Source organism: Achroia grisella, unplaced genomic scaffold, assembly GCF_030625045.1.
Source record: "Achroia grisella isolate CSIRO2021 unplaced genomic scaffold, CSIRO_AGI_Agris_v1 utg1360, whole genome shotgun sequence".
In the NCBI taxonomy this organism is placed as follows: Eukaryota; Metazoa; Arthropoda; class Insecta; order Lepidoptera; family Pyralidae; genus Achroia; species Achroia grisella.
In genome coordinates, this window is record NW_026712626.1 from 2524894 (window position 1) to 2585841 (window position 60948).

At 33.9% G+C, this 60948-nt stretch overlaps 1 protein-coding gene across 1 annotated transcript; it reads left to right on the top strand.

The window, feature by feature from the left end:
• The first annotated feature begins 33266 nt into the window (after nucleotides 1–33266).
• On the top strand, nucleotides 33267–59245 carry LOC131855305 (homeobox protein Hox-B4). Its single transcript, XM_059206559.1, has 4 exons — nucleotides 33267–33795; nucleotides 34986–35198; nucleotides 57215–57372; nucleotides 58898–59245. The coding sequence occupies exons 1-4, from the start codon at nucleotides 33267–33269 to the stop codon at nucleotides 59243–59245; spliced, it is 1248 nt and encodes a 415-aa protein (XP_059062542.1).
• Nucleotides 59246–60948: the final 1703 nt, after the last annotated feature.

Here is a 60948-nt window from a genome sequence, read left to right on the forward strand (position 1 = left end):
CAGATGCTGATACCTGTTTTATAGATAAGATCTTACCTTTAAAGACCTCTTTGAATAGTCGGTTTTTATTTATATTCCAACTAGCTGTACCCGCGGTTGCACGCACGTTAAATCTCAATATAAAATATAGCCTATATATTATACTGATGCATTAGCTACATTACTGTAAAGTTCCATCAGAATCCGTTCAGTAGTTTTTTCGCGAAAGAGTAACAAACATCCATACTTACAAACTTTCGCGTTTATAATATTATGTTATCTGTGATAATACTATTAGCTACTCACCCCGGCTTCGCACTGTACATGTATTGTACATATAAAGCTCCCTCTTGAATCACTCTATGTAATAAAAAAACCGCTGCAAAATCCGTGGCGTCGTTTTAAAGATTTCAGCATACACAAGGACAGACAGTGACAGCGACTTAATTTTATACTATGTAATGATAATAATAATAATCTCAGGACAATTCACACAGCGCCACCTAGACCCAAGTTAAGCTCTACAGCTTGTGTTATGGGGATCGGGCAATTGATATATATATTTATTTATTTATTTATTTAAATAACTTTAATGCACGTCATACATAGGTAAAAAGTACATATGGCGGACTTAACACCTAATGGCATTTTCTACCAGTCAACCATGAGTTGTGCAGAGATAAGTTGTTGGCGGTGCAAACAATAATATATTATTTTATAGAATATACATGAATAAATATATATATATATACACATGTAACTACATAAATATTCCTACAAATATACACAAAAATACATATACATATACAAAAATATACCATACACACATAAATATATGACCAATAATCTGACAATGAAATAGTGATTACAGCCGACAGTGTAAGCATATTACAATAGATACAATATGATACGCCTTGTACGAAATGAAGAAACTTAATGCTAAAGAGAAAAATATATAAAAGATAATAAATAATAGTATACAAAATTATATGTCAAGATAATGTTTCCGCAATCTTCGCTTGAAAGAAATTTTACTCGTGGCAGTCCTGATGTCAAGGGATAAGTCGTTCCAAAATTAATATACATAGTTAATTGTTCGTAATTATATACCACATTATCATAAAAAACATTCAGACCGATACAAACAATCGTATTCATGAATACAAACATTTGTACCGAGGAATCGAACCCGCGACCAACGGAAGTAAAGTACGCTAAACCGCTAGACCACCGAGGCCGTCAATCTAATATGTATCTAAAAGTACTTATATTAAGTTTTAATATAGATGATTTCTATTTCTATAGCACGTTGTATAAATTACTCTAAGTGCGTAGCGGATTCTATATTGATTATCGCATGCCTCTTACTTGTTATACTGTAATCTACACATAAGTAAAATTGGAGTGTCTGTTTGTAATATTGAAATAACCGTGTTTTACTACATGCATATATATAAATGCGGTAAGTAGATACACCAAAATAACATTTTTTACTATTTTTGTCTGTCTGTTTGTACCGGCTAATCTGTGAAAAGGTTAGACCGATTTTGACAGGATTTTTGGCAGGTAGCTGATGTAATAAGGAGTAACTTAGGCTACTTTTATTTTAGAACAATATAGTTAAATTCCACACGGACGAAGTATTGGGTACATCAAGTAATTTATATAAAAAAACCATGTATTCAACAGAGCAACACACAAGTTTCTTGCTCATTCTTTTTGTGATGAATCTGCGTTCCGAATGAGTGGTAGAATCAAAACATAACTATTCAAAAGCGCTTGTAATGAGTTTATTTGAATAAAGATTATTTCTATTTCTGTGGCCGTTCGCTCGTCACTTGCACCACTCCACCCCCTTTTTACCCCTAACTAATTGTTTTAATCGCGTCTGCTTACCACGTTCTCGTACCGATTCCTACATTATGTATTGCGCCCCGCGGTTTCTCTCGTACCGTTTATATACCTGTTTAATTACAGGCGGAAATGAATATTTATTACATACGAGTGGCGACGCTGTAGGAATATATTTGGTAGCGTCGATGGTGTAGTGGTTTGGTATACCACTTCAATTCTAATGGTTCGATTCCGGAACGAAATAATTTTGTGTTCATGAGTGATTGTTTATATAGTGTTTTAAATTTGACACGGTCATTATTTATACGTATAATTAGTAAAAATCACAAGATCTAACTACACCAACCAAAAATATTAACATTAGAACGGCATTATATCCCAAGAATAGAATAGAATAGAATAGAAAATCATTTATTCAAATAAACTTAATTTAAGCACTTTTGAATAGTCAACATTTTTTTAAATCTACCGCTTATTCGGAAAGCTGCCTCATCACAAGAAGAATAAGCAAGAAACTTGTGTGTTGCTCTATTAAACAATCCTTGTAAGTTCACATTTTACAAGTCGAAACGTGTGAATACAAACTACCAACCAGCACTAATTTATTTAGGCTGAAATATAAAAACACAATAAGATTAAATCAGTCGTAGTGATAAGAGCAGACCAGTCCCTACAAGCAGCACTCGTTCACGAGTATGACGGATGAGCCAGCCATCACTACGCTCGACCATATTTTAGGGAGCCCAATGATCCGGCCCACCAAGACTGGTTAGAGAGGCCATTGAAATACAGAAATATAAAAATTTCAATCGAGAAGACGGTTATAGGCTCTCTAATGCCTGGAATCCAGTGATTGATTTAATTAAACAAAAACAAAAAACGCGATTGGAAAGTGTATTAAATGTACGTGAAGATACTGTGAGTACAGTTTGCCGAGATGAATATCGAGCGAGTTCCAGTAGTAGCAACAAACGAAGACGTGTGAAGGTAGACGCATATGTCTGCCCATAAAAAGATTTATTTTCCATCTACCCGCTGCTCTTCAGTTTACCCGTGATCATGGCGGTTGAAACACTGCCGAAATATCGGGAACACAGCAAACACATATAAAACGTGATTTTTTATAGTTGTCTGGGTTTATTTATTTATGCGTGTATAGAAAATTAATTATATACACGCATAAATATAAAACCCAGACATATACCATCCACCTTTACTTAGTACGCTACCATCCACCATTACTTAGTACGCTACCATCCACCATTACTTAGTATGCTACCATCCACCGTTACTTAGTACGCTACCATCCACCATTACTTAGTACGCTACCATCCACCATTACTTAGTACGCTACCATCCACCATTACTTAGTACGCTACCATCCACCTTTACTTAGTACGCTACCATCCACCATTACTTAGTACGCTACCATCCACCGTTACTTAGTACGCTACCATCCACCATTACTTAGTACGCTACCATCCACCATTACTTAGTACGCTACCATCCACCATTACTTAGTACGCTACCATCCACCATTACTTAGTACGCTACCATCCACCATTACTTAGTACGCTACCATCCACCATTACTTAGTACGCTACCATCCACCATTACTTAGTACGCTACCATCCACCGTTACTTAGTACGCTACCATCAGATATAAAGCAGTGCTAATCAAATCAAATCAAACTATCTATATTCATGCAGATCTATTACAGACTCTTATGATATGCCAAATCTACCGTAATATATCTCTGAACAATCCACACAGCTCCATTTAGTCTCTAGCTAAATAGAACTTGTGTTATGGGTACTAGACAACTGATACAAATACATACATATATACCAGCTATCCCGGGAAAAGTTGTTTTGGTATATAAATTAAAAATAGGGGGTGATGATAGAAGGGTGAAAATTTGGGGTGGTATGTATATTCTTAATATCACTTTAAAAAATGAAATTCTCTACCTATATTCTCTAAATTACCTGAATTTCAACTCGAGTTAACTCGAGTCAATGTTATTACGAGTTAACACATCTCTATAATATAGACTAGCTACTTGCCCCGACATCGCACGGGTGTACATGTATTATATATATAAAACTTCCTCTAGATAATTATAATTTAAAAAAACCGCCTCAAAATCCGTTGCGTAGTTTTAAAGATTTAAGGATACATAGGGACATACAGCGGCAGCGACATTATTTTATACTATGTAATAATAATAATAATGATATTTATAAATATATATTTATATATTTACAATATAGGAGGTAGATTAAAAGTGTTGTATAATATAATCACCAACGGGAGCAATGTTTGCATTCACTCAACCACTTCTCCCCACTTAGTGTCACTTAGTGTCAATTAGTGAGCGCGATAGTGAGCGATAACACTAAAAGGTGTTTTATACTGTTTTTAGAGCTTCCGAAAATACTGATAAATTACGTGAGACATGAGTGGATTTGCTCAATCCACCGATTTACTATATTTTATTACATTTTTTCCTTTCCTATCTGCAATCAGTCCCGTAACTATGAATAGAATAGAATAGAAAATCATTTATTCAAATAAACTTAATTTAAGAAATAGAAATAGAAATAGAAATAATCTTTATTCAAATAAACTCATTACAAGCACTTTTGAATAGTCATATTTTGATTCTACCACTCATTCGGAATGCAGATTCATCACAAGAAGAATGAGCAAGAAACTTGTGTGTTGCTCTTTTTAATAGATGTTTTTTTTTTATATAAATAATTACAGTGTAACAAGTAAGAGGCATGCGACAATCAACATAGAAATCGCTACGCACTCATTATTAGTGTAATCAGATAATATTGTCAGTGCTATGTATTTAAAATTTTTCTACAAAAGCATTATTATCGTTAACGAATTCTTCAATTTTATAGTAAGCTTTTTTGCAAAGGAACTGTTTTATTTGACATTTAAATCTTTTTTCTGGCAGATTTATAACAGACTCTGGTATTTTATTGTAAGTATGTGTAAGCACTTTTGAATAGTCATAACAATTTGTTTTTTATCTACCACTCGTTCGGAAAGCTGTCTCATCACAAGAAGAAAGAGCAAGAAACTTGTGTGTTGCTCTTTTAAATAATCCTTGTAAGTTCACATTTTACAAGTCGAAACGCGTGAATACAAACTACCAACCAGCACTAATTTTTTGGGTCAAATATAAATATGCAATAAGATTAAATCAGTCGTAGTGATAAGAGCAGACCAGTCCCTACAAGCAGAGCAGATTCTTTAGGGGTGGGAACTGAGACTGCAATATCCACCCCAGCGGGAGGATCTACTTCTTAAAAATACTGCGAACATTACACAAAGTCTTTTTAGTCCCTTAGGGTAGAGTTTTAGACAAAAAATGTTATTTTGATGTATCTATTTATCGTATTTATATTAATATACATGTAGTAAAAAACTGTTATTTCAATATTACAAACAGACACTCCAATTTTATTTATATGTATAGATTGAACACTAAATAAGCCAAACCAAATAAGCCTTCCTAGAAGATTACAGTAAGGTGAGGCTACCGGACTACCGGAGAAGATCATTTAAAGAAGCCCAAGGAAGGTTGATGTCAGGCAGGCGGCCGGTCATAAAAGAAAAACTGAAGCCAAAACCATTCTCTCGTATAGATTGTATACTATGTACCGGTGGGCGGTAGGTATAATTAACAATTAATAGGGTTAGGGTAGAGTTTTTACAAAAAACAGCAATATTCATAATATTAATACTAGATTTAAAGACAAACTTGCTGTCCCTAAGTATCGTTTAGAAAAAGTCAATGAGTCTTTTATGGGAATAGGTATAAAAATTTACAATAAGATACCAAGGATATATTGGAATTACCCTTAAATAAATTCAAAAGTTAAAACACATTTACTGAGCAAGGCCTATTACTTACTAAACGATTACTTGAATGACGAGCGTGCATGGCAATAGTTTTCATGTTCGGGATGCATTGTAAATAAACTGGCTTTTAAAAAAAAGTAATTCAATTGAGTTTCTTGCCAGTTCTTCTCAATTGGATCTATATACCGAACTGGACGGTAGGGAAAAAAAATTATAATGTAAAAACTTGACGTTCATAAGCGGCTAAAATGTCCTACATGAATAAATGATTTTTGAATTTGAATTTGAATTTGTAATAATTTGAGCATCCAGTTGATTTAGATACACGCGCGCTTTTTATATTTTGCGCCATGTCAGGTGTTTTTTTATTTATTTATTTAATTCAGGCTACATGGCCCTTATTATAAATACCTTACAGACTAACATACATAAGAAATAATAATAAAATATGTAAATAAAATTGTCTCTATGGTCACGGCACTGACGACGGCAATCTGCCACGGTAGCGCCGATACACCACACCCTTCGGCCGGTAGTCCTCCTTCATGACGGTGGGCAGCATGTTGGTGGGGACCCGGGCCACGAACGCTTTGAAGCTCGCGTTGTGACTCGATCCCAACTGCCTCACCCTCAATGTCAGGTTACTTTTAGTTCGGATGTAGTCAACAATCTCCTGGTCCATATTACTAGCCAGCAATGCAGTGTCATCCGCAAAGGTAGCTATAGTGTTGAGAACTCTTTTGATATTAATATATTTAAAGTTTTCTTGTATACTTTTTTTTTTATTAAGTATTTTACGGCTCTGGAAATCTCCTTTCAGCCAAACAATTACATTCTACAAATACAAATCAACTATTAATTACATCTATAGCGTTCTTATAGTATTGTGTATGAAGTTTTCTTGTGTTCTATAATCAAAAATATAAAAACAAAATTAAATTATATAATTGTCACTTCACTCTCTACCATCTTACCATTAAATATATTTTTCCAGTCATAAATAGTTTTACTACATATTTCTACAACATATAGTGACTCCTATATGTATATATATAGGTAAATATACGGTAATATACCAATAGACTCGGTAGTTTAGCGGTTTAACACACCGCTTTACTTCCAATAGTCGCGGGTTCGATTCCTCGCATGGTGCATATATTGTGTATATTGTGTATGTATTTACAAGAAGATTTATATAAGTTGTCTAGTACTCATAACACAAGCTTTGCTTACCGTGGGACTAGATGGCGCTGTGTTAATTGTCCATGGAATTATATATATCTACTAACAAGGGTCTAATCAATAATAAACAAACAAACAAATTTTCCAAAATATCTATATCTCTTATCATCATGGGAACATATTAAATCTGAAATGATATCAGCTTTCGTCGAGCGCAGCCAGAGGCAAAAGCGAGTATTACACATCAAGTGTCTCGAGATAAGATACGAGATGTAAATACAAACATACAAACAGATTTGACACACAATTTAATATGAAATCATGACATTATGCTGACATGTTTGTTTGTTTGTACTCAATATTCCCACCCTCGTTTGTAGGATAACGAACACGAAATGTTTATACTTAATAATCTTCTTTTTTTTTTATTCAAAGAGAAATCTGTCGGTAATTTTGTGGCGACATCCTTTTAGCTTAATTTCCGGACTACTCTAATGCTATTGGCCGCAGCTGGACTTTATGCCCAATTTACACTCAGCCCGAGTGGGCAGGGAAGTGAGCAGCGCGAGAGTGTAAACCCGAGTGGAAACATTGGCGCTGCCACTCGCGCTGCCGGCGCTCCCTCGATTGTCGGTTTTTCGTGCGCGAGTCAAAGGACTGGCAGCGCGAGTGGCAGCGTGTTTTTACAGTCAGCCCTCTCGCTCAGTTGTCGCCTAGCAATATTTCCGGCAGCGCGAGTAGCAGGGAAGCGGCTGAATGTAAACATAGCATAAACAGCTTCGCCGGACGATAGCAGGCGAGTGTATATAGCACTACAAACCCGCGGAAGGACGTACGCAGCGGCTGAAGGCCAACTCCCACCTGACGGATACGACTTTAGTGTGAGGGCACCGCTACGGGTTCGAACCTCGGTTTAATTTACAGGGGATCGATCGGAGGGGGTGTTATGTATAAAAAATTTAATGTACATACCTTAATTAGTATTTAATCAAAAGTTGTCATATTGAAATTACAAACAGATAGACAGTTAAATTAAATTTATTTGTATCCACCATCGTACCTAATTTATTTCACTATTATTTCATCGTACCTAATTCATACCACTACACTTGTATGTCCATCGTATCATATACATACAAGTGTAGTGGTATGAATATAAAAATACTAGCAGTGTCCGCGACTTTGTTCGCTTGTTATAATGACATAAACCAAATAAAGAAAATATATTACCCAAAAAATGTAAACAATAATGACTATTTACCATATGGTAATTTTTATTTGCATTTCTTAAACCTTCATAATCTATTTTATTTTATATATTTACAAACTTTAATTGTCACATTTATTTATATTTAATCAACAGCCTAAAAAAAGGTTTCAAACTTATTTTCAAAGGAAAAGGATAAGGGTATTGTTAGTAATGTGGACTGATGATCTTATTGCTAGAAATGTACCATGTCAGGTTGACCTCCACGCGGTTCCCTCTTGAAACCATCGTAATAAATTCCTGGTGAATATGTCACGAAGGGCTAACTGACCTGACCTCATGCTCATCTTATCATCCTCCACTGGTGCCCTGCCAGCGCAAACCCTCAGCGCAGGCGGGTGCACCATTCCATTATCATCCATAAAAAAACTTATTTTTAATTTACAAATGTATAATTAATAAAACAGACACTTAAATTTCATTTATTTGTATAGTAATATTGGACCAGACACTGTTCAGTCTCAATTTAAAAAAACACATCACGTTATCAGATAAAGTGATCATTGCAGATGATCGTATCACTGTAATTTCCGAGTGATGGGCACGCCACGCTGACACCTGTCAGATAATGTCACTTTACAATGAATTATTTGCTTTTTAACACAACTCATCGGTAAGGGTGCGGACATAGCGCATAAGAGATCGCGTTTCCATTTATATTTATAGGTACTAGCTGTGCCCGTGACTTCGTCGATATGGATAGTGCATAAGAGGGCGCATTACTATGTCAAAGAAAAAAAATTCACAGTTCTAGGTTCAAAAATAAACAGAAAAGAATCAATATAAACGGACAGATAGAGTTACTAAGTTTGAGGAGATCTTTGGGGGAGGCCTATGTCCAGCAGTGGACGTCTTCCGGGCTGAGATGATGATGGTGATTAGCACAGATAACATAATATTACAGTATTAGCACAGATAATATAATGTATTAGTAAGGAATTTAACATACTAACGCAAATAAAAAGCAGAGAAAACAACATCATCGTTTTAGCTTAAAAAATCACGAATATATTACTCCCTTAAGAGTACAATTTACACATCTTGAATGTTAGGCGTCCATAGGCTACGGTAACCATTTACCATCAGATGGGCCGTATGCTTGTTTGCCACCATAGTAGTATAAAAAAAAATGTTATATTTATTTACATTTAATCAACAGCTTAAAAATGAATTTCAAGCTTTTCAAGCTAAAAATCACTTACCATCATATGGTAAGTTGATAGTAAGTGATTTTTTAAGGGATGTAATGGAATGGTGCACCACCTCGCTAACAGTATACGCTGGTGGGGCATCAGTGGAGGATGATAGGATGTGTATAAAGTCAAATCAGTCTGCCTATTTTGGCGAATTTACCAAAAATTCACCACGTTGGTTTCCAAGGGAGACCACGTGGAGGTCGACCTGATGGTATATTGCTAGCAATGGGGCTACGACGGTTTTTTTTTTGTTAATTAAATACATTTTTCTACAGACATTTTCGTCCGTGCCTTTTTTAATTTACTTTAATATTACTATATTTCCTTAATTTCCACTTTTGTAGAACTCCTCCAAAGAGGAGCCTCCAGCTGAGATGTTACAATTTGCCTAACAGTGGCACCGAGGCAGACCTTATCCGTCTGGCCCAGAACCACCGCTGGCCGGCCGGGTGAGTTGACAACATGCAGTGTCTAAGTGTACCTATCTTTATTACGATTTTTTTTCCTTTCTTTTTCTTCAGAAGTGTTAGGCTGTGCTCCTAGGCTCCTATATATTTTTTTCTTTTTTTTATTTTCCTAGGTGCCAGTTACATTTACCAATATGCATATACAATCATATAAATCTTACATTACTACTAATTTCACAGTTTACTAGTTTAGTTTACATTACATTGTGTTGTATTGTTACATGGGCTACAACGGTTACTGTTACTGTTATACTACGGCTACTATTTTGGACCTGTACCACTGCGACCAGTAGAGATTTAATATCCGCCATTTTTTTTTAGTCTGTTGCCTCGGTCCTTCAGGGCCAAGTGCAATCATAATTGCAAGTGGCAATCATACTCCTATATGGTGCGAGGATTAGAACTCGGGACCATCAGAAATAAATCCACGTACTAAACCTCTTGACCAGCGAGATTAACAATCGCTGTCTCTCTCTTAATAAACGCAATACCTCTATAATCTAATATATCTGAAGATATGTACACTTCTAAGAAAAGATTATGGACAATCTATATACTCTGGCCAAGTATTTAATATTGTAAATGTATTTTTAGCCACACTGCAGTGATCGAAGGAAAAGAGAAATTAAGGAACTCACCCAATTTGCACAAATTATAGTTTTTAGAGGAACTGTATCAGCGACTTGAAGCACTTGAGTTTTTTTTACATTACTTTTTACCACACTCGCGACACAAATACAGTTTATTTTCAATATTTAAGGAGTTCCTTTTGTTTATTGAAGCATGCGGTGGTTGTTTCACTCGTTAGTTGACGGCGAATAAATATATTGTCCAGGGGAAGGGGGGCGGGAAAAATCAGTGTAGTGGCTTACAAACTTTTTTTTTGTTTTTTTATGGTTTTAGAAGACGCGCAAACAGTAAATATAAATACGAGCTGACTCCGCATATGTTGTTTTGCTATATAAATTAAAATCTGTCACGGTTTCACTCCAAAACTACTGATTTAAATATAATTTGCTATACAGATAGTCTAGATCAGAGGATCACAAACTTTTTTGTGTCGTAGACCCCTTGCAGTTTGTCATAGACACCTGCGGGTCGATATAGACCACTTTGGAAATCACTGGTCTAGACCCTGAGAAAGGACATAGGCTAGTTTTTAATGCGAAAAAGGGTTGTAAGGGGTTGAAACGGGAGATGAAACGTTTTATGGTTGGATATGGATGTATCATCATTATTAAAGCTAGAAGCTTGAAATTAATTTTTTAAGCTATTGACTATCAATATGACATTCAAAGTTTGTACGAATTTTACCCTTAAGGGGGTAAAATAAAATAGGGGATGAAATGGAAATTTCATCCCCTATTTTATATATATTCCTCATTCGTCCTCTATTTCTCGTGAACGAAATCGCTAGTAATCTAATATTTCTGAAGATATGTAGACTCCTAAGAATAGATTATGGACAATCTATGTCCTTACTCCAGCCAGGTACTTAATATTGTTATAAATACTATCTGACCCCGCAATTGTTCTATTGCCATATAAATATCTATTCTATTCTATTCTATTCTATCACGGCAAATGCTGAGTGTCAGCCATGTTGCCAACCAATTTTTTTTTTTTTGACTACTCTAATGCTGTTAGCCGCAGCTGGCCTTTACAGCTTCACCGGACGTTAGGGGACGAGTGCAGATGGCTCTCCAAACCAAAGGAAGGACTTATGGAGCGGCTGAAGGCCAACTCCTGCCTGACGGATACGACTTTAGTCTGAGGGCACCACTAGGGGTTCGAACCTCGGCTCAGGGCGTCGTAATTTCGATCCCCGTTTGAATTGGACGGGGGATCGATCGGAGGGGAAAGTACTTAGATGGGTGCCAACCATTGTATATAAATATTATAGATGTTTTTTTGTAATTGTTCTACTTGTGTATGTATATATGAATGTGTGTGTGTATGTGTGCATACATATATATATATATATATGTAAAATGTACCAATGTCAAATGTTTAAATGTATATTTATTTCAATAATGATTGTCAATAAATGTATTTCTTTCTTTCTTCCTTTCCTTCTTTCTTCTAAGAACAGATTATGGATAATCTATGTACTTACTCTGGCCAGATACTTAATATTGTAATAAATATTAGCTGACCCTGCAATTGTTCTATTGCCATATAAATTTAAAATCGCTATTAAAAATAGGGGATGTAGGGTATGTATTTTTAATGCAACAATTTAACAATATAAAATAATTGTCCAAAAAATATTTTTAATGCCACATAAAAAAAAATATTGTCCAAAAATAAATATAAAGTTAAGGGTGGGCTCTATGGGACACAGTGACCTAGATACATCAAAATAATAATTGCATTTAATAATGTCTAGTAAGACAAATTCAATATTGTCTACTAAGCACTGCTGTGTCTAAACTGTGTCACCCCACCTTACATTTTCCTATTGTTATTTAGTATATAAGATCATTATTTCTATGTACATATTGTCAGTTTATCATCATCTGTAATATTCATACATCGTCTCGACCAACAACATCGTATCATTTACCCGCAACAGGTAGTAACAGATTCTCAGACCTACTGAATATGCATATATAATTTCATAAAAATCGGTCTAGTCGTTTCGGAGGAGTATGGTAACTAACACTGTGACACGAGAATTTTATGTATAAGATTGCTCACGTCAATTATTGAAGTAAAATTAAGGAAAATGACGGGATCTTACAACGTTTTATGTTTATTGTGTTCCCGATATTTCGGCAGTCTTTAAACTGCTACGGTATTATTAATAATAATAATCTCAGGACAATTCACACAGCGCCATCTAGACCCAAGTTAATATAGACAGCTTGTGTTATGGGTAATACACAACTGATACAAATATATAGATTTTTTTTCATTAATACATACATATTATACATAGTGAACACTCATACCGATACAAACAATCATACTTACGAATACGTTTGTGTGCTCGCGAGGAATCGAACCTGCTATCATCGAAAGTTATGTCGCAAGGTGTTAAGGCCGCTATATGTACTGTACTTTTGTATTATGTGTATTGAACATTGGAGTTAAATAAACAAAAAAAAAAATAGGGAAATTCAAATATATATAATAATATCTAATATATAAAATTCTCGTGTCACAGAGTTCATATTCATACTCCTCTGAAACGGCTTGACCGATTTTGATGAAATTTGTATATTCAGTAGGTCGAAGAATAGGTTTATAACTAATTTTTATACCCCTAAGTGTGAGCTAGCTCACCCCAAAAAAAAATTATTTTTGTCAATTTTTATCATTTTTATTTTTTTATTATGTGGCATTAAAAATACATACAACCTTAAAACTCACCCTTCTACCACCAACCCCTATTTTTTAATCGCGATTTCAATTTATATGGCACAAGAGCGTTTGCGGGGTCAGCTAGTATAGGTATATATATATATATAGAGAGACGAACACAAAACAACCTGCCGTCTGTTTGTGAACCGTGCGAACCGGCCAGTTATCGCATACACAAACAAACAAACATATTACGCGATAACCGATTGTGGGAAGTAATTGGTGTGCGAAAGTTGATTCAGCGGTGAAATGCAGATAAAACCGCTAAACGGTTTATCTAGAGCTAGCCCAGTGTTGGCTCTGTGGCAACATTATTTATTAGCTAAATATTAGCTAGTGCTTAGTACACCAGGGTTGCCAGTTTAAAAAATTAACGATGAACATATGGTAAAATATAGTCGAGCAGAGTCTATAATACCACAGATAACATAATATTACATAATAATACTAAAGACATTTATTTGACACTGTACACTTCCATTCCGGTAAAAAGAGTAAATGGTCTTGCCAGTTTAAAAAAAATATTGATAAAAATATGATAAAATATAATCGAGCGCAGAGTCTATAATACTAAAGACATTTGTTGGCTCTGTGGAAACATTATTATTATACTTATTTTCTCTTATTAATTGTTTAACCAGTTGTTGTGTATTGAATGTTTTTTCTATTTCATTGAATTAGTGCTAATCGGTAGTTTGTATTCACACACTTATACTTAAATTTTAATTAAGAATAAATTATTTAAAAGAGCAACACACAAGTTTGTCGCTTGTTCTTCTTGTGATGAGACAGCATTCCGAATGAGCAGTAGATTAAAAAAAAAATGTTATGACTATTCAAAAGTGCTTCAATGTAAGTTTATTTGAATAAATGATTTTCTATTCTATTCTATTCTATTTATTAGCTAGTGTTTGGTATACCAGGGTTGCCAGTTTAAAAAAAATAACGAAGAAAATATGATAAAATATGATCGAGCGCAGAATCTACAGTAAAAGAGTCATTTATTGTACGCACTGTAGGTACATCTCTCAATACCACCTGTGTATTCGGGTACAAAGAGAAAATGGTCAAATATGGTCAGATATGGTCGAACGCGGAATCTATAATAATAAAGACATATATATTTTTTTTATGGATGATAATGGAATGGCTCTCCCGCCTGCGCTAACGGTTTACGCTGGCGGGGCACCAGTGGAGGATGATAAGATGAGCATGAGATCAGGTCAGTTAGCCCATCGTGACAAATTCACTAAGAATTTATCACGATGGTTTCCAGGGGGAACCGCGTGGAGGTCAACCTGGCATGGTACATTGTTAGCAATGGGGTTATCAATCCACATTACTAACAATCCCTTTCCCCCCTCTTCTTGAATCACTCTACCTATTCAGGGGCGCATCGTGAATTTGTGGGGCCCTGGGCTAAAGGGCTAAATCCACGTAGGGGCCTACTTAATTATATTACTCAACTAAAAAATACACCGACCAAAAACAAGCGACCAGAAATTCCCCGTTCCTTTCGATAGACGTGCAATTGCATGGGTTGATTGATCTAATCCATCCTTATGATAAGTTTAACATTCTAGAAATTTTTTATATTCTAAATATCGTTTCAGTGGGGACTGGGGGCCTTTTGTATCCTCGGGGCCCTGGACTGCAGCCCAAAAAGCCCTTAGGTAGATCCGCCCCTGTATCTATTGATGAATACTGCATCATCGTTGCTTAATTTAAAAGATGTAAGCAAACAGACATGTTAACATGTTATTTAAATCTAGATTTTATCTTATATATAAAATTTTCGTGTCACAGTTTTCGTTCCCATACTCTTCCGAAACGGCTTGACCGATTCTCATGAAATTTTGTGAGCGTATTGAGTAGGTCTGAGAATGGGTCTACATCTATTTTTCATCCCCCTAAATGTTAGGGGTAGTCCACCCCTAAATTTTTTTTTTATTTTAAGGCAAAACAACGTTTGCCGTGACAGCTAGTTTATTTATAAAGATTACCAACATAACATACAGCAATACAAAAATGTCGTGATTCTATACAATTCTGATTCTGACGGTCATACAACTTTACAGCTGTTCTCATATTTATAGGTAACCACATTATGCTTTGAATTACAAGATTATATTGCTAGGGGATGATGCAGGAATTGCGGACGCTTTAGCGAAAACACAAATAAAATTGATACTATTAACAATAATCAGTTATGTCTTTACTAATTATTAAACTACAGTTATACATACAAAATCAACATTAATTATTTTAATGTATAATAATAATAATAATAATAATAAACTTTATTAGCAAATAAAACACTTTTACATATCAATCAACATTTACTAAATTTCAATAAAAAACGAACAATTTTATTATAATTAGCTGACAATTTACGTCCTTCTAACATTTGATTCAAACTGCTTCTATTATGTAACTCGCTACCTACCCCGTCTTCGCTCGGCTACATATATTATACATATAAACCTTCCTCTAATAACCGTTTTTTACTACATGGATATTAATATAAATACGTTACATATACCAAACTAACATTTTTCACAATTTTTGTCTGTCTGTCTGTTTTTTCCGGCCAATCACTGAAATGGTGGGACCGATTTTGACGGGAATTTTATTGGCAGGTAGCTGATGTAATAAGGAGTAACTTAGGTTACTTTTATTTTAGAAAATGAAAGTTAAATTCCACGCGGACGAAGTCGGCCACAACGTTATAATACCGCACGTGTGTACATGGATTATACATATAAACCTTTCTCTTGAATCACTCTATCTATTAAAAAAAACCGCTTCAAAATCCGTTGTGTAGTTTTAAAGATTTAAGCATACATAGGGACGGACAGACAGTGACTTTATTTTATACTAGCTACTCGCCCTAGATTTGCCCGGGTGTACATGTATTATATATATAAACCTTCCTCTTGAATCACTCTATCTATTAAAAAAACCGCTTCAAAATCCGTTGCGTAGTTTTAAAGATTTAAGCATACATAGGGACGGACAGACAGCGACAGCAACTTTGTTTTATACTATGTAGTAATGGATACTTTAGTTAGGTATAACATTATAATATTTTACGAGCATAAACTTGTGGATTTAATCTAAGAGACAAATAGGACTTGATAATTAAACGTAAACGCCTATCCATAACTATATACCAACTTCTCCCTCACAAACTGCAGACACTTAAGGTTCCCCGTATATTTAATATTCAGAAGACAAATGTGTCCCTAAAATTGGTAAAATTAATGTGTCCCCCGTCCCTGCAATTTGGGGACATTATAATCGTATTTATACGTCACGAGGCCAATTTGCGCGCCAAACTTTACTCATAAATAAGGGACGCCATTTTTGCAAAATGGCGGCGGCGCGGCGGTGCGCGGGAAACGGCCGGTTTTGGACATTTTACATTTTAACGTGAATTTTCTAAAATGCAGTGTTGTTTGTGATTTCGTTTATGTGAATTTTTTGATGTTAGGGCTAGAATTCTAAGATTTTTTCTTTTCTATTTTACATCTTCTACGACTCCCTTCTTCTCTCATCAAACCAAAGATTGTTTTAAGATATTGAAGAGACCTGTACAGATTATATAGTTTATGCAATCTCTTAGTACCTTATTACTCTGTAAATTATATTCCTATCTACGATAATACCTTTTTTCCCGCCGTTCAAAGTTAAAACTTTAGCCATGGTGAGCTGGGTAAATATACTCCCTCTAATACGATTGAGTACAATGGTGGCTGGATCATCCGTCATACTCGTGAACGCATTCTACTTATAGATATTGGTCTGTTCAGGTTACTGAATAAATTACACAAAAATGTAATAGGTTGTACATTGGTGGTCACTACACTCTTCCTAAATTGAATTTAATATTGACTCTGTATTTTTGTAATCATTTACAAGTCATTTAAAAAGAATAAGATCTGAGTATCTTATCAGTTCTTTTTCTCGAAGACAGACTGTCTCTTCGAACAGACGGTAGATTTAACATATGTAACATTCTCTACCTAGGTACCTAATAGACCTACATGAATAAAGATAAAACAAAAACAACATGCTAACGATTTATTTGATGGTAAGTGGTCACCGTTACCTTAGTGATGGGCACAAAAGTCTGTATTCTTTTAATAAATAAGTATTCCATGTAGATTAGGTACATCATATGTAAAGAGCAGGACATTGTAGACTACATACGGCCAGGAGTATCCTGACATTGAGGGTGACGCAGCTGGAATCGAGTCATAACGCGAGCTTCAAGTCGTTTGTGGCCCGAGTTCCCACCAACATGCTGCCCACCTTCATGAAGGAGGACTACTGGCCGAAGGGTGTATCAGCGCTACCGTGGCAGATTACCATCATCAGTGCCGTGATCACACAGACAATTTATATTTCATTTCTTATAATTATATTATTTATATGTATGTTAGTCTGTAAGGTATTTATAATACGGGCCATTAGCTAAAAAAAAATCAGTCACTTAGTCCACAGATAAAAATAAATGCTAGCACACGCAGTCTTAGAGCTTAAAAGGATTATATTTGTCTAAAGTTTTAACAAACATTTTCCAATCGCATAAACCACATCATTACAGATTAGCTGGCAACTCGCAACATTCGAATGCACTCAACTTGTTCATTACAAAACATCAAAGAATATCAACTATCTCTTTCTGATTACGTACAATAAGTATACGCCGTCTCATTCGTGCACACAACGCGATTGGTGTAAAAATTTCCCGCCACTCCCCTCATTATCGGAACAATGGCGAGTGGAAAAAAGAAAAATGTATTGTCGTCCCCCTCTAGTGGTGTACGTTCGGAAAATGGTGAGCAAACGTCGTTTTAAGTAGGAAATTTCTTGGTTAAATCGAATTACACGACTCTCGCGTTCGTTGTCGTGGATTTGATTTTGTTACTTTGTGCTGGGTATGGGTAATTGTACGAATTTGTTATATATCATATAGGAAACTTAACAATTTCTTTTTTATTTTAACGGTAAAATATTTACAAATTTTGAATGTCATATTTATTTATATTGAATCAACAGCCTATAAAATAAGTTTCAAGTTTCTAGCTTTAAAAATACTTCGATACTTCCATACAACCTTTTATCTCCCCTTTCAGCCCTTTACAACCCTTTATCCGCATTAAGAAGTAGCCTATGTCCTTTCTCAGGGTCTAGACTATCTGTGTACTAAATGTAATTTTAATCAGTTTCTATAGTTTTTACGTGAAAGCGCGACAGACAGAAAGAGGTACTTCAAGAAGGGTATATTAAAGTTTCTTAAGGGTCGGCAACGCGCACGTGACACCCCTGGTGTTACAGGCGTCCGTAAGCTACGGTAACCATTTACCATCAGATGGGCCGTATGGTGGATTGCCACCATCGTAGTAGGTATAAAAAAAAGAGAGAGTTACTTTCGCTTTTATAATATGTCAAATCTACCATCAGTTCTCAATGCTTTCGAGATGAGAAAAACAAGAAACTCAGCTCGTATTCTTTTCAAATACCTAAATGTTGTACATGTTTACAATAATACAGATTCATTTTTTAATTTAAATTTGGGAGAATTGAGTGACCACCAGCTATAGCTAAAGCCTAAAAAAATAGTTTAGTCAGTGTTCGTAACCCGAACAGACCAGCCCTCACAAGCAGCATCCGTTCACGAGTATGATGGATGAGCCATTGCACTCAACCATATTAGAGGGAGCACATTGACCCGGGCCACCACACCGCCACAAATTTGAATATTATAGTACATAAACTACAGTATAAAAAAATTCTTCCTCGACGGCCAGCATTAAACTTTCAAGTTAAAGGGCCCATAGGTTTATGGGCTTATTCTCTCTGCCTACCCGTAGACTTTGAGCGTGAAGATAGATAGATAGATAATACGAACATAAATTGTTACACCTTGAACATTTCCTATTAACTGACAGCAATCTTAAGTATTACAATGATAAGCTATCAAAAGTCGGACATAAATGAATGATCGAAATGAGTTTGAGTCATACAGACTCAAATTGATCACTTAAGATATATCATTTATCTCGTAAAGACATGTTCTGTAATGTAGGTAAAGACAGAGCCGTACTCCAGGGGCAAGAGGGCGCACATCCGCGCGCTGCGCAGTCAGGCCGGAACGATGCAGTGATATCTCTGCAAATCGTAAACTTAGTTCGCATCGCAACTCTCGAGCTATGAAGCCGAATCTCGAGGTCCTTGGCGTTGATATATCCAGTGACGTTCAGTTTTGCGGTCATTTGGAGGACAAGGCTAAAATAGCCTCAAAAAAGCTTGGTGTGCTCAGTAGAGTGAGACGGTTTCACGGCGTCCCATCGCTTGCAATTATACAAGGCGCAGATCCGACCGCATATGGAATACTGTTCTCATCTCTGGACGGGAGCACCACAATACCAGCTACTTCCATTTGACCGCATTCAGAACTGAACAGCCAGAATCATTGGTAATCAACGTCTATGTGACAGACTCGACACATTGGCTTTGCGACGAGATATTGCATCTCTGTGCATTCTCTGGGCAGTGTTCTAAGGAATTAATACCAGTTCGGATTAATACCAGTTGCTGAGTTTCACCACCGTACCACCCGCTAGAAACTAAAATACCATCCTGATCATCTGGATGAATGGCGGTCCTCCACAGTGCGGTTTTCTAGAAACTTTTTCTAGAAACTTACACATAACACAAGGTTTAGCTAGCTTAACTTCTAGACCCAAGTTAAGATAGCGCTGTGTGAATTATCCTGAGATTATTATTATTATTATTATTAAATATCTGTATTTTTATAGATATCGAAGAATGCGAAGTACTCACACATAACTCGGTAAGTGCACCCTGACACCACATAGACTATATGTCGATTCGCGCCCCGGCGCCCCGGCCCTAAATACGGCCCTGCCCTGATAGATGTACTAAAAATACATTTGCTTACCAATTGCAAAATTGAATCGATAACGTTTTCATTGTAGTAATAATACGCGTGAAATATAAAGTGTTTTTAACGTGTTACTTTATAAACAATATAGTGTTTTTTATACTACGATTGTGACAAACAAGCATACGACCAATCTGATGTTCCTTATTGCAATTTCTTTGAGTGCGCTAAGAGTTATCATAATTCACTCAGCGCCATCTAGTACTAAGCTAAGCAGAGCATGTGTTATGAGTACTAGACAACTGATATAAATACTTAAATATTTTCTTGTAAATACATACATATCATACATAGAAAACAGCCCGACCGATACAAACAATCATATTCATGAATACAATTGTATCGTGTTAGAAATCGAACCCGCACCCATCGGAAGCGATGTGCTACTAAATTACTAATCCATCAGGTACCTAGTTTGTATTGTTGTACCTACCTACTGTTTGTTTTCAATGTATATTATGTATGTATATATAAAAAATGTATTTAAGTATTTGTATCAGTTGTCTAGTATCCATAACAAATAGTATTTGACGACCTCGGTGGTATAGCGGTCTAGCACACCGCTTTACGTCCGATGGTTGCGGGTTCGATTCCTCGCACGGCACAAACATTTGTATTCATGAGTATGATTGTTTGTATCGGTCTGAGTGTTTTTTATGTATAATATGTATTTACGAAAATAAAAAAAATTATGTAGGTATCAGTTATCTAGTACCCGTAACACAAGCTTTAGCTAGCTTAGCTTGGGACTAGATGGCGCTGGGTGAATTGTCCTGAGATTATTATTATTATTATAACACAAGTAAGAACTCTGCTTAGTATAGAACTAGATGGCGCTGTCAGTCCTACGTTATGTTTGTTATTGTAATTTAACAGTACCCCAATGGTTATACTTAAAAATCTCAAAATACATTAAAATTAAATAATATGACTTGTTCAAATCTTGGTACAAAATCCAGTTGCGGTTTTAGTATTCTGTAACGAGATAACAGAATACATCAAGTCACGCGTAAATTGCATTGAGAGCGAGCGAGACAACCACCACTAGAGCAGGACAAAACACAACAAGGTGGGGCGTAAATAATAAACCAACATAACCAGACCCCTCGCAGTTCTTTCCCCATCGATATAACTATAAAACTGCAGTGCAAGTATGGAGAATGGGGGCTCAATGTAATATGGCCGTTTAGTACCGCCCACACGTTCTAGAATATGGGACGATAATCGGTGATAGCAGTCGCGTTAATAAAATAATTCAGTTGTTTGAAACTACTACACCGGCGCGGGGTTCCGAACGCGCGCGTTCGTAATTCGAATTTGACGTGTTCGATTTTTGAAAATATTTTTTTTTTGTTTAAAACCGACGCAAAGGGCTGTCGCCGTGGAAATTTGTTGTTTGAAAAGAGAAAATAAACATTAAAACTTTTTTTCTGTGAAGTGATTAGTGTCTTTTTTTTTATTATTGTAATAAATGTTAGTAACTTTTAGTAACTAGTAGAGGTAAGATTTTTGTATTTAAAAAAGATAATTTGTAGTAAATTAATATTCATAAAAATTAAACTGGATTTTATATTACTTAAATTTGAAGGGAAGATGATTGTGTCGAGAGGTTCAGACATAAATAGGCATTTAAGCAGACTTTTTTTTATTTAAAAGAAAGAAAGAAGACGAAATCACAGAACAGCTAGTTATATCTAAACGGCTATACCAATTTCGATGTAATTTGACAGTTTTAGTAGGTATAGAGTTGTAATTAGAGTTTTCCTAGTTTTTCATTCCAGTCTAGAGTTTTAGTTTGAATTCCCTAGTTTTCCACTCTAGTCTTATACCCACATAGTGAACTGTATTCCCCTTCTTCTCCATTTCTAGAAAATACCACACATAATATATAAAAAAGACTCATAAATAGGTACAAATCAATCATCACCCCTAAATCACCAAAACCATCATATTTGTATAATTTAAAATTAATAATTTATATTTATATTTTATTTATGTGTTAGTCTCGTAAATAAAATATAAATAAGTATAAATTAAAATTACCTATTTATTGTAACTATACCTATTTATTATACCTTTATTTATTTATTAATATTTTAGGCATAAATTAATTTCTTACCGTAGGTAGTCAATATTATTTTCTTTCTTCGTAATATTATAGATTCTAAATAAAGTGTTTCTCTATATCCATACCCATTCACGGTAGGGAAAAAAGTGTTATATAAAAATTTGACGTTCATAAGCGGCTAGAATGTCCTACGTGAATAAAAGTTTTTTTTATTTTTTTTTATTACTTTTTAAATTTAGGGACTAGGGGAAAAAATTGTAATATAAAAAATTTGACGTTCATAAGCGGCTAAAATGTCCTAAATGAATTAATCATTTTTGAATTTTTTTTTTATTTCTTTTTAAATTTAGGGACTAGGGGAAAAAATTGTAATATAAAAAATTTGACGTTCATAAGCGGCTAAAATGTCCTAAATGAATTAATCATTTTTGAATTTTTTTTTTATTTCTTTTTAAATTTAGGGACTAGGGGAAAAAATTGTAATATAAAAAATTTGACGTTCATAAGCGGCTAAATTGTCCTTCATGAATAAATAATTCTTGATTTATTTTTTATTTCTTTTTAAATTTAGGGACTAGGGAAAGCAATTGTAATATAAAAAATTTGACGTTCATAAGCGGCTAAATTGTCCTAAATGAATAAATCATTTTTGATTTTTTTTTTTTTATTTCTTTTTAAATTTAGGGACTAGGGAAAGCAATTGTAATATAAAAAATTTGACGTTCATAAGCGGCTAAATTGTCCTAAATGAATAAATCATTTTTGATTTTTTTTTTTTATTTCTTTTTAAATTTAGGGACTAGGGAAAACAATTGTAATATAAAAAATTTGACGTTCATAAGCGGCTATAATGTCCTAAATGAATAAATCATTTTTGATTTTTTTTTTTATTTCTTTTTAAATTTATGGACTAGGGAAAACAATTGTAATATAAAAAATTTGACGTTCATAAGCGGCTAAAATGTCCTAAATGAATAAATCATTTTTTATTTTTTTTTATTACTTTTTAAATTTAGGGACTAGGGAAAACAATTGTAATATAAAAAATTTGACGTTCATAAGCGGCTAAAATGTCCTAAATGAATAAATCATTTTTGATTTTTTTTTTTATTTCTTTTTAAATTTATGGACTAGGGAAAACAATTGTAATATAAAAAATTTGACGTTCATAAGCGGCTAAATTGTCCTAAATGAATAAATCATTTTTGAATTTTTTTTTTATTTCTTTTTAAATTTATGGACTAGGGAAAACAATTGTAATATAAAAAATTTGACGTTCATAAGCGGCTAAAATGTCCTAAATGAATAAATCATTTTTGATTTTTTTTTTATTTCTTTTTAAATTTAGGGACTAGGGAAAACAATTGTAATATAAAAAATTTGACGTTCATAAGCGGCTAAAATGTCCTAAATGAATAAATCATTTTTGATTTTTTTTTTTATTTCTTTTTAAATTTATGGACTAGGGAAAACAATTGTAATATAAAAAATTTGACGTTCATAAGCGGCTAAAATGTCCTAAATGAATAAATCATTTTTGATTTTTTTTTTTATTTCTTTTTAAATTTATGGACTAGGGAAAACAATTGTAATATAAAAAATTTGACGTTCATAAGCGGCTAAAATGTCCTAAATGAATAAATCATTTTTGATTTTTTTTTTTATTTCTTTTTAAATTTAGGGACTAGGGGAAAAAATTGTAATATAAAAAATTTGACGTTCATAAGCGGCTAAATTGTCCTAAATGAATAAATCATTTTTGAATTTTTTTTTTTATTTCTTTTTAAATTTAGGGACTAGGGAAAGCAATTGTAATATAAAAAATTTGACGTTCATAAGCGGCTAAATTGTCCTAAATGAATAAATCATTTTTGATTTTTTTTTTTTATTTCTTTTTAAATTTAGGGACTAGGGAAAACAATTGTAATATAAAAAATTTTACGTTCATAAGCGGCTAAAATGTCCTAAATGAATAAATCATTTTTGATTTTTTTTTTTATTTCTTTTTAAATTTATGGACTAGGGAAAACAATTGTAATATAAAAAATTTGACGTTCATAAGCGGCTAAAATGTCCTAAATGAATAAATCATTTTTGATTTTTTTTTTTTATTTCTTTTTAAATTTATGGACTAGGGAAAACAATTGTAATATAAAAAATTTGACGTTCATAAGCGGCTAAATTGTCCTAAATGAATAAATCATTTTTGAATTTTTTTTTATTTCTTTTTAAATTTAGGGACTAGGGGAAAAAATTGTAATATAAAAAATTTTACGTTCATAAGCGGCTAAATTGTCCTAAATGAATAAATCATTTTTTATTTTTTTTTTTTTATTTCTTTTTAAATTTAGGGACTAGGGAAAGCAATTGTAATATAAAAAATTTGACGTTCATAAGCGGCTAAATTGTCCTAAATGAATAAATCATTTTTGATTTTTTTTTTTTTATTTCTTTTTAAATTTAGGGACTAGGGAAAGCAATTGTAATATAAAAAATTTGACGTTCATAAGCGGCTAAATTGTCCTAAATGAATAAATCATTTTTGATTTTTTTTTTTTTATTTCTTTTTAAATTTAGGTAAGAGGGAAAACAATTGTAATATAAAAAATTTGACGTTCATAAGCGGCTAAAATGTCCTAAATGAATAAATCATTTTTGATTTTTTTTTTTATTTCTTTTTAAATTTATGGACTAGGGAAAACAATTGTAATATAAAAAATTTGACGTTCATAAGCGGCTAAATTGTCCTAAATGAATAAATCATTTTTGATTTTTTTTTTTTTATTTCTTTTTAAATTTATGGACTAGGGAAAACAATTGTAATATAAAAAATTTGACGTTCATAAGCGGCTAAAATGTCCTAAATGAATAAATCATTTTTGATTTTTTTTTTTATTTCTTTTTAAATTTAGGGACTAGGGGAAAAAATTGTAATATAAAAAATTTGACGTTCATAAGCGGCTAAATTGTCCTAAATGAATTAATCATTTTTGATTTTTTTTTTTTTTTTTTTTTTGTTTCTTTTTAAATTTAGGGACTAGGGAAAGCAATTGTAATATAAAAAATTTGACGTTCATAAGCGGCTAAATTTTCCTAAATGAATAAATCATTTTTGATTTTTTTTTTTTTATTTCTTTTTAAATTTAGGGACTAGGGAAAACAATTGTAATATAAAAAATTTGACGTTCATAAGCGGCTAAAATGTCCTAAATGAATAAATCATTTTTGATTTTTTTTTTATTTCTTTTTAAATTTATGGACTAGGGAAAACAATTGTAATATAAAAAATTTGACGTTCATAAGCGGCTAAAATGTCCTAAATGAATAAATCATTTTTGATTTTTTTTTTATTTCTTTTTAAATTTAGGGACTAGGGAAAGCAATTGTAATATAAAAAATTTGACGTTCACAAGCGGCTAAAATGTCCTAAATGAATAAATCATTTTTGATTTTTTTTTTATTTCTTTTTAAATTTATGGACTAGGGAAAACAATTGTAATATAAAAAATTTTACGTTCACAAGCGGCTAAAATGTCCTAAATGAATAAATCATTTTTGATTTTTTTTTTATTTCTTTTTAAATTTATGGACTAGGGAAAACAATTGTAATATAAAAAATTTGACGTTCATAAGCGGCTAAAATGTCCTAAATGAATAAATCATTTTTGATTTTTTTTTATTTCTTTTTAAATTTAGGGACTAGGGAAAACAATTGTAATATAAAAAATTTGACGTTCATAAGCGGCTAAAATGTCCTAAATGAATAAATCATTTTTGATTTTTTTTTTTATTTCTTTTTAAATTTATGGACTAGGGAAAACAATTGTAATATAAAAAATTTGACGTTCATAAGCGGCTAAATTGTCCTAAATGAATAAATCATTTTTGAATTTTTTTTTATTTCTTTTTAAATTTAGGGACTAGGGGAAAAAATTGTAATATAAAAAATTTTACGTTCACAAGCGGCTAAAATGTCCTAAATGAATAAATCATTTTTGATTTTTTTTTTATTTCTTTTTAAATTTAGGGACTAGGGGAAAAAATTGTAATATAAAGAATTTTACGTTCATAAGCGGCTAAATTGTCCTAAATGAATAAATCATTTTTGAATTTTTTTTTATTTCTTTTTAAATTTAGGGACTAGGGGAAAAAATTGTAATATAAAAAATTTGACGTTCATAAGCGGCTAAATTGTCCTAAATGAATAAATCATTTTTTTTTTTTTTTTTTTATTTCTTTTTAAATTTAGGGACTAGGGAAAACAATTGTAATATAAAAAATTTGACGTTCATAAGCGGCTAAAATGTCCTAAATGAATAAATCATTTTTGATTTTTTTTTATTTCTTTTTAAATTTATGGACTAGGGAAAACAATTGTAATATAAAAAATTTGACGTTCATAAGCGGCTAAAATGTCCTAAATGAATAAATCATTTTTGATTTTTTTTTTATTTCTTTTTAAATTTAGGGACTAGGGAAAGCAATTGTAATATAAAAAATTTGACGTTCATAAGCGGCTAAAATGTCCTAAATGAATAAATCATTTTTGATTTTTTTTTTTATTTCTTTTTAAATTTATGGACTAGGGAAAACAATTGTAATATAAAAAATTTGACGTTCATAAGCGGCTAAAATGTCCTAAATTAATAAATCATTTTTGATTTTTTTTTTTTTATTTCTTTTTAAATTTATGGACTAGGGAAAACAATTGTAATATAAAAAATTTGACGTTCATAAGCGGCTAAAATGTCCTAAATGAATAAATCATTTTTGATTTTTTTTTTATTTCTTTTTAAATTTAGGGACTAGGGAAAACAATTGTAATATAAAAAATTTGACGTTCATAAGCGGCTAAAATGTCCTAAATGAATAAATCATTTTTGATTTTTTTTTTTATTTCTTTTTAAATTTATGGACTAGGGAAAACAATTGTAATATAAAAAATTTGACGTTCATAAGCGGCTAAAATGTCCTAAATGAATAAATCATTTTTGATTTTTTTTTTTTTATTTCTTTTTAAATTTATGGTCTAGGGTAAAGAATAGTAATATAAAAAATTTGACGTTCATAAGCGGCTAAAATGTCCTAAATGAATAAATCATTTTTGATTTTTTTTTTTATTTCTTTTTAAATTTATGGACTAGGGAAAACAATTGTAATATAAAAAATTTGACGTTCATAAGCGGCTAAAATGTCCTAAATGAATAAATCATTTTTGATTTTTTTTTTTTATTTCTTTTTAAATTTAGGGACTAGGGGAAAAAATTGTAATATAAAAAATTTGACGTTCATAAGCGGCTAAATTGTCCTTCATGAATAAATAATTCTTGATTTATTTTTTATTACTTTTTAAATCATAAGGGACTATTGTACAATCTCAGTACATCCCAGTCCCATTGTACCTTAATACTAATCACTCCATCACCTCACCAGTGAACAAATTGCCTTAGCACCGTTTGAAGGATCGGCCAAAACAGTCTGTACGGTACCAACATCTCATATATTTATTCCACGGTCTGACGTTATTCAATGTCGTAGATTCTCACTCCTGACACAATCAATTTTTGAATTTTATTTTAATATTCTTTCACAATGATATCCGATTACCTTAGGATTACTTTTAAATATTTCTGTAAACCATCGATAGGCTGTATCGGTGTCTAAATTATGAAAACACGTGTAGAATATGATAGTAAAATATATTGAAACTACTCGCCCCGGCTTCGCACGGGTGTACATGTATTATATATATAAACCTTCCTCTTGAATCACTCTATCTACTAAAAAAAACGGCTTCGAAATCCGTTGCGTAGTTTTAAAGATTTAAGCATACATAGGGACGGACAGACAGCGACAGCGACTTTTTTTATACTATGTAATAATACTGTTGTTAACTATTTAAAAGACAATGAATGAATAAAGTTAAATATATGATTACATAATGTAAAACAAAGTCGCTATCGCTGTCTGTCCGTCTATGTAGGTAGGTCCGTATGTAGGTATGCTTAAATCTTTAAAACTACGCAACGGATTTTGAAGCAGTTTTATTACCCCTTGTAAGCCATTTGCGAGTGAAAGTACCTTCAAAATCGATATAGTCGTTTCAGAGATTAGCAAGAACAAACAGACAGACGGATAAATAAACAAAACATTGTTTTTAAATTTAAACACTAAACGAAATTATCTATTATAGATTATATATAGGACATAACCCGGATAGATGCGTCACTTTTTGTAATTCCCTCCTAATTTTTTAAATATTACATTTATACGAACAATTTCTGTGTATGTAACTAGTTTAATCATTTATGTTGGATTACTATTTGTTGTTTTTGACCTATCAATTACAGATTTTGCAGAATTTGGCTTTTTGTGGAAACCTTTTTTTAAGGATCAATGCCTATCTTTATGGATAGTTGCCCCACCATGAAAATGCTAAGACGGATCGATTGATATTATAACTTTATATATATATACATATAATATATAACTGTGTAAAAAAAACGTAACCAAAGATGAGATCGTCCTACTCCTCAAACAGCAATGGCTTCCAAGAGACATCCCTAGAACAATGAAAAGCTTATTTAAAAATACTTTTATTGTTATCATTTTAAATAACTTTATAACAAAAAACAAATCAAATTTTTAAAGTATTTGTTCAACAAATATATACATATATAGCTTCTTAATTGCTATTATGACATATTAAAGTTACATAATTATATTTATTATTTAAATTAAAATAGATCGGATTTCGTTCAATAAATAAATTAATTGAATTAGTGCTAATTGGTGGTTTGTATTCACACATTTAAACTTAAAAATGTAAAGTAATAATAAAATTATTTAAAAGAGCAACACGCAAGTTTCTTGCTCGTTCTTCTTGTGATGAGACAGCTTTCCTATTGAGCGGTAGATTAAAAAAATGTAATGACTATTCAAAAGTGCTTCAATGTACCTAAGTTTATTTGTATTTTCTATTCTATTCTATTCTAAAACTGTATCCAGGGATAGATGCACCTCAGCTCACCTATACCTCGAAAATCCAGGGCAACTATCCTGAGTGATAGGGACAGATGTCCAAGTATTTTTTAAATAAACTAAAGTGAAAAGAGCTACCATTTACATCTAAATGCACACTTAATGAGCCAATATATCGACGTAATAAATTAGTGACCTAAAAAAATTTGTGCTGGTTGGTACTTTGTATTCACACGTTTCGACTTGTAAATTTAAACTTGCAAGGATTATTTAAAAGAGCAACACACAAGTTTCTCGCTCGTTCTTCTTGTGATGGAGCTTTCCGAACGAGCGGTAGATAAAAAAAATGTTATGACTATTCAAAAGTGGTTAAATTAAGTTTATTTGAATAAATGATTTTCTATTCTATTTTAAAATAGAAAATATAACAGAATTTAATGCTATTTATAAAGTTACACCACGGCAAATACTGATATTTAAATCTTTTACGTGTTTCTGAAATTCGCGGCGAAGATGTGTACAGGCACAAACGAAATACATCTCATTTAACTACTGTCCGTGGATAATGACGACCTCGGTGGTCTAGCGGTCTGGCACACCGATTTACGACCGATGGTCGCGGGTTCGATTCCTCGCACGGTACAAACATTTGTATTCATGAGTATGATTGTTTGTATCGGTCTGGGTGTTTTCTATGTATAATTATATTTGAAAAAAAAATCTATGTATTTGTAACAGTTATCTAGTACCCATAACACAAGCTTTAGCTAGCTTAACTTGGGATTAGATAGCGTTGTGTGAATTGTCCTGTGATTATTTTTTTTTTTTTTCCAAAAATTCTCATCTCCCCTCTTAAGGAGAGGAGATGGCAACATACCCCCGGCAGAAGCACAGATTATTATTATTATTATTATTATAATTAAGATGCGGGGTGAGTTTGGCTCCTACATATACTAGTAGGTAACTCTTAGTCACGAGTTTCGGAAGTATGGTTTCTTGAGCATGAGGCACCTATCCCAATACAGCATCTATCCAGATTTACCTACATTATTTATTTATTTCTTTATGTACCTAAGTACCTGCCTACAAATACAAATGTATATACGACGACCTCGGTGGTCTAGCGGTCTAGCACACCGCTTTACGACCGATGGTCGCGGGTTCGATTCCTCGCACGACACAAATTTTTGTATTCATGAGTATGATTATTTGTATCGGTCTGGGTGTTTTCTATGTATAATATGTATGTATTTACAAAAAAAAAATCTATGTATATGTATCAGCTATCTAGTACTCATAACCCAAGCTTTAGCTAGCCTAAATTGGGTCTAGATGGCGCTGTGCGAATTATCCTGAGATTTTTATTATTATTATATAATATATTTGTACTTAATTTTGGTCAACTTTTATTATTATTATACTGTTATATTAATATATTGACATAAATCAATATTGTTATATGGGACCTGACCAAAATAGATTTACTGATTTATTTAAGTCAAACAGAAATGTAAAACGTTAATATAATAAGAGCACAGACTTTATGTCTGTGGAAAGAAAGAAATAAAAAAAAGTACCTGGCTAATATATTAACAATTCTAGTAATCTATCATATTTATTGGCAGGTAGCTGATGTAATAAGGAGTAACTTTGGCTACCTTCATCATCTGCTTCATCCTTATCCCATTTATTTGGGGTCGGCGTAATATGTTTTTCGTTTCCATTCATCCCTGTTCGCAGTCATCGCGTTATTTACTTCCTTTCTTACCATATCATCTTTCACACAGTAACTTTGGCTACCTTCATCTTAGAAAAATAAAGTTAAATTCCACGCGGACGAAGTCGCGTGTATAGCTAGTTATGTATAAAGAAGAAGATAATAATAATACTGAACGCAGTTACGTTTCCTGCAACTCACACTTGACTATTCGGGAATCGATTAAAAAAAACGGATAAGTACGCGCGTGCCTCAGCTACCGATAACACTTTATTAAATAACGATAAACCGTTATTATTAACCGTTTTAACGTTATCGCATGGGAAATTTAACTGCGATAAATTGTTAAGTGGCTGAAATTATTTTAATTAAATCGCGAACCAATATATAGATATCAGTTTGGTATTCTGTAAGGGTTTGATCGACTTACTTCACTCATCACTTCACTCAATGTATAATAACTCAGTAGGAACTTTATATTTGACAAGTGATACGAGTGTCACTTGTCAAATATAAAGTTCCTACTGAGTTATTATACTTAGGACAAACTATCCAGATAGGTAGGACTAATTTCGAGAAAGAGGTCAATCGTCGAATCCAACTCGGATGGGCAACGTTCGGGAAGCTCCGATATATCTTTTCGTCCAAATTACCGCAGTGTCTCAAGACGAAGGTTTACGACCAATGTGTGTTGCCAAGAACAAGCTCAGAGTCACTCAAAGGGCAATGGAGAGGGCTATGCTCGGAGTTACTTTGCGTGATCGAATCAGAAATGAGGAGATCCGAAGAAGAACCAGAATGACCGACATAACCCGAAGAATTGCGAAACTGAACGAGCTTTGGGCAGGGCACATAGCTCGTAGGACAGATGGCCGTTGCGGCATTAAAGTCCTCGAGTGGCGACCGATGACCGGAAGATACAGTGGGAAGGCCTCCAACAAGGTGGACCGACGATCTGGTCAAGATCGCAGCGCAGGACCGATCGTCGTGGAGATCTTTGGGCGAGGTCTTCGTACAGCAGTGGACGTCTTCCAGGCTCAGAGATAATGATGATGATGACTGAGCTATTGATTTTGCCTTTCTAAAAATTCACTAGTGCCTGTTTTACCTCCGTCCCACTCTCGAACGTGTGGCGCTGCAGTCGCTATCGAGTTTTGCAGAAACTAATGTACAATCACACCGCGAATTCCACTTCGAATTCGTATGTGACGCTTACAGAATAGCTCTACTGTGGGGATAATTCAAATGAAATCATGTATTTAATCTTAGCAATAAAACTGATTATAATATACATTATGACGGCCCCGGTTGTTCAACGGTTTAACACACCACTTTACTGTCGATGGTCGCGGGTTCCTTACTCGGTACAGACATTTGCGTTAATATAGATTATGACAGCCCCGGTGGTTTAGCGATTGAACACACCACTTTACTGTCGATGGTCGCGGGTTCCTTACTCGGTACAGACATTTGCGTTAATGAGTATGATTTTTTGTATCTGTCTGAGTGTTTTCTATGTATTTAAAAAAAATATCTATGTATTTATATCAGTAGTCTACTACGCAGAGGAAGACCGAAAAAGAGATGGATGGACTGTGTGAAAGATGATATGGTGAGGAAGGGAGTAAATAACGAGATGACTGTGAACAGGGATGAATGGAAGAGAAAAACATATTACGACGACCACAAATAAATGGGATAAGGAAGATGTATATAGGAGTAGATGGAGCTGTATGTGTTATCCGGAGAAATTATTATTAAACTAGTAACTTGTCCCGGCTTCGCCCGAGTGTACATGTATTATATATATAAAACTTCCTCTAGAATCACTCTATCTATTAATTAGACCGCGTGGTTGACCTCCACACGATTCCCCCTGGTAACCATCGTGATAAATTCCTGCTGAATTTGTCCCTAACTGACCTGACTTCATGTTCATCTTATCATCCTCCACTGGTGCCCCGCCAGTAAACCGCTAGCACAGGCGGGTGCATAATTCCATTACCATCCATAAAAAAAACTGACCTGTTCATCTCAGCATCCAACTATATAGGCTAGGTTAAATTTGGAAAATCGTTAGTCTTACGCGTTTCAGAACCTTAAGAAACCTTAATAGTTTTATAATAATACTAACTCTCCCCACGGTTTCACCCGCGTCAAATTTGTAGCCTATATGTTATTCTGATGTATACGCTATATTACTGTAAACTTTCAACAAAATCCGTTTCGTATTTTCAGCATGAAAGAGCAACAAACATCCATACTCACAAACTTTCGCATTTGTAATACCTACTAATGAAATACATTTTCCTTCACAGGACCATCATGTAAACATGTCATCACAAATCCTCACGCACACCATGTACCGTCGCAGTTCAAACGAGGAGAAACCATTAGAAATCGATCAGGACTCGAACCCGGACCCCAGTAGATCGAACAGTCCAAAAAACATGAAGTATTTCAAGCAATTAGATGAGGAAAAGACTATTCTAAACCAGGGAAAAAAGTCGTTTTGTATAGACGCCTTACTTTCCCGCCATATTGAACCAGAGACAACATTGCAAGAGAGAATGTCACAGAATAAATATATGTCGCTAATACAGAATAAAAACTTCATCGCGAGATACCAAAATCAGAACTACGATACGCAAATAGAGCAGAATACCATAGAGAAGTACCAGAATAGAGCGGATGAGCAGAGTTTTGACCATAGAGCAGAGACGGACAGTCCTAGATCCGGGCAGAGTTCTCCTAGAAGTGCTTCCCCAGGGTCTGATGATGGGAATAGATCGGGCAGTTACAGCCCGCCAATTTCTCCCGGAGTTGAGGGGGGGAACGAGGAGTTTGAGAGTTATAGACCTGGTGAGTACATCTACTTTCTCTTTCTTCTTCTTTTTTATTGAAATTCAAAATATCTTTATTCATGTAGGTCTATTACAGACTCTTATTATTTGTTATGAGTATAGATGAGAAGAACTGACAAGAAACTCAGCTCGTGTTCTTTTCAAATAAATGTTGTACATGTTTACAATTATACAGATTAATTTTTAAATTCGAATTTGGGAGAATAGTGTGACATATGTTAATACAAAAGCAAATAGTATAATGAGTGTTCGCAACTCGAACAGACCAGTCCCCACAAGCAGCACCTGTTCACGAGTATGACGGATAAGCCAGCCATCATTGCACTGGTTGAGTGCAATGATAGCTGGTCAAATCACCTGATGGTAAAGCATAACATTAATACTAGATTTAAAGACTAACCTGCCGTTCATAAGCGTAATTTAAAAAAATGGGTCTTTTATGGGAATAGGTATAAAAAATTACAATAAGATACCAAAGGATATATAGGAATTACCCTTAAATAAATTCAAAACATCTGTTAAATCATATTTACTGAGTAAAGCCTTAAAATCAGTTGAGTTTCTTTCCAGTTCTTATCAATAGAATCTGTATACTGAAATGGGCGGTAGGGAAAAATATTAATACAAAAATCTTGAAGTTCATAAGCGGGTAAAATGTCCTACATGAATAAATGATTTTTGATTTCATTTCACAAGTTGTAATCGTCGCCTATATGCATATCACGTTATCATGTGATACCCGTGATACCACTCATGCGTTGTCATTCCAGGCGTCTAAGATATCATGCCTCAGCTAGTTTGCCATTCAAAATACATAAAAAATATATTAATTTATCTAGAAGACTAAGATCGCCCCCTCCGATTGATCTCTCGTCTAATCAAACGGGGATCGATATTACGACGGCCTGAGCCGAGGTTGCTCCGAGGAGCCCCTAGCGGTGCCCTCAGACTAAAGTCGTATCCGTCAGGCGGAAATTGGCCTTCAGCCGCTCCATAAGTTCTTCCGCGGGTTTGGAGTGATCTGCACTCGCCCCATATCGTCCAGTGAAGCTGTAAAGGCCAGCTGCGGCCGGCATTAGAATAGTCAAAAGAAAACTAAGATCTCATTCCTCATACCGTCAGCTAGTTTTCCATTCAAAATACATATGAAATATATTAATTTATTAATTTACCTATCATCTTTCCCAGGTATCATACCCAAGCCGGGTCTTTTGCCTCAAAACCCTGCTCTCGTAGCAGCGCAATCTGCAGCACTCTTCAACTACCCTCAGCTGCAGCCGCCTCCTGGAGCTCCCATGCCGTCCGCGTTCCACCACCCTGGAGATAGGGTCCTGCATCACATGCAGCTTGAATGGCTGGCCAGGACTGGAATGTTTTATCATAGAATACCGGAATTGGGGGGTAAGTTTTCTTTCTTTCATCATAATCTTCTTTTTATCTAATTATATAAAAATAGCCCTAAGCCTAAGCCCATCGTTTCACCCGTGTAAGTTTATAGTCTACTAGCAGTGCCCCCGGTTTCATTCGTGTTAAATTTCAATAAAAAATATAGCCTACATGTTACTCTGATGTATCTATATTATTGTAAAGTTTCATCAAAATCCGTTTAGTAGTTTTTGCGTGAAAGAGTAACAAACATCTATCTATACTCACAAACTTTCGCTTTTGTAATATTAATAAGTTTAAGATTATTATTCTGATGTATCATCTATATTGTTTTTAAAGTTGCATCAAAATCCGTTCAGTAGTTTTTGCGTGAAAGAGTAACAAACATCCATCCATACTTACAAAGTTTCGCGATTATGTTATCAGCACAGATAACATAATTTAGTAATTTAGTTAGGTCACAGAAGACCGAAGAGCTGGCAGCTACCTCGAACAAAGAATTAGTCTAGCAATTCAAAGGGGAAACGCTGCCAGTATCTTCGGAACCTTGCCTAAAGAGACTCCTTTTAATAATATATTTTAGTTATTTATATATTAATTAAATTAATTACATAATATTAGTAAGATTCTCGTGTCACAGTGTTTGTAACAATACTCATCCGAAACTACCGTACTAATGGTAGATCAGAAAATTTCATCGATATGTGTGAAACTGTGACTTTTTACAGTCTACCTCTGTATCTGTGAACGGCGATTCATACAGAAATTATAAATATACAACAAAAAAATCTGTAAAACAAAGATTTCTTTTACCAGATTCAAACTCCGAACTTTACAGTCTAATTAAGAGTAATAAATCACCATGCCACAACGCTTTAATAAAAAATAATAGTTAAATTTATAACGCATTCACTTCACAAGTTTATTGATGTGCTAGCTGTACACGCGACTCCGTCCGCGTGGAATTTGTCTAAAATAAAAGAATGTTTCTAAAATAAAAGTAGTCTAAGTTACTCCTTATTAAATCAGCTACCTGCCAAAAAAAGTACCGTAAAAATCGGTCCAGCCATTCAGAGTTTAGCCGGAACAAACAGACAGACAGACAAAAATTGTAAATAGTTATTTTGGTGTATGTACCGTATTTATATTTATATGCATGTAGTTAAAAACGGTTATTTCAATATTACAAACAGACACTCCAATTTTATTTATATGTACAGATAGTGTGAAATATTTTCACCTGTTTACCCGCAGTATAATAGCCGATATTATGCCAAAAAGCTACCCTCACGCTCAGGGGTAGGTGCGAGATAAAGCGACATGTGTTAACTGTAAACAGAGGGTGAGTTGTCAATAGTGGTATAAAGCTGACGTACACTATCAGCAACAGATTGATCTCGCACAAATTTCATCAAAATCGGTTCAGTAATTCACAAAAGCGAAATCACAAAACGGTGATGTAGTTTAATTGGGTTTTTCGTGTGTGTATGTTTTAGTATCGTAAATATTCCAAATCATTACATAGTATAAAACAAAGTCGCTGTCGCTGTCTGTCCGTCCCTATGTATGCTTAAATCTTTAAAACTACGCAACGGATTTTGAAGCGGTTTTTTTAATAGATAGAGTGATTCTAGAGGAAGGTTTATATATATAATACATGTACACCCGGGCAAATCTAGGGCGAGTAGCTAGTATAAAATAAAGTCACTGTCTGTCCGTCCCTATGTATGCTTAAATCTTTAAAACTACACAACGGATTTTGAAGCGGTTTTTTTAATAGATAGAGTGATTCAAGAGAAAAGTTTATATGTATAATCCATGTACACACGTGCGGTATTATAACGTTGTCGCCGACTTCGTCCGCGTGGAATTTAACTTTCATTTTCTAAAATAAAAGTAGCCTAAGTTACTCCTTATTACATCAGCTACCTGCCAATAAAATTCCCGTCAAAATCGGTCCCACCATTTCAGTGATTAGCCGGAAAAAACAGACAGACAGACAAAAATTGTGAAAAATGTTAGTTTGGTATATGTACCGTATTTACATATATTAATATCCATGTAGTAAAAAACGGTTATTTCAATATTACAAACAGACACGCCAATTTTATTTATATGTATATATTACTGAAATACTGCTCAGCGACCGGTATTTCAGTAATATATACATATATTCTTTAATAATACAATCTTAACATTTATTTGAAAAGAATACGAGCTGAGTTTCTTGTCAGTTCTTCTCATCTCGAAATCATTCTGTTGTATTAATCATTTTGTCGGTAGATTTGACATATCATAAGATCTATAATAGAGCTACACGAATAAATTTATTTTGAATTTGAATTTGAATTTAATGTTAAAATTTGTAGTTTAAATTAATTATGGTCGAATATAAACGAATTATATATATAAATGAATAGAAATTTTTGAATATTCAATATATGTAATATTGTTTAGTCAAAAATTCAAAAACAAATTTAACCTTATATTTTGAATTTTTGAATAAACCATATTACTTTGTTTTTTTTAGAATAAATAATATAAAAAAAATACATAATCACTTAACAAAATGGAACTATTTAAATGTGAATAAAAATTATTCAACTATAAAATGAGAGTGCCCATAAAATTAATCTCGATCAATTGCACCCCTATAACGCCATTAACCATCGCCGGATTCGAACCCCTACCCTATAAAATCGAAATGGCTCATAACAGGTACGTGCCATATGCGCGAACGATTATAATTTGTCTAAATTATATTTATGACGAGTAAAGACATTTTGGTTTACATGTAATTTTTTTTAATGAATGATTTCGTGATGGTGCACTCGTCTGCGCCAACGGTATGTGCGGACACCAGTGGAGGATGATAAGATGAGCATGAGGCCTGACCTCATGCTCATCTTATCATCCTCCACAGGTTATCAGTTAGCACATCATGGTAAATTCACCTGAAATTTAACACGATGGTTTCCAGGCGGAACCTTATGGAGGTCAATCTGACATGGTACATTGCTAGCGATAGGGTTATCAATCTACATTACTAACCACCCCTTCCCCCCTTTCCTCGAGAGACTACAGCATGGGATTTATTAAGAAGGGTTTCTTAACTGCAACACAAGTGACACCCCTGGTGTTTCGGGGGTCCATAAGCTACGGTAACAGTTAAGAAATTCACCAGGAATAGACGTGTGAAGGTCAACCTGACCATGGGGTTATTAGTCCACATTACTAACAATCCCCTCCCCCACGAATTGGATATTTATGAATAGAATAGAATAGAATAGAATAGAAAATCATTTATTTATTTAAAAAATACTTGGACATCTGTCACTATCACTCAGGATAGTTGCCCTGGATATAGTTTTAGAATAGAATAGACTAGAATAGAAACTTACATTGAAGCACTTTTGAATAGTCATTACATGTTTTTATTCTACCGCTCATTCGGAAAGCTCATCACAAGAAGAACGAGCAACAAACTTGCGTGTTGCTTTACATTTTTAAGTTTAAGTGTGTGAATACAAACCACCAATTAGCACTAATTCAATTAAATACTCAAATAGAAAAAAATATTGAATATATAACCAACTGGTTAAACAATTAATAAGAGGAAATCAGTTATAGCGATTAGAGCAGACCAGTCATTACAAGCAGCACCCGTTCATGAGTATGACGGATGATCCAGCCATCACTGCGCTCGACCATATTTTAGGGAGCCCAATGACCCGGCCCACCACGCCGCCACAAGTCTAGACGGTTATGAAATAACGGTATTTAGTTTTTTAAATGCATACAGCGACTGATTAACCCATAATCAAATTAACCAAATTCCTACGGCATCACGTCTGGGGGGGCACCAGTCGAAGTACAAAAAAAATCCGTCTTTAGGGCATCACGTCACTAAAAGGCACACCAAAAAGTTAAATTTTTATAATTAAAAGTATTAAAAAATTAAAAAAGGACAAAGATGAGACAAGAAAGGCTCAATAATTTATCGATATTACTAGTTACTCGCCCCGGCTTCGCACGGGTGTACACACATATATATATATATAAACCTTCCTCTTGAATCACTCTATCTGTTAAAGAAACAGCTTCCAAATCCGTTGCATAGTTTTAAAGATTTAAGCATACATAGGGACAGACAGCGCCAGCGATTTGTTTTATACTATGTAAAGATATAACATACACATGTACCTTATTAGGTATGAAATTTAAACGAGTATCAAATAAATTAGTAAATGATAGCAGAATTTCGACCATTGGGTCACCGCTAGTTAATATAGGATTACAATCAGTATGTTTTTTAACATGTTTAGCTGATTTAAACATAATATATTGACAGCAAAACAATATAATATATCATTTTAAGTGATTTACTTCAGATTATGTTATATATATATATTTATACATCGTTCGGTCTTATACTTTTATCATGATAACAAAGACAAGATATAGAATTAAGTGAATAACAAGAGTTAGTATTTGTTTATGTATGTTATGTATCTTATTCAATGTATGCTTAAATTTATTTTTTTCGGACTACTCTAATGCTGATGGCCGTAGCTGGCCTTTACAGCTTCACGGGACGTTAGGAGGCGAGTGCGGATGGCACTCCAAACCAAAGGAAGGACTTATGGAGCGGCTGAAGGCCAACTCCTGCCTGACGGATACGAGTTTAGTCTGAGGGCACCACTAGGGGTTCGAACCTCGGCTCAGGCTGTCGTAATATCGATCCCCGTTTGAATTGGACGGGGGATCGATCGGAGGGGCGCCCGGGGGCGCCGGTGTGGAGCGCCCTGGCGCGCTCAGGCGCCCGGTTGAATGCGCGATATTGTGTGTTTGAGGTCGTCGTCTTCGCCGGCGAGGACGGTGTCGTGTGTGTGTGTGTGTAAAGTTTATTTTGAAGCGTTTTTTTAAATAGCTAGAGCGATTCAAGATGAATTTTTATATATATAATATGTACACCCGTGCAAAGCCGCGTTTTTTAATAGCGTAAATCGCTATTAAAAAATTAATTATTATATAGCAAAATAACGTTTGCGGCTTCAGCTAGTATCTACCTATACAAACCGTTAGTGCAAGCGGATGCATCACTCCATTATCATCTATAAAAAAACTATCCAATTTGACCTAATCTTAAAACAAGGTGTGTATTTGTAATAACAAAATTCACGATAAAATACAATTTATCTTATATTTATCTAATTTTCGTAACAAATTGATGATTGATCGCATCTACCTATATCAACAGATGACTACTTCTAATATTGCTACAGATAAATAATATATTTTATAACACACTTACAAAAATATGTTCTCGATTTGGTTGTAGTTTTCATTCGCAACTCTGTCTATTGGAAACTCGACCTTGGCTTTGCGGCGAGATATTGCATCTCTGTGCATTTTCTACCGCATATATCACAGAGTGTTCTGAGGAATTGTTCGGATTGATACCAGCTGCTGAGTTTCACCGTACCACCCGCTAGAAACAAAAATACCATCCTGATCATCTGGATGAATGGCGGTCCTCCACAGTGCGGTTTTCTAGAAACTTTTTGCCTCGCACAACCACATTGTGGAATCACCTTCCAGCAATGGTATTTCCCAACCGATACGATATTGAAACCCTCAAGAAAAGAGCTTATTCCTTTTTAAAAGGCCGACAACGTACTTGCAGTTCCCCTGGTGTTGCGATGCTCATAGGCGGCGGTAAGCACTTACCATCAGGTGAGCCGCATGCTCGTTTGTCCCCTGTGTTATAAAAAAAATCATCCGCCTCTTCCTTATCCCATTTATTTGTGGTCTGCGTAATATGTTTTTCTCTTCCATTCATCCCTGTTCGCAGTCATCTCGTTATTTACTCCCTTTCTCACCATATCATCTTTCACACAGTCCACCCATCTCGAACTACAGCGTAGTGTCGGTTGTGAACACTGATTAGATTTTTTTTTTGCAATAGCATATGCTGGTGGTCACTCTATTCTCCCAAATTTAAATTTAAAAATACATCTGTATTATTGTAAACATATACAACATTAATTTGAAAAGAATACGAGTTGAGTTTCTTGTCAGTTGTTCTCATCTCGAAATCATTCCGAACTGACGGTAGATTTGACATATCATAAGAGTCTGTAATAGACCTACATGAATAAAGATATTTTTTTATTTGATTTGATTTGATTTAAATATATACAAAATCCAACCATTATGAACACCCGAGCAACGCCGGAGCAGGTAACTAGTAAATAAAATAAGTACTAATTAATTATAAATTTGCTAATTATTAGTTCAAATCCAAGGGAGTTGCTGAAATTTAATTGTAAAAAGCAACTGCCTGCGTTTACTGAGTTATCTCATTAATTAAGGTGTGGTCTTACTGACGGCGGGTAAATACGCTTGAATTGTATTCCTACTTTGTGTAGAAAACCAGATTATTTAATAGATATATTTATAACTAATGTTTTATTGAATAAATTCATTAAAATTTTATAATATAAACTTTTGAGCCCTACACCCGGGTCATAAGTCCCGGGAACTGTTCGGAGTTTCCCTCTCTGTCACACAATGGACTGGATGGATGCATGGATGAATTTATCGTGCGAATCCGGCATCCGCAATTCATAGAATGCTAAAAAGTTCATCACTATTGAATAATTTCATCAAGCTTCAATTATAGAAATTTACTACATGAATACCACAGAAAAAGATAATATTACTTAATGAAAAGAAATAAATCTCTTAGAAAAGTATCTAATTGTTGTAGTTAATTATAAATACAACAGAACTCTTTCATAAATTACGAAAATCTTATTTTATATTACAAATAAGAAATTATGTGAGTATGGATGCGTGTTTGTTACTCTTGCACGCAAAAACTACTGAACGGATTTTGATGAAACTTTACACTAATATATCTTATACATCAGAGTAACATATAAGGTTATAAATTTCACGCGGATGAAATCGCGAGCACAGCTAGTGTCGAATAAATTAACCTCATTTGTAAACTATCAGCAAAATTGCTTCTCAGTTCTTCTCTACACAACCTACATATTTTTTTTTATTTCTTATAAGTATCTGTTGTAGAACTACATGAATAAAGATATTTAGATTTGAATAAACTATAATTCCGCTCATAATGAGACCACACCCGTCGCTTGTAGGGAGCGCTAAGCCAATTATCAGGCAGCAATTTGTTCGGACAAACAAAGGGTCTGGCCCTTAACAAATTAAATCCACGTGTAGGCTAGTGCGGAGCGATGAGCGATACTAAATAATATCGATAGTTTTAAATTTAGAACAAAAGTATCGATCCAATTTGAGGATAAAGTAGATTTTGTATTGAGGAACTGAAATTCAAAAACTATTGCTGGTGTTTGAGAAATTCTGTCAATGTTTTAAATATATATGTAAGTAGACGCGCCTGCGATTTCATGTGCGTTAAATTGCAATAAAAATATAGCTATATTATTGTAAAGTTTCATAATAACCGTTCAGTAGTGTTTGCGTAAAAGAGTAACAAACATCCATATATACTCACAAACCTTTGCATTTATATATTATTAAGATTAAGTTTTATTTATATCTTTGTTTATTGACTCTTTATTGTAATACAAATTCAAAACATCTCTATTCATGTAGGTCTATTACAGACTCTTATGATATATCAAATCTACCGTCAGTTCGGAATTATTTCGAAATGAGAAGAACTGACAAGAAACTCAGCTCGTATTCTTCTCATATGTTTACACACTTTTACATTACAAAAACAGACTAATTAAAATACAAAATGCGGTCTTATCGCAGACGCAATCTATCACAAGCAATATTTGGGTCGAAAAAAATCAAAAAAAAGATATAATTTATTTATTAGTGTTAGAGTTCACATAAATATTTTAAAAGAAAAAAACCGATATTTTAAAAAGATATTAAAAGAAGGTAGTTTGTGTTTAATACGATGAAGTACCAAATGTAAAGATTTGCAAATGTTGTAAATAGCGCCATCTAGTATTTATAGACCAATCTACTACACTGACTTTGGTCTATAAATATGGAGGTCGGTAGTTGAATAATCCTCTATCGTTGGGTGAGCCGCGAAATTCAGTCGACGAGCGCAGAGCGTGCCGGTTGAGGTTCGGATACTAAAGTGAATTGTATTAGCAATGGTTTTATCCCGGTCTTAGTTGGGCCTGGGGGGAAGCTGAAAGTAGTGAAGGTGAGTGTTAATGCATTCTAAAAGGGCCTTTTAAACCTACACCCGTGTCACAATTCGCGGGCGCTACTTGGGGTTTCCCTTGCGGTAGCCGGCTTCAAAGCCTAAGTCGTCATCATTAATTAGTGCTTCTTAGGTCGTTGCTTTTTAGGTCGCATGATTCCATTCACATGTCTATGAAACCAATGATCTGATTCTGCAATGATCATATTTTTTGGCTAAAACGTTCATGTCGTTGCATTTCAGTCCTATTTAAGCATTTACGACCTGCAACATTTCGGCCAAAATTTCCCAATTTTTTGTACCCCTAAATTTCCTCCTATCACAACAAAACCCCAAAATTCTGTCCTAACTCCCCATAGGTGTACTTAAACATTATTTCTTTTATCGATACTCAATCGATAGTAACGTGTGCCCAACACTAAAACGGCGACGTTGACATAAAAGGGACAATTTTCAGTGGATTTTCAGTAAGGAATCTATTTATACTGCCACCGAATGGACATAATCAATGTCCACCGGAAATATATTACTGGACAGACACAGAAACAAAGAGAGGTCTTAGTGGCCGTTTGTTTTGAACATACATACAGTTTGCTGCCGGTTTGTCTGTACTTTTTAACTGTAACAAATTCGTATACATGTATCAAGAATAGAATAGAATAGAAATAATCTCTATTCAACTAAACCTAATATAAGCGCTGTTGAATAGTTATATTTTTTATTCTACCACTCATTCGGAACACAGACTCATCACAAGATGAATGAGCAAGCTTAGAAATAAAAAGTGTAAACTAAAAGAAAATATTTAAAATTTTTTACTATATTATTATTATGGTTATAATACAACACTATAACTGTAATACTATGGTAGTTTTAAGTAGCTATGACGATGTCCAGTGGAATGAGTAGTCATGCTCACAAAAATGTAGAGAAATGTGGCGGCGTGGTGGGCCGCGTCATTGTGCACCCCAAAATATGGTCAGGCGCAGTTTGCTGGTGGCTTACGTCATACTCGTAAACAAGTGCTGATTGTAGGGACTGGTCTGCTCTAATCACTACGACTGATATAATCTTATTGCGTATTTATTTGACCCTTATAAATTAGTGCTAGTTGGTAATTTGTATTTACACACTTCGATTTAAAAATGTAAAGTTACAGAGATTATTTAAAAAAGCAACATGCAAGTTTCTTGTGCCTTCTTGTGATGAAACAGCTTTCCGAATGAGCGGTAGATTAATAAATTTGTGACGACTATTCAAAAGTGCTTAAATTAAGTTTAGTTGAATAAATGATTTTCTATTCTATTCTATTTTATAAAAGGTTGACCTCAAGGTCCCTGGATTAATCCTTTAGTATACAATAATTCTATAAGAACTGGTCTCTTCTGATAATTATGAATAATTTATTTTGTTCCTCACGGTAACTATAATAATGATAATAATAATCATGGTGATGGATCGGGCACTCTCGAGAGTGTTTTTGACAGACGTCACGGGACGTGAAAGCCGAAACCGAGAAAAAGAGAAAATATCTCGACCTGGCTCACGAGGTGACCGAAATATGGAGGGTAATGTCCACCGAAATCATTCCAATCGTTATGTCGGTGAACGGTCTTATCCCAATCAGTCTGGAACAACATCTCAGACGGTTGGGATTCCGGGGCGGCTCACTCCCGGGAAAGATGCAGAAAACGGTGCTCTTCGATTCTGCCCGCATTGTACGCCGGTTTCTCTCCCTGGGGCCCTGAACCCCGGCCGACTATGCTTCTGCCGGGGGTAAGTTGCCATCTCCTCTCCTTAAGAGGGGAGATGAGAGTTTTTGTAGTTTGGAAAATAATAATAATAATTATAATATAATAATAATAATAACAGGGGAGATGAGAATTCTTGTAAAGTTTAAAAAGTGATAATTTATTTTTTTACCAAGATTGTTTCAATACAATCACAATAGCATTGATTCCTACACTAGGCTGTTATTATATTTATTTACTTTTGTCTATATTTTTATTAAACATATTGTATGCACACTAAACCATACATTTAAACAACGATTATTTAAAAGAGCAACAGGCAATTTACTTGCTCGTTCTTCGTGTTATATAGACAGCTTTTCGAATGAGCGATAGATTAAAATAATATTATTTATGAGTTCCAATAAACAAATATATTATTAGATATATTACAAACGGTAGGTATATTCTATTATTACATTTACAGTGTAGTTATTACCAATTTAAGAATAGCTTCTGTGTGGCTCTGTGGGGGCGGGACCTGTTCACGCATGCGTTGTACGTTCTCAACTTTCCTCAATACCTAACAGTTTTATGAACCCCGTGAATTATTAGATACTAGCTAAACCCCACCACTTCGTCTGCATCACATTTTTTTTTATTTCTTACATTTATTTAGGGATTTTTATCTCGATATGATGCTGGCAGTCCCATCGTATCTTATTACTAATCTTATCTCCTACAATACAATGAATACAAAAAAATTGCTGGCGATGATACAGACTCAGGTAATTGCATCACACTTACTTGACATTTATCGTTATACTAGCTGTGCCCGCGGTTTCACTCGAGTTCAATTTCAATATAGAATAGAATAGAATAGAAAATCATTTATTCAAATAAACTTACATTGAAGCACTTTTGAATAGTCATTACATTTTTTAATCTACCGCTAATATAAAATATAGCCTATGTGTTATTCAGATGCAAAAGCTATATTACTGTAAAGTTTCATCCAAATCCGTTCAGTAGTTTTTGCGTGAAAGAATAACAAACATTCTTACTAACAAACTTTCGCGTTTATAATATTACTAGTTACCCACCCCGGCTTCGCACAGGTCTACATGTATTCTACATATACATAAACCTTCCTCTTGAATCACTCTATCTATTAAAAGATACCGCTTCAAAATCTGTTGCGTAGTTTTAAAGATTTAAGCATACATATGGACGGACAGACAGCGACTTTGTTTTATACTATGTAATGATTAAGATTAAGATTTAGCCTAATGAATATATCTTTTTAAATTATACCTATTTCAGCCGCCAACCAGCTTGCTTTGTAAGCTGCTTTCGGTTGTAAAGTACAAATTAAACAGTGAAATCACAGGATACGAGGCATGACAACTTATTGCTCCGGAATGAATTTAAAATTCATACCTAAAAAATTTAGGAAAGAAACCCAAGGAGGGTTTTCGTCAGGCAGACGGCCGGTAATAAAAAATCTGAAGCCAAAAACTCTCTCGTTATATATATTTGAGTGAATCAATTGATATGTATTTTAAAACTTAATTGAAAAATGAATCTGTAATTCTCTAATCATGTACAAGCTTATTATGACAGCCTCGGTGGTCTAGTGGTTTACACACCGCTTTACTATCCGATGGTCGCGGGTTCGATTCCTCGCACGACACAAACATTTGTATTCATGAGTATGATTGTTTGTATCGGTCTGGGTGTTTTCTATGTATAATATGTATTTATTTACAAAATAAAATGTATCCATGTATTTATATCAGTTGTCTAGTACCCATAACACAAGCTCTGCTTAGTTTGGGACTAGATGGCGCTGTGTAAATTATCCTGAGATATTATTATTATATTATTATTTAAAAAGAATAAGAGCTGAGTTGCTTATCAGTTCTCGAAAGTCTAAACTGACGGTAGATTTGACATATCATAAGTCTGTAAGAGACCTACATGTATAGAGATTTTGATTTGATTTGATTTGATTTGACAACGCATGAACTGTACCACTGGTGTCAAATGTTTGACATAAGGTCATTGTCAATGTTGGTGCATACCTACCTTTGCCGTTTACCATCAAGCGGGCCAGATTATCTACCAGTGACATAAAAAAACCGGTCGGTCACCCATCCAACTGATTGACCACCCCTGAGCTTTAAATTAGAACACACGGATCACTTGTCACAATTACCCCATAGTTAATCCATATAATTTAATTGTAACTTTATACATTTTATTATAAGGGTCGTAATAGTTTGGCAATTATTCCAATACCCCTTAGGGGTAATAATTTATTTATTGCAACAATGGGGTGGATTTTAAATAGGGGTAAGTTTGTTAATTTGTTTGTTTATATTTGAATTGGGTGCTGAATGAGATCAAATGGCAACACCATTTGAATTATAAGTATTATTTGTGGGCGGAAATTTTATCACGGATCCAACGATACATTAGTGTTACTTGTTCGGTTTTGTCTGTCATTTTTGAAACCGTATATACCAAGGAATTGATATTGACAGCCTCAGCGGGTTGTACACCGATAATAATAGTAATTTATAATAATAATAATAATAAATACCAACTACAGAAGGCTGTAGTTCTAAATACATGCCGGATTGTTAGAAAGTTTCTACAGACAGATTAGGCCTACATTTGTATTATGGTATATCCACCTGATATAGAACATTATTATGTACTTGGCTTAGGCCCGTACATACCAAGATTACCGGCGAAAGTCGAGAAAAAATAATATAAAAAAAAAATAATAATAATAACAATAATTTATAATAATAATAATTATTTATTTATTTGCCTGCTACATGGTAAGTTTGATCTTACAATATAATATAAGTACACGATATGCAGCACCCCGTAGGGGTATGCAAATATTGAAAATGACTTCAATACAATATGTCATTACATTAAAAACATTGTAATAGGTACCACAATAAAATAATAAATGTCACAGTATTCCACTAATGTCAATCAATATATTGTTTTACTTCTGATGGTCCCGGGTTCGATTCCTCACAAGCACAAACATTTGTATTCATGAGTATGATTGTTTGTATCTGACTGTGTAGTGTTTTTATGTATATTATGTAATCTACTAACTAGTTAACTGATATAAATACTCAGATATTATTATTTAAAAAATATCTAATTATTTATATCAGTTGTCTATCCAATAACACAAGCTCTGCTTACCGTGGGACTAGATGGCGCTGTGTTAATTGTCCAAGATCATTTATTTATATTATATACAATAGAAACTTGTCTGTGTGTGTACCTCAGCCTCACCTATTTCAGCCGCCAAGGCACTTGCTTTGTAATATTTGTTTCGGTTATGCAATAGACAGAGAATACTGGGTGATATGAAAAGAAAACAAACAGACACGCCAATTTTATTTATATGTATATATTACTGAAATACTGCTCAGCGACCGGTATTTCAGTAATATATACATATAGTCTTTAATAATACAATCTTAATATTTATCTGAAAAGAATACGAGCTGAGTTTCTTGTCAGTTCTTCTCATCTCTAGATCACTCCGAACTGACGGTATATTTGATATATCATAAGAGTATGTAATAGACCTACATGAATAAAGATATTTAGAATTTTGAACTGTAAACCACTTCTCTTTGCAGTCGGTTAATGACATACTTTTTCGATGTCAAAACGGAATCATATAAATCGGTAGGGTGACATTTAACCATCACGCCGCGGGGCGCAGGGCACCCGCCAGTGTTGATTGTAACACGGATTACAAACTGCCGACAAATCAACCCCATTACGACCCCTAGCGGGTATTGTGATGTGCGTGAATTTTTTGTCACCTTTTCTTTATTGTAACAGTTGTGTTAAGTTAAGCACCTAATTGTTTGTTTTGTTTATTTTTTACTAGCCACCCCGCCCTGGCTTCGCACGGGTGCAATGCTGATAATTAATATACCTAATTACCTAAATTTATCAGTGTTTCTCTACAATATTCTACATGTATTATACATATAAACCTTCCTCTTGAATCGCTCTATCTATTATGTAAAATGGGTGGACAGATTTTGTCGGGACTCTTTTGGCAGGTAGCTTATGTAATAAGGAGTAATTTAGACTACTTTCATTTTAGAAAAAATCTTTTATATTAGAAAAATAAAGTTAAATTCCACGTGAACGAAGTCACGGGAACAGCTAGTATATAATAAACGCAAAAGTTTGTGAGTATGGATAGATGTTTGTTACTCTTTCACGCAAAAACTACTGAACGGATTTTGATGAAACTTTACAGTAATATAGCTTATCAGAATAACGTATAGGCTATAAATTTCACACAGCTATTTAGATATATTTCTTTCAGATTATTAATAACAATACATACATTGTAAGACGTCAACAATATTATTTTATTTGCTGTTTACGTCTCCTTCACATTACGGGGTGGTTCAATGGCGGCACGGCGGGGTGGCGGGTGGTGGAGGGTGGCGGGGTGCGTAACAAATCAGATTACCCTGATTGCCGTCTTGTGCTCTGCCGGGCGTGCTAAAGTCATTGTATGGACGATATTATTATGCTACTTGTCCATAGACAAACATATAACTATATATACTTACTACTTTTATACTTTTATAGTCATGGCCTAGTGGTTTATTAAACGTTTTTGAGCCTCAAAAAAAAAAACTATATATACTACCTATGGTGGTTTAGCACGCCGCTTTACTCACCATGGTCGCGGGTTCGATTACACGGTACAAATATTTGTATTCATGAGTATGAGTCTGGTTGTTTGTATTAGTGTGGGTGTTGTCTATATATATTATGTATATAAAATATATATCTATGTATTTAAATCAGTTGACTAGTATACATAACACAAGCTCTGCTTAGTTTGGGACTAGATGGCGCTGCGTTAATTATCCAGGGTTATTTATTTATTTATATTGTCTCTGTGCTCATTGACTAATGAAACAAGTAATATAATAAATAAGTTTGTCTCTGCCCACCCAAACGGGGACAGGCGTGACGATATGTATACGAGTAGATCATATTTACTTAAACATAAGTTTACAAAACTTAATATAACTGCATAGAAAAATTCCTAAGTCTAATCACTTGATTAAATAAATAAATATTCTTGTCATATTTTTTTTTTAATTTTCCACCTTTTCCGAACGCAGACAATAAATCAATATGGCCATAAACAAATCCACAATGGCGGCTCGCAGATTAAGGCGTAATCGCTAGCTTGTATTCTAAGAACGGAGCGCGTAAATCTTCGGCGGGAATCAGGAATTGCGTGGAGTGTTGCTCTACATTCGCAAATAGTTACTTATATATTGCACTAATTAAAAATTATATATTTTGAAATAAGGCTTTAAAAATAAACTATTTAGGTCCATTTTCCGATACTTATAATTTGTGACTTAATGCTCTATTGTAATAAGGGTGTTTTTTTTTTAAAGGATGATAATGTAATGGTGCACCCGCCTGCGCTAACGGTTTACGCTGGCGGGGCACCAGTGGAGGATGATAAGATGATCATGAGGTCAGGTCAGATAGCCCATCATAGTAAATTCCCCAGGAATTTATCACGATGGTTTCCAGGTAGACCCGCGTGGAGGTCGACCTGTCATGATACATTGCTAGCAATGGGGTTGTTAGTCCACATTACTAACAACCCCTATCACCCCACGTTTTAATAGAAATATGTAGGTTGTTTGCTATTCTAATTTTGATATGTACGGAAAATGGCACATTTCTATTTATTATTCTTAATATCCACTTACTTAAATCACTTAAAATCACTCTTGACTAACAATCGTTGTTAAAATACCTACCATTACTTCCAATAAATAAAGTTATTTGCATTGACGCATTAACATATAATTTAGTAGAACACACACATTTGTTAACGCAATTGATTGTAGCACTGACACTGCAATTTCCTGTCACTCCGACTATAATATATTTTGGTGATAGCAAGTAATTTGTTTACAGAATATCATGAATGTATTATATCACGAATTAATAACTCAAGAAACTTTTAAGTATAATTAATTTTAATGGCCTAATATTAGAGAAACTAGCTGTTCCCGCGACGTTGTCCACGTGGAATATAACTATATTTTTCTATATTAAAAGTACTCCTTATTACATCAGCTACCTGCCAAAAAAAAGTCCCGTGAAAATCGGTCCAGTAATGTTTAGCATATTTTAACGATACAAAAATGCTTACTAAACTAAAACTATGGTATTATGGGATGAAAATGAAGATTTATAAGCAATTTCTTTATTTAGATATTATTTTGACATATTTCTACATCAACATCACATAACGCCGTTTTCTTCCACTGTGGCATGATCTCTATACGGTAGTAGGTTAATACCTCAATGGTCGCTTAACTGTGATACACACAATATGCTTAGGTAAAGAGTGATTACCATACATTACAAATAGTGGAAGAAATAAAACTAAACCATCCATTTTAAAGCGACCAACCATTAAGGGTCCATTCCGAAGTCACGTACTGTCAACAATGAAAATTTTCATTTATTGATCTTTGATTCCGGTACTTAAGCACGGCTTTCTGTTTGACTTAGTGCGTGCGCGCCTGTTTAATATATTTTTAAATATTTTTCGAATGTTTGCACTATGGCTGTTTGGCTGTGCCTCCGGTGACTCGTTCCACAGATAACATATTATTCTCGTTCTTGGTGCCTGATGTTATTAATGTAATTTTTACTTGCAAGTGCTCGGCAAACAAATGAAACCGCGCAATTTTTTTTTTTAATTACCATAATGCACATAAATAATTATATTAATATATATATATATATATTTATCTTAAGACGATTCACACAGCGCCATCTAGACCCAAATTAAGCTAGCTAAAGCTTGTGTTGTGGATACTAGACAACTGATACAAATACAGAGATTTTTTTCGTAAATACATATTATGCATAGAAAACACCCAGACCGATAGTATTTGTACGCTGGAATCAGCAGAATATGATGAAACATATATTATATATAATTACCACCATTTATTCTGACAAATAAACATATTATTATTATTAAGACTCATCACAAGGAGAATGCACAAGAATGTGTGATAGACATTCTTGCACATTCTACTTGTAATGAGTCTATTCCGAATGAGTGGTAGAATAAAAAAATATGACTGTTCAAAATTGCTTGTATGATTTTATTAGAATAGAATAGAATAGAAAATCATTTATTCAAATAAACTTACATTGAAGCACTTTTGAATAGTCATTACATTTTTTAATCTACCGCTCGTTCGGAAAGCTGTCTCATCACAAGAAGAACGAGCAAGAAACTTGCGTGTTGCTCTTTTAAATAATTTTATTATTACTTTACATTTTTAAGTTTAAGTGTGTGAATACAAACCACCAATTAGCACTAATTCAATTAAATACTCAAATAGAAAAATATATAATAATAATATTTGAATAAATATTACTAGTATTAAACTTATAAATTTATATTATAAGTATTTGAAGTAATTTATTTACTTCAAATACTTATAATATAAATTTATTTTACTTATATTTAAATTGAGTTATAATTTACATTTATAGACTATTTTCAATTATTGCATAAAATAATTTAATACTAATATTTAACCTATGAACATATAATATAAGTATTTTAAGTAAATATAGTATTTCAATTGAGTTATAAGTTAATTTTATACACTATTTTCAAAACCATCGCGATAGCAATCTAAATGAATAGTGAATAAACAAATGAACATTTAAAATCGAATTATACAAATTAAATGCATACACACCCTAAAAATTAACTAATGATATCGCAAACCGTCCCCAGGATTCGAACCCGTGACAGATGCGTCACGGATTTAGCGCGGCGTTTATCGTTGTGCAAACAGTACCAAATGTCGCGTTCGCCGAGTGTTGTTACTCTAATTGATAATTATCATTTTTATTGGCTCAGCCAGGGCTGCCAACCCTCCGCAAATGGCGCGCCATTTAACCACAGTTAATTGTGACAAGGACGAAACTATATGCTGTCTCTTTTTAATACATTACTTAAATTGAAAAATATAAATTAATCTGTATTATTGTAAACAAGTATAACATTTATTTGAAGAGAACACGAGCTGAGTTTTTTATCAGTTCTCATCTCGAAATCATTCCGAACTGACGGTAGATTTGACATATCATAAGAGTCTGTAATAGACCTACATGAATAAAGATATTTTGAATTTGAATCTATTTTTTTTTTATGAATAATAATAAAATAGAGTACCAGCTTTATTGTGAATTGAGCCATTTTTACCCATTACTTATAATCCCCTGCTTAATATTATAAACATATTGTTAGTAATAATTATATATTGTATTAACAATATATAATTATATATATATTAACAGTTAGCTGACCTGTTCAACTTCTTCTGCATGACACTTCTATGACACTAGCTTTTGCCCGCGTTAATTTATCCCCTTAGGGGTGGAATTAATCAAAATCCTTTCTTAGGGGATGCCTACGTCAAAGTAGCTTTCTGCATGCAAAGTCTCAGCACGATCGGTTTAAAATTGACAAAGTTTCATATAAACTTTCATCCCCTATTTTATCCCTTTGGAGGTAGAATTAATCAAAATTATTTCTTAGCGGATGCCTACGTCATAACATCTACCTGCATGCCAAATTTCAGCCCGATCCGTCCAGTGGTTTGAATAATCAAAAGCCTTTCTTAGCGGATGCCTACGTCATAACATCTATCTGCATGCCAAATTTCAGCCCGATACGTCCAGTGGTTTGAATAAACAAAATTATTTCTTAGAGGATGCCTACATCATAACATCTACCTGCATGCCAAATTTCAGCCCGATCCGTCCAGTGGTTTGAATAAACAAAATTATTTCTTAGAGGATGCCTACATCATAACATCTACCTGCATGCCAAATTTCAGCCCGATCCGTCCAGTGGTTTGAATAAACAAAATTATTTCTTAGAGGATGCCTACATCATAACATCTACCTGCATGCCAAATTTCAGCCCGATCCGTCCAGTGGTTTGGGCTGTGCGTTGATAGATCACTACGTCAGTCACCTTTGAGTTATATATATTTAGATTTATATTATATTTCTTATAGCTGGCTTTTGTTATTGATTTTTTATTTACTGTTTTTCTTATTGCATTCTATGAGCACGATAAAGAGTTTATTGTTATTATTATCATTTTTTATGCAAAATTGCGTAAGGTTTTACAACAAACTCCCAGAGTCTGTAGTCAATTTGCCAGAAAAAAAATTCAAATGTGTCATAAAATATTTTCTTTGTAAAAAAACTTGTTATAAAATTGAAGAATTTATAAATAATAATAATGTTTTTGTAGAAAATATCTAACTTAAAATTCATAGCGCTGACAATATTATCTGATTGAACAGAGATTAAGTGCGTAGCGGTTTCTATGTTGATTGTCGCATGCCTAATCCTTGTTGTTAATTAAATATAAGTAAATCCATATTTATTTAAAAGAGCAACACACAGGTTTCTTGCTTATTCTTCTTGTGATGAATCTGCATTCCGAATAAGCGGTAGAATAAAAAAAAACTTGACTATTCAACAGTGCTTATATTAAGTTTATTTGAATAAAGATTATTTCTATTTCTATTTCTATTATTATCTCCCGTAAATGGGGTGATATCCTTGTCATTGCGGGTGAAAATCACCAAACAATAACAAATGTGATGATGATGATAATGATGAAGATTTTTTTAAACGGAAGACAAAATTATTATTATTTTTTCTCTCGACTTTCGCCGGTAATCTTGGTATGTACGGGCCTAAGCCAAGTACACAACAATGTTCTAATTTTAGGTGAATATACTATATATGAAATATTATATTATCTGTACTATAATATAAATGTTGGCCTAATCTGTTTGTAGAAATTTTCTAACCATGCGGCATGTGTTTAGAACTACAGCCTTCTGTAGTTGGCGGTATATATTAAGGGGCAAGTTCAGGGTATTTATTGACTGGTGCATCTGTTTCGGTATGACACCTGTAGTTGAGAGGTCGATTGGGAGTATTGTTACTTTTTGTAAGTGCCAGAGTCGGGTTATTTTAGTTTGTAATTCTTTATATTTTGTTATTTATTATTATTTGTGATTCGTGGCAACCCTATGAGAGTTGAATGCGGCGCTTTTATGGGATGAACTAACGTTGTTCCTTGATTAGATTGTATGATAATCAGATTGCATGGTGTTTTGTACTGGGACTATAGATATGCTAGGATTTACAATTGCTCATTTGGTATAGTTGTTTTTCTAAGTGGGAATACCTGGGCGACTAGGCTTCGCTGGCAGGATTATTAGTAATGGACGGTAGGGAAGTTTGACGTTCATAAGCGGCTAAAATGGCCTGCATGGATAAATTATTTTTTAATTTATATTTGAATTTGAATGTGGACTAAAAACCCTATTGCTAGCATTCTACCATATCAGTTTATCCACGAGGTTAGCTTTGGAAGTCGTGATAAATTCTTGGTGAATTTACCACGATGTGCTAACTGACCTGACCTCATGTTCATCTTATCATCCTCCACTGGTGCCCCGCCAGCGTAAACCGTTAGCGCAGGCGGGTTAACCATTCTATTACCATCCATAAGACCAAGCTTCGCGTGAAGTCAATTTTTTTTTTAAATTGTAAAGATCATCAACATCATCATCATCATCATCAGCCTGTGTCTATCCACTGTTGGACATAGGCCTTTCCCAAAGACTTCCACCATGTGCGCTCTTCCGCCTTCTGCATCCATCCACTGCCGGCCACCTTCGTAGTGTCGTCGGTCCATCTTGCAGGAGGGCGCCCCACACTCCGTCGACCCATGCCTCCACTCCATAACCTTTCTTTCTCATTGTAAAGATAGTGAATATATTTAATAGCACATTATATAATATTTTGAAAGGGAATACTTGAAGTCTAATCTTTTTAAGAAGACGAAAAAAAAATTTATATATAAAAAAATAAAATAGATATATATATATATACTAGCTGTCCCGGCAAACGTTGTTTTGCCATATAAATTAATAACGCTATAAAAAAATAGGGATTGATGATAGAAGGGTGAAACTTTAGGATTGTATGTATTTTTGTATATTGTATCATAAAAAAATAGAAACTAAAAATTTTGTCTAAAAAATAAAAAAAAAATTTAGTGGTGGACTACCCCTAACATTAAGGGGATGAAAAATAGATGTTAGTCGATTCTCAGACCTACTCAATACGCTCATAAAATTTCATGAGAATCGGTCAAGCCGTTTCGGAGGAGTATGGGAACGAAAACTGTGACACGAGAATTTTATATATATATTATATATAAACCAAAATAAAATAAAAAGATATATATGTATACATATATAAATCTCTGTAAACATCTACGCATGCCGTGGCCACCAGTAATGAAGTCAACACTATATACCTGAACTTTTTGCAAGTGATATTAATTGTAACCTCATAGTGTATATCTTGTTGGTCGCTCAAATATATAAATAAAAAAAATTACAAAACGAACAAATTGATCATAGTCTGTAAGCATTTGTTAAGACTGATTTTCAGACGAGAGTAGATTAGCTATCGGTTATCGTTTAGTAATAGTAATGGAGTAGGGAGTTTGTGGATGATAATGTAATGGTGCACCCGCCTGCGCTAACGGTTTACGCTGGCGGGGCACCAGTGGAGGATGATAAGATGAGCATGAGGTCAGGTCAGTTAGCACATCGTGACAAATTCACCAGGAATTTAACACGATGGTTTCCAGGGGGAACTGCGTGGAGGTCGACCTGACATGGTACATTGCTAGCAATGGGTTTATCAATCCACATTACTAATAATCCCCCTAATGGAGTAGGGAGTAGACTAGACTAGAGGGCCCCAATCCATCACGGGGCCCCGGGCACGTGCCCAGTGGGGAAGAGGGGCCTGTACATCGTTTCGGAGGAGTATTGTTACAAAGAGTGCAAATCTGATCTCTAAGAATTACTCATTTTGCACAGGTGCCCCTCACGCCCTCCTTGGCAAGACTCGGCGCCCTCGGACTGCATTCACTTCACAGCAACTGCTGGAGTTGGAGAAACAGTTCCGGATGAACAAGTATCTGTCCAGACCGAAGAGGTTCGAGGTGGCCACCAGCCTGATGCTGACGGAGACACAGGTTCGTGTTTTGTTGGTTGTCATATACTTTTTTAGATCTTTAGCAGTTTGTTTTCACAAAATGTTAAATATGTACCTAATGCTGAACATTTATTTAGATAGTTCGGTGGTCTAGCGGTCAAACACACAGCTTTTCTTCCGATGGTCGCGGGTTCGATTCCTCGCACGGCACAAACATTTGTTTTCATGAGTATGATTGTTTGTATCGGTCTGGGTGTTTTCTATGTATATGTATTAAAAAAAATATCTATGTATTTGTATCAGTAGGTACCCATAACATAAGCTTTAGCTATCTTAACTTGAGTCTAGATGGCGCTGTGTGAATTGTCCTGAGATATTATTATGACTATTCAAAACTGCTTATACTGAGATTATTTAAATAAAGATTATTTCTATTTCTAATTTTTATGTAGGTATTTGGACACACAATTTGGTTGGTAGAAGAATACCGTCCCCTATATACATGCCATTGCCACTATCTTAGTATAAAAAAAACAACGGACATCACGTCATCATGTGACATCCGTGATACTTAGGTATACGTTGCCATTCGAGATGTCTCTTATCCTGTAATATAATTTTTTATATTACTTACGGTAAAAAACAAACACAAAATTTCAATTGAAAACCGTACCCAAATCAGTAAAGTCGTTTCTGAGATTAGTACGCACAATTACACAGACAAATATTACAACATTGTTTTGGGTTCTGTTATTTTCATTTAATTAATCTTGATATGCGTAATAACTATTATAATAATAGGAGACTATTATAAGATTAAATATATTATTAACTTATATAAAAATAAAAGAAAATGGCTGAAAACTTAATTTTATTTAAACAAAACATCTTAATCTTCACACCGCCATTGAAATTGCGACCCCTTTTAGCGAAAATCACAAAAACAATGTTCACATAACCGCACCTTTTTACTTTCCTGAGCCCCAAAACAACGGTGACATTCACAAAAGCGCGCCAAACACTTGTCAAGTTGAATGATGGCGGATTTGAGCTTAGAGTCATAGACAAGATTATAGGGGAGGGCCGGAGGAGTGCCATAAACGTTATTACTTGTGTGGGTTTAAATATTAATCTCTGCCGACCCTCAGTAATTTCGGGAATGGTTTTAGGTCGCTTTGGTTTCTGAAATAGCAGATGTTTGTTATTTTTTCTTTTATTTAGGCACAGATATGACAATTTGGTACAGATTACATAATTTGATATAGAGCACTAAGCAAATAATCATTACGTTTAATTTTAGTATGCCGCTATTACATTAGTAGATAACATTTTTTTAACGTATATGATGGTTAATGGCCAGTTATCAATGAAGGATGCAAGATTGAGAAAGAAGTTGGTTGGTCACGATAGTTTTCAAGTAGGTACCGCGTGGAAGTAAAGAAATATAATTTTCAAAGATACCTACTTTAAATATGTAGGTATATGATATAGATGTACAGTATAAGTTTCTTTTACATACAATGCATTGAGAAAATATATCTAACAACAATATATTTCTTATACAGGTAAAAATATGGTTCCAAAACCGAAGAATGAAGTGGAAACGCTCGAAAAAAGCACAACAAGACTCCAAAAACAAGGACTCGCACGCGTCGCACCAAAGCGATGAGAAAAGTAAACCAAAAGAAATTCCTTTGCCTCCCGAACCCGAAAAACCACAACAAATCGCGGCCGATTTGACAGCCGTCAAACCGCCCATCCTGGACAGGGACAGAATTATCGCCTTAGAACGAGAAAGAGCAATAGCCGCGGCGAATTTTAATTCGAATTTGGAAAACAATAGACGCGGGTTGGTCGTCATGAGCCAAGATGGCGGCCGTCCCAATGACATGTTTAGGCCATATGTAGTATGAAAGTAATAGTTATTTTTTATTTGTAAATGATACATAATATTTCTAATATAGTATTAACTAATTGTAAATATTTAATATAGAAGCTATTATTTATAATCTTATCCATAAATTCTGGAGTACGGTACAATGTTAATTTAAAAAATAAGTTAATTAGAAAAATGTGATTTGATTGTGGTCAAAATCAAGTTTTTTTTATTTATTTTAAGGCTGGGAGTTATCAATATTCTGAAATTATTTATTATTTTTATACCGATACAAATTTAACTAATTAAATTGATAAACGTAGTCGTATTTTTTTATTTATGCAATATTGTCTGTTATTTATATTTAAAAAAGTTTTATTACGAAAACATTTTTTTTTTATTTATGTAAAATAAACTATTTTAACGTTAACATTATAGTTAGGTAGGTTTTTATCTAGGTTTAGTATTAAAAGAATCAAAATATGCTATTTGTAATTAATGTACCATAATAGTATAAGATTTAAGAACTGATGCAGGCCAAAAAATAGAGAATTTAGATTGACTTTTTTTTATAATTGTACTTAGTAATAAATAACAGTTAAACGACCTACACACTCCACTAAAATTAGGAACAATATAGAATCAATAATCAATAGTAAAAATCTATCTCGATTTCACTACACACGACTCAAGTTGCTCCGATTCAACACTGTTTCCGAACTTATCACTAATTTTAGTAACGTGTGTAGATCGCTTATGAGCAATGACGGGCATCTTTTTACAGTATTATTAGTGTATGATAATAGAATATAGCTTAATTGATAATTATTATTTACATTTAAATAATTTATAAAATTTACGAAAGTATTTTATAAAAAGTATTTTATTTTATTATAATTGAGTTTTAAAATTGGAACATGTTTTAGTTGTTTCACTGATGTCTTGCGTAGCGCATTTCAAAATGGCGGACGCGCCTTGTCTGTCATGTAATTTAATTTAAAATAATCTAATTATATTTATGTGTGAATGAAGGAGTCTTTTTTATATAAATATGCAACATAATTTGTGTTCACGGCCTCGTAACGTATAGATATATTAGGTAGGTATCTGTCAATTTTCAATAATTTATTTAGGTAATATTTTTCATTGCATATCCAAATGTTTCAGAATAATATACTAAATAATAGTACTTACTACCTAAATTGGAACGTTACTAGTAAATGATCTCACTTACATAGATATTTGGTTGGATTTGGTACAAACAATCCCGACCTTAATTTTTTCGAGGCGGAACAAAAACAAAAAAATACCGCCAGTCTGCCTCTATGGCCTCAGCCGCTCTATGAGTCCTTCCTTTGGTTTGGACTGCCATCTGCACTCGCCCCCTATAGTCCGGTAAAGCTGCGGTCAACATCATTAGAGTAGTCCGAAAAAAAAATGTTGACAAACGTAAAAATTATTTTGAATAACTATAACACAGACAATGTTTGTATTTTTATCCTTAGACTGAAGTCGTATACGTCAGGCGAGAGTTGGCCTTCAGCCGCTCCATAAGTCCTTCCATTGGTTTGGAGTGCCATCTCCACTCGTCTCCTATCGTCCGCTGAATCTGTAAAGGCCAGCTGCAGACAACAGTATTAGAGTAGTCCGAAAAAAAAATACAAAGTGGACAATCATAAAAGTATTTTTGAATAACATATGTATAGCACAGAACAATATTTGTGCTTTCTTTATTGTATG

Excerpts from the sequence above, each read along its gene's own strand:
- LOC131855305 (XM_059206559.1), top strand. The coding sequence starts at position 33,267 with ATGTCATCACAAATCCTCACGCACACCATGTACCGTCGCAGTTCAAAC. Across the intron at positions 35,199-57,214 it reads TAGAATACCGGAATTGGGGG|GTGCCCCTCACGCCCTCCTT; the intron begins GTAAGTTTTCTT and ends CATTTTGCACAG. Across the intron at positions 57,373-58,897 it reads TGATGCTGACGGAGACACAG|GTAAAAATATGGTTCCAAAA; the intron begins GTTCGTGTTTTG and ends TTTCTTATACAG.